Below are 50,869 nucleotides of genomic sequence, written 5' to 3'. Positions count from 1 at the left end.
GATTAAAGGTATACATGTGTCTGGATCCATTCATACATGGTGACTTGGTTTACCTGAGGCCATGCGTATCATCAACACGCCTCTGGAAGTCTATAGGACTATTCAGAGAATGATATTGTGTATATGTTTAATTATACATGTACTTGGGGTAATTACAACCCATTGATTTGGGTGCCTAATGAATAGTCACAAAGGTATTATTGTTGATTTCACAATGGTATTGAAAATATTTTACAAAAGAGTCAACGTCATTCACCGACTGTGTATTTCCCCCACTTTTCAAAGAATTGGTAAATTTTAGAGCATATTGAAGATAAAATTAGAAGATTGGAGATATACTCATTAGATGTTATCTGATGGCTCAGATATTTTGAATCAAAAGTGATAATCATATTTTTAAAATACATGTATTTGGAACATCAAACGGGTATTTAAAACCCAAGTTTTCAATATAATAATATTTTATTCAAAGACTTCCACTAAAAGAACGTAACTCTAATATAATTACAAAACACGTACCAACTAGCATAGGCCCTAAGTCGGGGTGTGGCACATAACTTCAATATTTTTTCCAAGATCTTTTTGTTGGTTAGCTGCTGCTCCGCCATTTATTTCTGGACTTGAGTGAACAAAGAAAGAATATCATTGTTCGAAATAGCAATAGGGTCATTAACTTGAGTAAAAGGAGAGTAAGGCAAACCAGTAGATGTATTTTTTATGGAGTTATCAATTCTTCTTGGGGTTGTGGCATTGATGTAAGGGAATTGCTCAACCCCAAACTCGAAGATGGAGTAGATGGGCGAGTTTATTTATTTTAAGGTTATGATGGATTTGATTGAGATACCATTGGTGATAATTGGTGAATAGTGATGTATCACGGAAACAAATAATTGGATGTGTAAAGCACCATTTTCCCCACGGTGGGCGCCAAACTGTTTTTGGTCAAAAATTAACAAAGGATAATCAAGTAACCAAACTTTGTTTGTGAGGTAGGATCTTGCTTTAAAAAGCATGCATAAGGCGATGTGAGCGAGAAGCGACTCAAGGAGAGAACCTCGACGTTTTTGCCTACCCGAGGCGAAGCCAATTCAAAAAGCGAATGTGTTTTGCGCTTTTCTGTGAAGCGAAAAAGGGCGAGGTTTCGAAGGGTTTATGTATAAAAGGTAATATTATTTTCAACACATGGAACTAGATTATTTTCAACACATGAAATATGGAACTAGATTAGACTCTCGCCAAGGCAACATAATAATATAACTTTTCAAAAAAAACAAGAATGATAAGACATAAGAGCCACCTAAAGTTATGTCAATGTCATAAATATGGACTACACTCTCGTCAAGGCTAACTAATCTCGTAATTATTTGGAGAGATAATACAACATGCACATACTAACAACCTTGAATTGCATAAAGTAAACAATAAACGTGAAATTTCTTCAACTTATGAACATCATATCACGACTAAGTAAACTACATTTTTATGTTAATAAACCCTATATTCACATAAACAGTGACACGATAGATTCATAACTAAGACAACGGTTTTCTCAAACATATGTATAAGGATGAACGCATGTCCAACTTTCCTAAGCATTCAATCCTCATTTACCATTTATACAACATATATAAATCTATGAATAAATATTCTAACAATATACATTTTCAACATAAAATAGTGAAGATACCCACATGTTTCAATATGTCATCAACTTAAACAAGCATACACAATCATTAAATAACTTTCATGGCCTTGCTATAAACACCAACAACAAAAGTTGAACATAAATTGTCAAAACTCAATTAAGCTTCATCTAGTCCAAGTTATATGGATGTTGTGCCCATAAGATTTACAAAAACAGCACTAAAGCTTGAACAAACAAGAATAAACATGGTAAAGCAAGTGTTTTCAAACCAAACCAACCTAGAATGGCTATGGATCTTCAACTTAAGTTCAAATGCTTCAAGTTAATCTTGGGAGAAATTAGACTGGAAGTATTTTGTTCCAGTACTTCCACACTACAAATGAGCAGAAAATGAACTACAAATATATTTTGTAGGATATGCACGCTTGCCATTTTTAAGCATACCATGCATCACTTAGCACGGCAATACCACTTTAACACATGATCATGCATTGCCTTGCATGATCATGCTACTTTAGCACATGTGCGGGCCACTTTAGGCATAGTGTGTCACTTTAGCATACGATCACGCTTTGCTTCCTGAAAATTAAGCTTTTTAAGATCTTGTTTGGAAAAATCAGGCAAACCATGTCATATTGATATGGCATGACCATGCATAGCCCAAATCCTCTAGACTTCAATAATTTCTTTGTTTTTTTTCTTTTTTTAATCGTAGTGTGGTCACCCAAACCTATATATTCAAATAAAAACCAAACAATTGTCAGTTTAAACGAATTTGTCAAAAAAATATGCGTAAAATGAGGGATAATATATATTGTTAACTAATGTAACATAAAGTGTACATATTTTAGCATCGAATTATATTTATTTAAAGACAAAATAGTAAAAGACGTCCTTTATGTTTAATCGTTTTTTCAATAGTCGTCCTTTAGCGAAAGAAATAGTAGAAAACATACTTCATGTTTCGAATCCCTTTCACATTACGTCCTTTAGCACTAACTCCGTTAGTTTTTCTCGTTAAATATGGTCATGTGCAATGCACATGAGGGTAGTTTTGTAATTTTACATACTTATTTAGTAATATTAAAACTAAAATAATAATATTAAAACCAAACAACCACAATCACCACCTGCCCTCACCACCACCACCCGCCCTTGCCACCACCACACGCCTTCAATACTGCTTAACACAAACACCACATGCCGAGTTCCACCACCACCAATGGTCACCAGTAACAAACCCTAATTTCTTCCGACCCCATTAATAACAGACCCACTGGTGGTGACATGACGGAAAAGGGGAAGAACAATAACAGACATATGTCCATCATCTCTGATTTAAAATCGGTGGATTAAATCAATGATTTGTGATCCTCAGATCTGCCCCTTTTTGAACGGATTATTTCATCCAAACACCATCATCCCTACTATCACCAACCAAACAACCATCACCACTCACCACCTGCCGTTGCTTCTACTTGCCGCCGCCTCCACCTGCCGCCGCTATTACCACTCACCACCTATCGCTTCCATCTGTAACTCCAACAAATTAAAAACCCTAAATCCACAATAGTCATCATAATTACAAAATCAACACCGAATTTAGCCCAAATTCATCTACACCCATCGCCGGTAAACATTACCACCGTCGCCGGTGACCACCACCAACCCTTTCTTATCTCTTTGTCTACCCAAACCGACACCGTTGATTGGAATTTTAGGTTTCCGCTGGAGGTTAGGGGTGGAAATACGAGAATGGTGGTGATGTCGGAGAATATAAGAATGGTTTCTTATCTCTTTGTCTACTCAAACCGACATCGTTGATTGGAATTTTAGGTTTCTTCTGGAGGTTAGGGGTGGAAATACGGGAACGGTGGTGATGTCGGAGAATATAAGAATGGTGGCGGCGGTGGTACAGTTCAGATGGAGGTGTAGGCGGTGGCTTTGGTAATGAGGATTCAGAGAGGGAGAAGATGGAGAGATAAAGAGAATGGGGTCGAGGTAGGAGTGGGGGTGGGGCAGTGGGGAGGCATTTATTTTTAAATATATTAATGTTTTTATTAAATAAATTGTAAATTTACAATAATACCCTCATGTGCATTGCACATGTCCAGATTTAACGAGAAAAATTAACTGGATTAGTGTCAAATAACGTAATATGAAAGGAATTCAAAACATGAAGTATGTTTTCTGCCATTTCTTTCTCTAAAGGACGACCATTGAAAAAACGATTAAACATAAAGGACGTCTTTTAATGTTTTGTCTTATTTAAAACTCCATGCAAATTCGTTATATTTGCTACTATTTGAGTTGTTTGCGAATTTGCAGGTATGGGCGTCCGTCCGAAAAAGAAATGAAGAAAAGATGGCATTCCAGGACAAATATTTGATTCTGCCCAGATATGCACGACCGTACCAGGGAAAGGCACGAGTATTCTGAGCCAAGAGCCAATACACGAGCCTTGCACGAGCTAATGCCGAGCCAAGTGACTGAGCACGATCATGCCACATGCGGGCACGATCGTGTGTTGCCGGGCAAGAGAGCCAGTGCATGCAGATGCACTAGATTGTGCTGATCAAGACACGGGCATGATAGTACCATTTGCAGACACGACCGTGCCAAGCCCGAGCCAACCAGACCGTGCACGAGGTAGTGCAGCAGCTGTCAAGAGTTTCTAGAGACGCACGATCATGCCATGGGCGTGCACGGTCGTGCCAGAGCTCGCAGAAACTTTATTCCATGAGTGAAACTACAAATCTGGTCGGCCAAAAGAAAAACATTTACTTACTAAATCAATGCACGACAGTGCACTTTTAGTGCATGGTCATGCACTTTTCCAGACAGCTTTATAAACACTTAATTTCCTTCATTTTTTGTGTGGAGTCTTGGGTATTTCACTCTCAACTAGTGCAGAAAATTGAAGGTGTTTCCAGGAGAGTTTGAAGGCTTTCATCAACTACAAGATCTTCCATTCCATTTTTCAATCTTTACTTGATATTGGTTTGTATTTACTTGTTCAAGAACATGTTTTGTAAGCTATATTTGAGTTTTATTTTAGTTGTATCAAGCCTTATGGGCTAAATACTTTTACTATCTAGACAATGTTAAAGCTTTTACTAATGTGATACTTTATCTATGCATGATATTGGTAAATTGGTGTTCTTTCAAGATTATGTTGAACTTATGAGTTAATATTGATGGTTCTCATGCTTGTTGGAGTTGAATAGATTTGTTAGTTTTACAAATGCTTGAATATTCATGTTAAAAAACTATGTTTTAGGTGTTTGTTTGTATACTTTGAATGTTTATGCTTGATTTGTTTATATCTCTATGTTAGGAATAACTAGTGAAAACTAACTTGATTGTAAAATTATTGATAAGTAAACCTAGCACTTGATGTCGGAAAATTGATGAGTATTGTTATGATTCTTGACTCGGTGATGACTTGCTGGTTAAAGATTCATAAGTTGATGTTGATATCATAAGTTTGGCTGGATTAATATAATTTTAGGTGGCTAGAATGTTTGTTCATGCTAGCTTTCCTTCGATTATAAGACTTTGTTGTTTTAACAAACAACTTAGTCGATGTTTATCTCTTGATTGAAAACCCATCATTTTACTTATCTGTTAGTATTAGGTTGTTTGATTATAATCTAGTATTTATTTTTAGATTAATTATGTTTTGCCATGTCATTGTTACTTTATAATCTAGGTAGTCTTTTGGATTAATCGTTCTTATGTTACTTGATTTGTGTTATTTGTATACTAGTCTAGTTGGTTAAAATTTCGAATCAAGATTGGTTGTTCGGTTAGTCATTTTCAAAGGTTTAGTACTAGAAAATTACCATATCCATGGATTGGCACTCGGTTCTTGCCGACATTTATTACAAACGATAGGTACACTTGTCTTTCGTGTATGGTTTAGTTTTAGGTGAAAACCTATTTTAAAACCCGATTTATGTGAAACTTTTACTTAAATTTTTATATGCATATTCACATACATACTAGCATGTATATTTGTTCACATATCAAAATTATTTTGTGATTGGCTTTTTAAGAATTATTTTTCATATCATACATCGATAGGTTTAAATGTGTTTTAAGTAACTACAAATCAGTTAAGAAGAAGACCGGATTAAAAGAGAAAAGAAGAAAATGAAGACTTTGTGTATTTTAGTAATGTCGTTATTACTGTCGCTATTTATAATAAAGGCACTAGGTAGTGTTTCATATTGTTAATAATTTGTTTGTAATATGCGATACTAGGTAGCGTCGCTACAAACTACCTAGTATCGCTACTTAGGAAATGGCATTTTTCAACAAGTATAAATAGGCATATATTCTTGTTTCGGTTAGACGTTTGGTTAGACTTTTGGAGTAAACTCTCTTGCTTTGGTGAACTTGTAGCCGGTTTGTGATAAATTAGCAAGAATTTCGTTGTAATCATTTTTGTGTTAGTTCATTTGGTGTCCATACTTGGTCAAATAGACTATGGTTAGTCGAGGGCTGAAATATATTGTTTGTATTGCCCATAAGCATGAGTGTGTATGCATGGTGTTTCATACGTCTAGTTTACTTCACATAAGCATGAGAATGTCCATACGTATGGTGGCCAATGAGTAGGCTTACTCATGCGTATGAGTGTACAATTCTGGCCATTTTTGACACTGATTAACGTTTTGTTTGTAGCGTTACTCTGCCGGATTTTTCTCTAGATGATAACCACCACGAGGTGCAAATCATGGTGGATCAGCCAAACCGAGTTTGTATGTATGTACATACGTAGGCACGTATGTATGAACTATAAATCATTCGGTTATATTCTACAAGTAATCATTTGACTCGATTTTCATCTCATACTTCACAATCTGAATCATGTTAGCGACTTGTTCATGGCCTTATTAGTGTTTAATTTTAAGCTTTGTCTTATTAATATGAAGTATGGTTGATTAGTTGTTCGGTTTTGACTCGTCTTCATCTTTTTCTCTACTTTTAGATCTAGAATACCTAATAAATTGGCATTTCTAGGATCTGAGTTTGTTTGAATCAAGTTTGCACTTGATCTAGGAGATAAACGAACTTATAATTATATTCACTTGCATACATCTCACTTTTACAAAAGCTATATTTGCCACCTTACTAAAGTTTTAGTAGTGATATGTTTAACAATTTTTTAAATATAATAACATAAATATCTTAACCTTGAATAAAAATAATATATTGATAAGTTTAATATTTTAAGTTAACCTTTTTGACAAGTTGGCATGCACAAGAGACCTAGGTATCTTTTTAGTTTTTAAAACTTTGATTTAACAATATAGTTGGAAAGCAAGAGTGGGCATACGTCTAAAAAGGAATTCCATTCAAATATCTTCCTTATCTTCAATCAACCTGGGCTGGGGTATGTTGTAGGGCAAATCAAACAATATTATCAAGTGTAATGATACAGCCACCATTACAAAATTATTTATTTTTTAGAACCTGAACGTTGAAAGAGACAAAACAAGCTTCCTAATTTGTGTGTTTTATCTGGTTGAAATTGATTTAACTTAAATAACTTATATTATTATTTTATAAATATATTATAATATTATATACATTAACCCTAATCCAGACATGTTCTAAACTCGACATGTTCTAAACTATGTAATCAATACGAGACTCGTGCAACCTGTTTATCTATATAGACTAAAACAATTGGTGGGTAATAAAAGAGTTTCTCGGTTGTAATAAGTTATATATGATTTAGTTACAAATTTGTAAACAGGTTAAAAGATTAAACTTATAAATTATTATTACCATATATAATTAGAAAGTTTGGTGCCGCAAGTGCCATGGCTACTTGACGGCACCGTATTAGTCGGTGATTATTTTTTAGTTTAGTTACCATAATAAACGTAAAGGAAATCGGCCAAACGTCAATTTTTATTTTGTTTTAGTTCCGGGACCATAACAAATCTAAAAGGAACCGACTGAGTTTGCGCAGACTTGCGGCCTTATTTAAATCTCATGACCGACAACGCTACCGACCAACCCCCCCCCCCTCCCTCTTGGTGGTTTATGTTTTATATTTTTTTCATTTTTTTAGTTCCGGTACCGTAAGATACGTAATCAAAATCGACCGAATTCGTTTCAAGTTACCGCCTCAATGCCTGTGACTGACAACGCGTGGGTTTTACCACCGCTAGGGTTTGCCACCAAATAAATATTGTCTTAAATATTTTTTCTTATATGTTAATGTTTTTATATGTTAACTTGACGAATTAATTTTTTGGGTTTAAACCCTCAAATTTTACCAGTGGTGTCCATATCGTAACGAACGCAATCGGTACTGACTGAATTCATGTCAACTTATTGTCGTAACGCTCGGGTTTTACCAACGCCCGAGTTTCAACGCTGGGGTTTTGCCGGCTGTCCCGACGCAACACACCGGGTAGAAAAACTAGTTATATATTATTTATTATATCACGAGTTGGCCATGCTATTTACAGAACAACTCGAACACAACCAAGTTGTTAAATGGGTTAGTCGGCTCAACTCTACAACTCAGACCAGTTTAACCCAAACTAATATCTAATTATTTTTTGTGTGTATTTTGTGTCATAAAAGAATATTTTATAGAATGAATTTAGTATATCATAAAACGAAATTTTGGACCGATCCTAAACAATCATAACCAATGGTTGAGTCATCAAAAATTACAAATGGAAGACGTAATGCACTAAATTAGGTAACGAAAATCTTTATTTGTTTAGTTTATTCATTGTTTGCTGAAATTAAAAATCATTAATAGAAGATAATAAAGTTGATTAAAGCATCCTCCCACTTTTTTATGTTTATGTATTTTTAATAAAAATGACACTTATACGTTATGTTAATACTCTTGTACCTTCACTTTATGTATGTACTCTTTCTTGTACCATTTTCCAATTAATGCTTTCTTTCCAACTATTTGTGTGTGTCCCAACACATGGCACCACTTAACTACAATAATTTCAATCATTACCAAAGTTTCATAGCCAAACAAGTCATCAATAAAAACAAATTTAAATAAATGATTGCTGAGATATTAATCATTCATAAAATGAAAAATAGGTTTTTACACGGAAAATTATTATACATAAGAGCATGTACAACGTGTAGTACGTGTACCAGATCTCGAGGTCCGAAAGGAAATTATGCACGCGACATGGGAGGCGGACGACAGCGTTGACTGTGGGCAGTGACGGAGCCACATCCAAGATATCGGTTTCATCTTAACCCAATCTTTTTTCGGTTTATATATAGCCTATATTACCATGTTATCAAGCAAACCTTTTTTTTTTACGAACGAACCTATTATCATTTTAAAAAACTATTCGAACACATTGGTTATAAAAATTTTAATTAAAAAAAATTAGTAGTTAAGTTTATTTAATAAAAGATAAAATGCTTTATAAAACCTATAAAATTACTAGATAAAATTAAAAATTGGCCAATAAGGCACTAACCTATATATAGATTAAAACAAAAGCCCAAAATATTTAGTAGAATGGCCAATAAGGCTAACTTAATTAACACTTAACAAAAAATAGCTGAAAAAGAAAATATCAATCATAGCAGCGATCATCAAACTTCGAGTTTTTCAACTCTGGTTTCGATTATTCGCTAATCGCTGCAACTTTACATGCGTCTACTTATGATTTTACTTGTCAATAGTTCCCACTCGAGTCATCCATCTATTTTTCTTTGACTTTCATTTTCAAATAATAAAATCCTATGAGTAATAAAAACAAGGTTATTTTTTGTTTAAATTTATTATAGAATTATATTTATGTTAATCATTTATAATTATTATGTACTATTAGAATTATGTGCAATATGTTTACGTAAATGTGTTTACAATTATCAATGATTTTGTATTTTATTGAATGTTAATGATATACTTTGGTTATGATTGTGATATTATATTTTATTTATCATACTCGACCCGACTCGAAAACTTTGACGCCGTAAAAGATTCGAGTACCGAAAAATCTAGAACCCACAGAAAACAGTTCATGTCTCTGGCACTGGCTATATATGGGAGGGGTTCTGGTTGGTCGGTTCTTTCATTGAAGACTGTGGAGCGTATAATGAGGGAGCGGTTGGCTCTCTCACATTATATATATATATATATATATATATATATAATGAAAACTCACTTGAGTTGTGAAACCCGTGAAAACCTTATGTAACATTGTTTTTTTTTTACACACGTAATATATGTTGTAACATTTAATACAAAACATCGAAAACTAAAAAAAATTGTTTTGCTATTTTTTAACATTGTTTTACTAATTTTTATATATGTTTTCAGGAAAGAGAAAAGGTTATATTTATATTTACATTCTTTATTCACTTTAATTGTAGATCACAAGATTCAAACTTTAATTAAAAACATGTGGTTGAGAATAGGTTTTTAGAATTTTCACAACTCAAGTAGGTTTTCATTCTAGCCCTTCCCTATATATATATATATATATATATATATATATATATATATATATGGGAGAGGATCAATAGAAAACTCATCTTTAAAGAGAAAATTTAAAAACTCCTAAAGAATTATTTTTAATTAAAAATAAAAAAATAATTTCAAATTTATGTTTTTGCTATTATTCTTATATTTTCTTACCCTTTACTCAAAAAAATAAAAAAAAGTAGAAAAATAAAAAAACCCGCTGTAATGCACATACATATTACTATGCGATACCGTTGTATTACACATGTGTATTACTATGTATTTTTGAGTTTAATTGTATATATATATTCAGTATTTTGAGTTTAATAGGTTACCGACAAGGTTTTTTTTTGAACCAATAACAACATATAAGAATAATGGGAAAAAAAGAAACTTCAAAAAAAAAAATTAAGTTAAAAATAGTTTTTAGGAGTTTTTAAGTTTTCTCTTTAAGAAAAGTTTTCATTAGATCCCACCCCTATATGTGTGTGTGTGTGTGTGTGTGTGTGGTAAGAATCCTAAGAGAACCCTTGGCAAATTGAGAACTTTGAGAACCATTTTGGACCACTAAAAAAATCTCTATAAAAATATTTAAAAAATTATAAAACAGAAAAAACGTAAATTTTTAAAAACTAAAAAAATTAAAATTCTTATATTTCATGCCGGTTTCATTAAAAAAATAATAATAAATAAAAATGAAAAAACCAAAAAAAAAGTTTTTTTTAATTCGTGTTATACCTATACACATATGTATACTTTCATTTAATCTCTAGTTTACGTAATGTACACATATTTACATTAGGATTTACCTTAAATTATACATATGTGTATAAAAAAATATGTGTGCATATATATACATATTATACATATATGTACTAAAAAAATAAACCGAAAAAAAAGTTTTTTTTAATTCGTGTTATACATGTACACATATGTATACTTTCATTTAATCTCTAGTTTACGTAATGTACGCATATGTACATTATCATTTACTTTAAATTATACATATGTATATAAAAAAACATACGTGTACATATATGTATGTACATATTATACATATATGTATAATTTAGCTAAACCAAGAATTTTTATTTTTTCATTTTTTTAGAAACCGGGATGATAAATAAGAGTTTTGGTTTTTTTACTTTTTTTATTTTTTATTTTTTTTTTTGCTTTATGATTTTTTTTTATTTTTGGGTTTTTTGTGGTCCAAAATGGTTCTTATAGTTCTCAATTCCTAAAAAGTTCTCACATGATCCTGATCCTAAATATATATGATAAGTATATAATGAAAGCTCATTTGAGTTGTGAAAACCATATGTAACATCGTTTTTTTACACATGTAATATATGTTGTTACATTTAATACAAAATATCAAAAAATAAAAAAGAATGTTTTGATATTTTTTAACATTTTTTACAAACTTTTATATATGTTTTCAGGAGAGAAAAAAATTATATTTATATTTACATTTTTTATTTACTTTAATTGTGAACCACATGTTTTAAATTTTAATTAAAAACATGTGATTGAGAATGAGTTTCTAAAATTTTCACAACTCAAATAGATTTTTATTATAACTAAACCATATATATATATATATATATATATAACGTTTTAGTAATTTTTGTAGTATGTTTATAGAGGTTCGGTGTTATAAAAAAATTAGAGGTTTTTAGAAAAATTTAAAATCTGGTATGATATTTTGTGTAAGTCTAAGTTATGGGTGCTCTATGTGGTGACGTAGAGTGTTTTGTTAGTTTTGTTAATCTTACTAATTTTGCCCAAACATTATTAATTTATGTTTTAGAAAGGCAATAGTCAAAAATAGATAAACGTGTATCCTAACAACATTTGTGAATAGTTCACGATCCTAAGTGCCATGAATACAGCCATGCATGTATAAACAAATTGTTGGGCTAGTATGATTTATGGTGACTACTTTAATTTTATTTCAATTATAATAAACAAGTTTTAGTTAACATTTGGAAATGAATACGTGTTTTGCAAGTAAAAGAAGGTACAAGAGAATTAAGAGATCACACAAGACATGTACAATAGGTCAGGTTACGTACACTTAAGGCTTTACACCAAATGTTAGTGGATGTGGTCATATGGTGCAAAAGTTTATATAAAATATAGAGTGATGTTTGCCGCGTCAATTTTAAATTTATAAAAATGATTTTAAAAATTCAATTACTTTAAGAAACAGGATCAAATACATTTTATTCTTAACATGATAACAGTGAGAACCAATTTGCTGTTATTATTATGTTTATTTTTATAAGTGTTTTCTGTTATTTTTTGTTCATATTTGCTAATTTTCGATTATGAGACGTTATAAATATTTGCTTATTTATATTTTGTTGTTATTATTATAATTTTTCTTTTGCTGATATAAATATATGTTGGTATTTGCTGTTATTATTTTGTTATTGATTTTGATTCTTTTGTTGTAATTTTTAGGTTTTTTCTTTGTTATTACAAATAATTGTTTATGTAGATTGGTATTGTAGTTGATATTGTGTATTACGTTTTACTTTTTTTATAAATTGGTATTATTTTCTACGTTCTCATGTTAAGACTAAAATGCATATGAATCTTTTCCATTACTTTTATACCTAGGGTAAGAACAAGATACTGATTTATGGACACGATGTCTATCTTATGAGCCTAAGCGTTTATTAATATTTAAATTAATAATTGATTTGATTTTTTAGAGGCAGGGCCACCTTAAGAGGATCGGGTTCAAGCGAACCCATACTTTTTTTGGTTTATGTGATACGTTATACTACTGAAATTCTATTGATTTTTCAAATCCTCTATAAATAATAAATGGAGAGTAAAGAACAAGGTGCCTGGATGTGAGTTCGAAACTCTGGCTAGTCCGTTTTTATTTGGTTTTCGGTCAATTCTAACTCCCATTTTGTAACTTAAAAAAAAAACTTACAACTCCTGAATTTTTTTATACAAATTATATTTGTTTATGTCGATCTAGAATATTCTTCCATGCTTAAGTTCTGAAAGGTCGATCAAATATATTCTCCAATCGAAATGTTATGTTTTGTTCCTGATATGTTTTATTTATTTGAAACTTTATGTTATATATCTTTTTTATGTCTTCAACATCAAAAATATTTTTACTCAATTATGGAAGTGACAGTTTGTAAAAAAAAAGAGAATATTGGCCTCATATGATCCTAACTATTGTTCATTGGCAAATATAAGGACCAACTATTGAAATGACAAAATATAATCCCAACTACGCTTGTGGGTGGAAAATTAACGGGAAGTTAACCTTCCGTTAGTTTTTGTGACGTGGCTGCTGAGTTGCCACGTAATTGGCTGACGGGGCTGCTGACGGGGATGCTGACTGGTATATTAATTAAAAAAACATACATATAAAATCAAAACCACCTGGGATCGTTATCCTCATTGTATCCTCATCGGAAACCCTGCAACACCTCCGACCACCGTCGGCCGGCCGTCTGCACCAACACCGGCCGCTCACCTGCAACAAGACCACGACTACTAGACGTTGGGAGGAAAGAACGGTGAGGTCATAGATGCGTTCGTCGGGAGAAGATTATAGACGACGACGGGAATCGCTGAGAGATAAGAAAAAATACGTTTTCAACTTCAATTCCAATTTTCATTTCAAATTCATACATTTTTTAATCGAAATCAGCAAAAAAACTACTAAATTTATTTTCGATTTGTTAATTTAATAAACGAATCGAGAGAACGGATTATGTTGAAATTCTTTCATGGTGTGGTGGTATTGTTGATGAAGAAGCAATACACTGGGGTTGTACAGTAGTGTTATTGCAGGTTTCAGGTGGCGGTGGCCGGTTTTGGTATAGATGAACGGCTGACGGTTTAGTCTAGTCATCCTCATTAATTTTATCTATATGTTTTTTTAATTAATATACCAGTCAGCATCCCCGTCAGCAGCCCGGTCAACCAATTACGTGACAACTCAGCAGCCACGTCACAAAATCTAACGAAAGGTTAACTTCCCGTTAATTTTCCACCCACATGCGTAGTTGGGATTATATTTTGCCATTTTGATAGTTGGTCCTTATATTTGCCAATGAGCCATAGTTGGGATTATATGAGGCCAATATTCCAAAAAAAAAAAACAAAGAATTCGGATTTAGCAAAAACCTGAATTGCAGGACTCTAATTTTTTTAGGTATAATTAATCATGGGTATGCTTAGAAAATTAAATTTAAGTTTCAAAATTAAATAATCACATTAATAAAAATGGATGAAAGTATAACTCATGGGTCAAACAATTTTCACCCATGTATAGCATGGATTAAGGAGAAGAGAGATTAGAAGTTTAGAAAAAAAATTTAATTTAGAATTGAATGTGGTTAGGACACCTAAGCATCATTATTTTTGTTTATTAAAAGAGTAAGATAAGATTAGCATTACAACTCTACTTCATACTTAAATATTTCAGAATTGCAAGTTGCACGTTGTAACTCTCCGGGTATCTTTTTCTTGCTAAAATCTATAGATTTGCTTACTATTAATGAGGTGATATGATCCGGCCCGACCCGACCCGGTAAAAAAGTTTACAGCGTAGACTGAAAATTACGAATTCAGTAAAAAAATTTTCTGTCTTCGTCACTGTGAATTTTAATAACTATATTTATGATGTCTACTGTTACAGTTACAAATAACAAATAGTTTTTATTAATTTATATAAATATAAACGAACCATGCTTAGTTATGATAGTCAGTATGGGGAGATTAGGATTTCGAGTTCTAAAGGGGGAATGTTGTGACCCCACAGGATTAGGAATGTCGTTTGTTAAATAAAAATGTTATGATAATCAGCTATATGGCTATATTTATCAAATCTCATTAGAAATTACAATGGTTTATTTAAGAGAAATTACAAACTTTGTCCTTTTAAATTATTCAATTATGAAATGGTACATTTTTTAAAATGACTTTCACTCTTTATCTTTAATAAGGATTTTCATCTATGTTTTAGACTTTACGTTAACGAATGTTAAGTTTTTCAGTTAATTCACCCCATATGCATTGCATGTGAGAGCATTTTAGTCTTTCTACCCATTAAAGGGGTTTTAAGAAAACAGTAACAAAGTAAAATGGTATAAATAAATATATTTAATCAGGTTTACATAAATAGCCATTTACTTGGTAGAAGGACTTAATGCCCTCATTTGCAATGCATATAGAGTAACTTAACTGAAAAATTTAACATCGGTCAGTGTAAAGGACTAAAACCAAGACAATAATACATATTAAGAGTGACAGTTATTTTCAAAAAGGACAAATTTCATAATTTGACTAATTCAAAAGAACAAATTTATAATTTTCTCGTTATTTAACTAACAATAGTTAAAAAAAATTCTAAAATTGTCTATAAAAAATAATAGACATATAATAAATCATTTAAACAAATCATAGATGGCCCTATCTTCAGTGGAATGAAGACTACTGTCGAAGTTTGATAAAAACAAAATTTTTTTGACGATGAAAGTAATAAATGACATCAAGGTAATGTCATTTCTTTGGCCGTGTAATCGAAAGAAGAACATCGGCATAAAAAGAGAAATTGTGTTATTTTAGCTTTGTGAATTTTTCATTGTAGCTTATTTGAATGTTTAGGTTGTTTGGGTTTTGAAGTTTGTTTTCTTTTATCTTAGGTCCCTTGCGTCTTGTAAATGTTTATTTTGCTTCTTTTATAAAGTTTGGCCTTATTATTAAAAAAGCGTGCTAAATTTATTATCTTTTGTAAAAATCAAATTAACCGAACCATTTATAACAATCTTTAGGTTTTGTTCCGGGCTCATAAACTAATCGAACCAATCTATGCGCCCCTATAACTTTAGATTGGCACGTGTTTCTTTTTTGTTTGGTTATCAACATATATATAAGTAGATTTTATTCCCCGTATTACGGGGGTTGTTTTACATTATTCGTTTTTAATATTTATATATGTATATTTGGATTTTAATTTTATTTATTGTAAAAAAGTTAATAATTAATATACTTGAGGTTTGATGATAAAATGGTTTCACAAATAAATGATATGTTATAATCTGGTTTAAAAGCTATCTGGGTTTGGTGATGCTCATTAACCGCTTATTTTCTTTATTATAAAATTGTTTCTTAATTATAAATAATATCTTTTTTTAAATAAAGGATATTAATTTTTAGTATATCCCTATTTTATAGGATTTTCATATCAAATATTTGATGAGATTAATTTTTAATATAATGAGATGTTATAACCCGTTTAAGAGCTATCTGAGTTTGATGAGACTTTTACCCGTGAATTCGGATCAAATGTGTGAGAAACCTTCATTTACAAATAAAGTAATCTGATAGCTTAAGAGAATGGTTGTTTTATATTTTATGTTTTTTAATGTTTATTTTTTGGATTTTAATTTTTTTTATTGTAAGAAAGTTAATAATTTTAGTATACTCCTATTTTGTAGGATTTTCATATCAAATAATTGGTAAGATTAATTTTTAATTTAATGAGATATTATAATCCGTTTAAGAGCTATCTGGTTTTGGTAAGACCCATACCCATGAATTTGGTTAAATTAGTGAGAGACATCCATTTAAAAATCAAAAAATCTGGTGGCTTTTATAAAAGAGGGGAGCGACCACATCGCAATACATAGGAGTTTTGGGTTTTTGTTTATATATATTATAGATAGATAGATTGTTGGCAAGATATAGTTTTGCCTAATTCACTTCCTAAGGTTTGGATATTATTTTGGTCACGTTATTTTCAGACTTTCCTATTTTCTTTTCATACGTTTCTATCTAAAACTAGATACAATATTTATCAAGTCAAGTTTCACTCCATTAATAGTAACCAAAGTCCGTTTATACCAATGGAACCAAACGAGTGACGGCTCAATGATTTTTAAGTCCTAAAGCGAAGAAAATATATTGAAGCCCTTTTTGTTAACAAGGCAAATTAGAAATAAATAATTCTAACTTTTGTGTATTGGCTGATAATAATGCCAACTTTAAAAATCACTATCAGCGGTCCCGACTTTCAACTATTTTTGTCTCGATGGACCTCTGTTAAAGAACATTTAATGTCGTTATGTTTTTCTCCGAGTTTCAAACCGATGTTTTAGGGCTTTTGATCGAATGAATGATACGAGTCGACTGATGTAAACTTATCTTGAAACGGTGATTCAAGCGACGAAACAATGTTTCATTTCGGGTGTTTGAATTTCCAAATAACTAAAATCAAGTAATTTGAATCACCGTTTCGAGATAAGTTTTACATCTATCGAATGGTATCGTTCTTCTAATCAAAAGCCCTAAAAAATCGGTTTGAAACTCGGAAAAAACTTAACGGCGTAAAGTGTTTTTAACCAGGGTCCATTGATACAAAAATAGTTTAAAGTTGGGACCGCTGGCAGTGATTTTTAAAGTTGGGATTATTATCGGCCAATACACAAAAATTAGGATTATTTATTTCCAATTTTCCTTTTAACAAAAATGCTATGAAGCCTAATCCTTTGCCTAGGTGTAACACCCGTTAACTCTGGTTTGAAGAACTAAAGCTTGTAGAGTATGTATAACTCTCGGGACTTAACCGACGTTTCTCGGAAGCCTTCACGTCATCCCGGTACGTTAAAGAACCTAACCATTCCTTCCATTTTGCCTTACACTTGAATCTAGAAGGACTAGAGTGTAATATCTTAAGTTATAACATAAAAAAAAAATAAAACCCTAGCCCCCCTATAGCTGTGCGATCGGTAGAAGCAACCAAGGAGGAGACCACCGATTTTCTTTTTTTCAGTCAACTTTAAGCCTTAAAACTTCAATTCAAGGTATGTACTAATATTCCCCAAGTTTTTTTCACGTTAATTGACCCTCATATTGCGCGTATTGATCGAAAAAACGTCATGTTGTAGGCTAACCGGGTGGCTGCCCAATTGAGCGTTTCCGGGGCTGTTTCGAGTGAGGCTTTCGCATCAAAATCCCACTAGGTATGACATGTACATCATATTAAAATTTCGTGGTCATTGGAGGTGTTTAGGTCGGTCAATCTATTTTAGATCGAAAACTAGGGTTTATCGGGTGTAGAATTGCAAATTGTTGAGTTTGATGCGTTAGTTGATCGGGTGACCGACCGATTCAGTTTGTGCAGCTCTAGGGAGGTTTAAGGGCTGTGGAAAAATTATTTTTTTGGTGCTCGGGGCTGTCGTGGTTAGTGCTTCGTCAATCGAGTCGGCGGTGCGTGAATTTCCGTTTAAATGTTAAAGTAAGTGTTGTAAAAAGGAACCGTCAACCCTATCAACTCGGGTGACATAATTATGATGAATGAAAAGAGGTAAGACGGTATTTGGTCCATTCGGGGCTGATTCGGTTAACAAATGGTTTTAAGGATTATTTCACGCGCATTCGACCCGATTTGACTATCTTTGGGCCTTGGGCCAAGTTGTTGGGCCTTGGGCCAAAGTGTTGGGCTTGTACGACCATTAGGCTAGAGTGTTCCTACAGTCTAGTTTAGTAACGCGTTATGTATAATTTATAGGCCCTTGCTTGTGATTTTGCCCTTAGGAACTTCCTAGCTCGTTGCAAGTATTCGATCGATCTCAGGTGAGTTCATGATGCTCCTTTTACTCATTTTACTTTTGGGCTAGCATGCGCACCTAAATGTTTTCTTACTTGATGAAATGTTTTTAAAATGATTTTATACAGGCTTGCTAGTATATGGTAAGCCTTGGGATGTTAAATATATATATATATGTATATACATTATTTCTTGGCCTCTATTTGGCGATGTTGTAGTCGTTTCGACTACTGATGTTGTGTATGCCTACTTCGTGTTTGCATGCACTGATGTTACGTGTTTGGGTTGTACGTTTGCTCAACCCTGATGTTATACGTGGATGTTATATATATATATACTGTTATGTATATAGGGATGTTATTGAATGGATGTTTACATATACATTTGTATACGTATGTATGAGGATGTTCAAGTTCGATAATGATGACTAGATGGATATACCCTTTTACTTTTAGAAAACCTTTGGTATGGCTATCACGATTTTATTACTGATATCTTTTACTTAAAACTTGAACTCACTCAGCTCAAGCTGACTTTGTGTGCATGTTAGTGTAAGTTTCAGGATTTGGAAGAGGATGCCTTATCGCTTGGACGTGCACGAAGCTACTTGGATGGTGAAGGGCATACTGGAAGGAAGAATTGTTTATGAATATTTTATTTCAAGGAAACTTATAAAAGTTATATTATTTTGGTTCTTGGGCAAAATTCCTGAGTTTTGGGAACTTATTTCATTTTTCATGTTTTCTGAAAAATTTATACTCTGATACGTTTGTTTTAATGGAAGAAACGGTTCTTAAGTTTATTAAATTTTACGAGTGTTTGAATGATTACCAACTGTGGGGTTCCCGGGGTTCGGGGCCTTACAAGTTGGTATCAGAGCCTTGGTTCGAGGGATCCGAGCATCCCCGAATGCTTGGACTCGAACTGTAAGAAAAGAGACCAGTATGCCCGCCGCAAGTAGCTGCACGCCAAGAGGTAATTTTAAATTATTTAGTCATTCCTTTACATTTAAGATTTCCCTTATGTGATTAACTGTTAAGTGTTAGATAGAGTGCTAATATGGTTATGGGCCGGGGGTGATTATGACGGGCGGGTAAAGTAAACGACTAATCACACTTGATCAACGTCATTAGCAGTTTACCCTTACCTTACATGTTCTAAATGCCACTTGTACTTAATCATATTAAAACTCTGTCTTTTAGGGATAAGTCATGGTTAATACTCGAACAACCAGGAGAGGTGGTTCTAGCGGTCGTGGTGGTGGTCGTAGGCCACATGCCGAAGCCGAGAATGAGATTCCTACTCCCCAGCAGGAAACTCCGATTCATGAGGAGGGGGGTAACCCCGCCTTAGATCCTACTTTACGCGCGGCTATCAGGGATGAGGTTTACCAGGTGCTCCATAGCGCCATTCCAGAGATCGTTGCTGAGTCCGTCAGGGTCATGGAAGAATCACTAGCTGGTAAGGGTTCGGATAGGGGAAGGAAGAGTAAGGAGGTACAGGTCGAAGAGGAAGAGGAAGTGTAGGTGCCGAGTGGGGATGAAGATGAGGTGCGGACCGTTAGTGTATCGACCCGGGGTTGCTCGTATGGTGACTTTAAGAAGTGCGACCCCCTTCTTTCGATGGCACTAAAGATGCATTGGCAACACATCAGTGGGTGAGGGAGATGGAGTCTGTTCTAAGGGTTAGTAAATGCAAGGGGGATGACATGGTGACTTATTCTACTGCCTCGTTCCGTTCCGAGGCACTATGTTGGTGGGATAACTTGGCGCAAGCTATGGGTGATCGTGAGATTAGGAGGATGACGTGGGATGTGTTGAAGAAATTGGTTCTTGATCAGTTTTGTCCTCCGCATGAATTAGATAAAATAGAACAGGAATTCTTGACCTTGGAGGCTGGTTCTATGTCGCATCGGGAGTATACCACCAAGTTTAACAAGATGGCTCGCTTATGTCCCGACTTGGTTACTCCCGAAGCCAAGAGGATTAAGAAGTACGTGAAGGGACTTCCGGTGGATATTTGTAGGGGCGTGTTGACTACCGACATGAACTCTTTTCACTCGGTGGTCACTCTAGCAGGTACGCTTTATGATCAGAGGGAGAAATTACCGCCTACCGAGAATAAGAGGGCATGAAACTCAAATTCGTACAGTAAGCGGCCAGAGGGGAACAATTTTAACTCGTTCGGGAAAAGGGTAAAGACTGAGACTTCTGAGTTTAAAAGGGATGCAGCGTCTGGTAATTGCAAGAAGTGCGGGTAGCCGCATAAGGGGGAGTGTAGGATGGGGTCTGGCACTTGTTTTCGTTGTGATAAGGTGGGACACCCCCATTTCGAGTGCCCGACATTGACCTGTTTCCGCTGTAAGGGTTCGGGTTACTTGGCATCAAACTGTCCTTCCATTAAGGCGGGGGGGTCCGGGCAGGGGACTTCCTCGAGGGGGAAAATAGATGAGAAGCCGAAGGCCAGGGCGAGGGCCTTCATCATCTCCAAGAAGGAAGCGAAAGAGGAGGCGGATGTCGTTTCAGGTATTTTTTTTTCCTTACTTAGCTTTCTTTCCTCCGTTATAATTTCTTATTCCTTTGGAATCGTTTGTGTTGATCGTGTAGCTAAGCAGTAGTATAATATTGTCCTAGGTACCTTTCTTCTTGATGAATTACAGGCGTCAGTTTTATTTGATTCGGGCGCCAGTAGGAGTTTTGTGGCTACCACTTTCTGTTCTTTATTGAATAAATCACCCGAGCGCGTAGTCGATGGGTTTGAGGTTGAGGTTGCCGTAGGAAAATCCGTGTCCGTGTCTAGGGCTATTCAGGGTTGTTCCATTGAGTTGTCTGGTTATAGATTTCCGGTGCGACTGTACTAGATGCCGCTTGGTTGTTTCGATGTGGTGCTCGGGATAGATTGGCTCACGAATGTTGATGCTCAGATCATTTGTGGTCAGAAACTCGTTCGTCTAAGGGCCCCGGATGGGACTCGGATTACGGTCTTCGGTGATCGGAATGTTTTGACGCCACATATTATATCCATGATTAAGGCAGGGAAGTTGATGCAGCGGGGGTGCGGGGCGTATCTGGCGTATGCTATGAATGTGAATACCTAGGTGGCTACCGTCGGTGATGTTCCTATTGTTCGGGATTTCCCGGATGTATTTCCAGATGATTTGTCAGATGTGCCGCCGGATCGCGAGGTCGAGTTCCAGATAGACCTTGTATCGGGCGCCAAACCCGTTGCCCGAGGCTCCCTACCGCCTAGCGCCGAATGAAATGAAGGAACTTATGGCTTAGTTGGAAGACTTGCTCGATAAGGGCTTTATTCGACCGAGCATCTCGCCTTGGGGTGCCCTGGTCTTGTTCGTTAAGAAGAAAGACGGTAGCATGCAAATGTGCATTGACTACCGTGAGTTGAATAAGCTCACTATTAAAAATCGGTACCCGCTCCCGAGGATCGACGACTTATTCGATCAAATCCAAGGGGCTAATTGGTTCTCGAAGATCGACCTTAGGTCCGGGTATCATCAGCTAAAGATTTGGGAAGAAGATATTCCTAAGACTGCCTTCCACACTTGTTATGGACATTACGAATTTCTGGTGATGTCTTTCGGTTTGACCAACGCACCGGCTGCATTCATGGATCTTATGAACCAGGTGTGTAGACCGATGCTGGATCGTTCGGTTATTGTGTTCATCGATGACATTCTTGTGTACTCAAAAAGTGAATCCAATCACGCCGGTCATCTCAAGGAAGTGTTGGAGGCCTTGCGGAAGAACAAACTGTATGCGAAATTTTCTCAGTGTTCCTTCTGGTTGCGTGAGGTTCAATTCATGGGTCATGTTATTAACCCGAGTGGTATTCTGGTTGACCCTGCAAAGGTGGAAGCCGTGAATGATTGGGAGTCTCCTAAGTCTCTAACCGAAATCCGTAGTTTTCTGGGTTTGGCGGGGTATTACCGCCGCTTTATTCCCGATTTTTCGAAAATTGCTTTTTCACTAACCAAGCTGACTAAGAATAGTGTTAAGTTCATTTGGGGTACGGAACAAGAGGAGGTTTTTCTCGAATTGAAGAACAGATTGACGCATGCCCCAATCTTAGCTTTACCTGATGGCACCGACGATTTGGTGGTGTATTCTGATGCCTCTTATCTGGGGCTTGGGTGTGTTTTGATGCAGCGAGGTCGGGTCATCGCTTATGCCTCACGACAGTTGAAGCCTCACGAGGCGAATTATCCTACCCACGATTTAGAACTGGCAGCGGTTGTGTTTGCGCTTAATTTGTGGAGGCACTATTTGTACGGTGTTCCTTGCGTTATTTATACAGATCATAAGAGCTTAAAGTATTTCTTCGAGCAAAAGGAACTGAATATGCGGCAGCATCGATGGTTGGAGTTGATTAAGGACTACGACCTGGAGATCATGTACCATCCGGGTAAGGCTAATGTGGTGGCCGACGCGTTAAGCCTGAAGGAGAGACCAAAACCTATTCATGTGAAATCCTACCAGCTTATTCTCAAACCCGACATTTTGAAACAAATAGCCAACGCACCGAATGAAGCGTTGCATGTGGAATGGATTATGTCAGAGCGTATTTGGGATCAGGAAAAGTTGTTGGAAGACGTAGGTGATGGGGTGAAATATAAGGATGGTCGTTTATGGGTACCGAGGTATAGAGGATTCAGAGATAAAATTTTGGATGAGGCACATAAGTCGCGCTATTCTATTCACCCGGGCGCGACCAAGATGTACCAAGACTTGAAGAAAAATTATTGGTGGCCTGCAATGAAATTTGAGGTGGCTCAGTACGTGAGTAAGTGTTTGACGTGTCTACAGGTTAAGGCCGAGCATCAGAAGCCATTTGGGAAACTTTAGCCGTTGGAAATACCTGAGTGGAAATGGGAACATCTTACCATGGATTTCGTGACTAAACTGCCTCGTACTCATAGGGGAAATTATGACACCATTTGAGTAATCGTGGATAGACTGACCAAGAGCGTTCATTTCTTGCCGATTCGAGAGACTTTTAACTCTAAGCAGCTGGCCGATGTGTTTATTCGTGAGATTGTCTCTAGGCACGGGGTGCCGGTGTCTATTGTTTCAGATAGGGATACACGTTTCACCTCCAGGTTTTGGAAAAGGTTTCACGAGGAGATGGGCACCAAACTCCTCATCAGTACTGCCTATCACCCGCAGACGGATGGTCAGTCCGAGAGAACCATTCAGACTCTCGAGGATATGTTGCGGGCTTGTGTTATCGACTTTGGTGGTAGTTGGGACCGTCACTTACTGTTGGTGGAGTTTTCGTATAATAACAGTTATCACGCCACGATTGAGATGCCACCGTTTGAGATGTTGTATGGTAGGAGGTGTAGAACTCCTGTCTGTTGGGGTTCCATTGGTTAAAAGCAGTTAGGTAGTTTAGAGGTGGTCGAGGCTACGACTGAGAAACTCGACAAGATTAAAACATTTATGAAGGCCGCGCAGGATCGTCAGAAATCTTATGCGATAAAAGGCGAAGGCCTATCGTGTTTGAGGTTGGGGATCGGGTTATGTTAAAAGTTTCTCCCTGGAAGGGCATTATTCGTTTTCGTAAGAGGGGGAAGCTCAGTCCGAGGTTTATTGGCCCATTCCGTATTTTGGCCCGAGTTGGCGAAGTAGCTTATAGACTGGATTTACCCGAGGAGGTCGCGGGAATTCATCCTACTTTTCACGTGTCTCATCTGAGGAAATGCTTAGCGGATGAGGAGGCCCATGTGCCTCTTGACGATATTGAGCTCGATGGTAAGCTGAATTACGTTGAGCAACCGATTGCTATCCTTGACCGTCAGGAGAGGCGCTTGAGAAATAAGGTGGTTAGGCAGGTGAAGGTGCAGTGGAAGCACCGTAGGGGTTCCGAGGCCACTTGGGAGTCCGAAGACGAAATGATGAGGCATTATCCGCAGTTGTTCCTATCGCATCGGGATTCGAGGACGAATCCCATTGTAAGGGGGTGGACTTGTAACACCCGTTAACTTCGGTTTGAAGAACTAACGCTTGTAGAGTATGTATAACTCTCGGGACTTAACCGACGTTTCTCGGAAGCCTTCATGTCATCCCGGTACATTAAAGAACCTAACCATTCCTTCCATTTTGCCTTACACTTGAATCTAGAAGGACTAGAGTGTAATATCTTAAGTTATAACATAAAAAAAATAAAACCCTAGCCCCCCTATAGCTGTGCGATCGGCAGAAGCAACCAAGGAGGAGACCACCGATTTTCTTTTTTTCAACCAACTTTAAGCCTTAGAACTTCAATTCAAGGTATGTACTACGATTCCCCAAGTCTTTTTCACGTTAATTGACCCTCATATTGCGCGTATTGATCGAAAAAACGTCTTGTTGTAGGCTAACAGGGTGGCTGCCCAATTGAGCGTTTCTGGGGCTGTTTCGAGTGAGGCTTTCACATCAAAATCCCACTAGGTATGACATGTACATCATATTAAAATTTCGTGGTCATTGGAGGTGTTTAGGTCGGTCAATCGATTTTAGTTCGAAAACTAGGGTTTATCGGGTGTAAAATTGCAAATTGTTGAGTTTGATGCGTTAGTTGATCGGGTGACCGACCGATTCAGTTTGTGCAGCTCTAGGGAGGTTTAAGGTCTGTGGAAAAATTATTTTTTGGTGCTCGGGGCTGTCGTGGTTAGTGCTTCGTCAATCAAGTCGGCGGTGCGTGAATTTTCGTTTAAATGTTAAAGTAAGTGTTGTAAAAAGGAACCGTCAACCCTATCAACTCGGGTGACATAATTATGATGAATGAAAAGAGTTAAGACGGAATTTGGTCCATTCGGGGCTGATTCGGTTAACAAATGGTTTTAAGGATTATTTCACGCGCATTCGACCCGATTTGACTATCTTTGGGCCTTGGGCCAAGTATTGGGCCTTGGGCCAAGTTGTTGGGCCTTGGGCCAAAGTGTTGGGCTTGTACGGCCATTAGGCTAGAGTGTTCCTACAGTCTAGTTTAGTAACGCGTTATGTATAATTTACAGGCCCTTGCTTGTGATTTTGCCCTTAGGAACTTCCTAGCTCGTTGCAAGTATTCGATCGATCTCAGGTGAGTTCATGATGCCCCTTTTACTCATTTTACTTTTGGGCTAGCATGCGCACCTAAATGTTTTCTTACTTGATGAAATGTTTTTAAAATGATTTTATATAGGCTTGCTAGTATATGGTAAGCCTTGGGATGTTAAATATATATATATGTATATACATTATTTCTTGGCCTCTATTTGGCGATGTTGTAGTCGTTTCGACTACTGATGTTGTGTATGCCTACTTCGTGTTTGCATGCACTGATGTTACGTGTTTGGGTTGTACGTTTGCTCAACCCTGATGTTATACGTGGATGTTATATATATATACTGTTATGTATATAGGGATGTTATTGAATGGATGTTTACATATACATTTGTATACGTATGTATGAGGATGTTCAAGTTCGATAATGATGACTAGATGGATATACCCTTTTACTTTTAGAAAACCTTTGGTATGGCTATCACGATTTTACTACTGATATCTTTTACTTAAAACTTGAACTCACTCAGCTCAAGCTGACTTTGTGTGCATGTTAGTGTAAGTTTCAGGATTTGGAAGATGATGTCTTATCGCTTGGACGTGCACAGAGCTACTTGGATGGTGAAGGGCATACTGGAAGGAAGAATTGTTTATGACTATTTTATTTCAAGGAAACTTATAAAAGTTATACTTATTTTGGTTCTTGGGCCAAATTCCCGGGTTTCGGAAACTTATTTCATTTTTCATGTTTTCCGCAAAATTTATACTCTGATACGTTTGTTTTAATGGAAGAAACGGTTCTTAAGTTTATTAAATTTTACGAGTGTTTGAATGATTACCAACTGTGGGGTTCCCGGGGTTCGGGCCTTACACTAGGCTTGGGATAAAAAATAATAAACTTTAACGTGTTGCGGTCTACTTGACCCGTAAAACAAAATGTTCAACACTTAACAACGAAACAGCATCCAGTAGACGATAGACAGTAATTCAGAAATCAGCATGTCACATGTTGTCCACTGTACGTACTTGAACATAAGTGCCAAGAATTAAGAAATTAACTACATGAAATTAACATACTAACAAACCATATAAATTTGTAATTAACAACCGCAACAAATTAAGAAATTAATAAACTAACAAAACAATAAAAATCTGTAATTAAACAACTGTAACAAATTAAAATGATGACTATTTAGGGTTTAACTTAATAACTCAAAGAAGTCCACCCACTGAGCCGGAGGTGAGAACGCTAGAAGTCGACTAACCGACCAAAGACGAGAACGGATGAGAACTTGGTGTAACTACAACTTAGTGTTGGTGGATTAACAGAACTTCATAGGTTACCGAACTGATATTTTTATTTTAACAAAAAATAACAAGATTACCAATATGATAAATTTTAAAATCAAAATCCTCCTATCCCCCCCCCCCCCCCCCCCCCCCTTTCAAAAACAACTAACCAATTTTCATTTTAACAAAAATAGCAAGATTACCAATATTATCTATATTCCCCCAAAGACAGATTTCAGCACATGGCAAATGGGGGCCTTATTTATCTCAAGCCCAAGCTTCACCTCATAACTAATGGGCCGGCCCTAACTTAGCAATGCTCTACTACCAAGTACCAAATGACAATGACTTTTCTAGTCTGAGTTTGCCGGTTCAAGTCTCGTTCGTGACAGATGTCATCCATGAGCTAGAGTTTTATCAAAGTAGGCCTTCTAGCAATGGATTTCACTGAAATTGGTGGCAGGTTTGTGCTATCTGGGATTGTGGGCACCGGCCATTAGCCAAGAGGTGTACCACGTAGCCGGATTATATTGCCATATAAGTCATAAAAAAAGTGATTCTATATTTAACTCAAAGAAACAGTCATGAATGATACAACAATTCATCAATATCCTTTACCCAAAACTACATAAATAAGACAGATAGATATTTATTTTTTAATAACTAAACCTAAATCATAATGATAAGAAAAATAATTTATTGTTATGCAAATTTATTTATATTAAATGCCTCTGAAATAAATAATAATTAAAACAAAACAAAAAACACAAACATGATAGGTTCAATACATATGACAATTGTATATATTTTCAAGCAACTGATTGCCTTGTCATACTAGAACTTATTGTTTCTCATGAATCAACTCATCAACCAGAAAAGTATTCCTACAAGGGATTTATGATTTTTTTTTTCCATTTTGACTTTCTGTGAAGTCAACATCTCTCTGGTCAAATAGTCAAAATACCAATACTTCATACCGATTATACATTTACATGGACGCGATACAATACAACTACCGCATGTGTTCAAATATACGACTCACAAACATTTGGAAGCTGAAAAGTCACTCGTGGTTGCCTACAGGTCCTGCAAAACAAACAAGATGAGCATATGTTTATACAGTTGATCATTGCTCGTAAAATAAAATTTTTATTTTAATGATAATTTTTATGATATGATCATATTGATATACATGCAAAACATATTTATATACTATAAGTAATATACTATAAGTAATATACACTTTTAACCCATTTAATTTTTCAATAATTATATTTTTTTATAATAGTGTGCTATGGTTAACTTTCCAGAAAGGAAAATTAAATACCTGGTTTTGATAAATTTTTTTCTCATTCCGATATAATTTTATTAAAAACAGAGTTGTATTAGAAATAGCTTTTTTAGTATCATAAACTAAACAAACATCAGTATAGTAAACATTATTTTTATGTTTTACGCATGTAACGAATTTCCCGCACAGCAAATTCCTACCACAATGTGCGCGGGAATCCCACTAGTTCAATATATTTTGCATTCATGAAATAAACTTTTCATTTTACCAGGATTTGGTAAGAGGAATATTTTATAAAATTTTACGAACCAAGCCCGGAGTAATTGCATTCACGAGTAGACTAAATTCATCTTGATGACACAACCCTGTAATTGAGAACAAGGTCCTCGGGTTTCTTCCAAATATAAGTTCGGACCGTTGCTAAGCTCATATCGGATGTTAAGACCTGTATAACATGACACGAGTTAAATAAAAATATTAAAATAAAGTGGTTGATCAAATTTCCTATGATAAACTCACGGGACACGTTATCTAACCAACAAGATCAGGTAAAACACAACTTGTGTTGTGTTAATTGGGTCATGCTTCGCCCAAAGTGTATTTTTAGTAAAATAATACCTCTGACATCATTTTATCTATAAATTTACATCATCATCATCATAGTAACAATATAATTACACTAAATATCTGTAAACAATTTAAATTTTTGGACAAACAGTTTTTGGTAAACCTGAGTCATGCCAAAAAAAAATTATATCATTTGATTTGTTACTGACCCACCCAAACCGTTCATTTTGAAACCTCTACTCGCTAGAAATGTTCATGGTTGTCAAGAGTTGGAAAAAAAATTTATAATTGAAAATCGTTAGTTCGCAAAAAAGTTATAACTTATAAAAATGATAATATCATGCATATTCCAAAGATAAAAAGGAAAATTAAATAATAAAGATAGACGACCAGTTTGGCTTGCACATGTTCCAAACCTTGAACCAAACCATTGGATGGTTTGTTCACCCTAATAATACTCAAAGCTAAATCTATCCCTGCAAACGAACCGAACGTTAGGTGAACTATTCATGAACAGTTTCACAAGAAGTTCGGTACTTAGTAAATCAACAAAGAACAACAGTTTTGTTCATGTAGTTAAACTAACGAGTATGTACACATGTCTTGTTCGTTCTTTAAATTTGTTTATGTTTGTTCGTGTAACCGTTAACGAATGAACATAAACAAACACAAACACAAACACAAACACATGCATTTTCTTAACAAACACGAACAGAAAAAAAACCTTGTTCGTTTAAGTGTTCGGATTCGATTGTTTGTCCAGTTAAAAGTTAAACGAACGAACATGAAGTCATGAACATATCATGTTAGTGTTTGTTCGGTTCGTTTACAAGCCTAGCTAATCCAATCTTGGATTTCCGATGTTCTATTTTTCTACAATATCAGATTCCAAGATGATGGACTTTTAAGTGAAACATTAACCGTAAAAAGGAACATGAATGTAAATAAAGTCAAAAAATTGCCTGATTATTGCACAAGATCTCTATGTTAGGCTTAAGCTTCCAAGGCTTAAATCCGGATCTAAAAGTTCCATCAACGGTCCCGGGACCAAAAGTTGCATCACCACTCAAGCTATCTAATGGCTTGTCTAGAACCATCTTCTCCACTACATAGTTAACAACCTGTACATAAGATTAGTAAAACTTAGGTAAATATTCCTTAAAATAAACATGTTTAGTTGGTTTAAGGGGCGTTACAGTAAGTATACAAGAATGTAACGACGCAAACTGATGTCATTCGTATAATACAGTAGTACCTTGTGTATTCTTAAAATCCGAGGTGCACTCAGCTTCCCTTGTGTCAAGATCTGGGCGGCTGACCCTTCACATGGATGTAAATAGAAGCTGCACCTGAAATATAATTACAGTTTTATTATCAAGAAAAGTAAAATTTACTTTTAGTGCACATAAAATAATCGTCGGGTTTCTGAATGTTGAGAATTTTTATAGCTGAAAATTTTTAATTGATGTATTTTAAAGCTAGTACTTTTTTCTGGATAGAAGATTGTTACCTAAAAATCGAAAATAGAAATTGGACCAAAGCTGGTTATTTATTTATGCAATCAGCCCTTAAGATAATAATCAAACTTTTTAAAAATAAATGATTTAAGAGGTATTAAGCATTTGAATGAACTTTAAAGAACTTTTGATCCATTTGACCTCCTTTCCTGATAACTACACTTTCACTATCACGTATTGTGCATAGGCCTGTAAATGGACCGAACGTTCAGTGAACTGTTCGACAGGATGCTAGATTATGAATATTTATTTAATAAACGAACAAACATGAACAAAATTTTTTTTTTCATTTAATTAAATGAACGAACGTCAACACATGTCGCATTCATTCATTTATGTTCGCTTACGTTCATTCATTTAAATTTGTTATGTTCATTCCTTTAAATTTGTTTATGTTCATTCCTTTACGTTCATTTATGTTCGTTAGTTACATATTTATAAGTTCAATCGTTAATATATTCATGTAAATTGGTCTCGTTTTTATAAATTTTTAAGTTAGAACACATTGTTGTTCAAATTAACTTTTAATTGGTTTTAGCTCAGTTATGTTCGTTCATTAACGTTCGTTAACCATTAGTTTATATGTTAACTAACGAACACAGACACGTTCAATTTATTAACAAATGAACGTGAACAAGAAAATCACGTTCATTTAACTGTTTCTGTCCGATCGTTTGTTCGGTTAAAGTGAACCGAACTAACATGAACATGCTATGTGCGTGAGCCGTTCGCTTATAGTGTTGACAAGCAAACACAAACAAGAAAACCTCGTTCGTTTAACCGTTTGTGTTCGATCGTTTTTTCGGTAAAATTAAACAAACAAACAAACATGAGCATGCTCCATTTGTAAACATTTGTGAACCCGTTAGTTTAGACCGTTAACAAACAAGCACAAACACATTCATTTTCTCAACAAACGAACACAAACAAGAAAAGTCGGTTAAAGTTAAACGAACGAACATGAACATGCTCCGTTTGTGAACCGTCTGTTTATACTTTTAAGAAACAAACATGAACATGAATCTGTTAATTTTTTTAATGAACAAGAAAATCCTGTTCATTTAAATGTTTCTATTCAGCCATTTCTTCGGTTAAAGTTAAGCAACCAAACACGAGCACGCTTCATTCGTGTCAGTTCGCTTCATTTACCGGCCTAAATTTAACCCCAACTGACCCGTTACCAATAACATACAATCTAAATTAACCCATTAACAAATAAGCAGTTATAAGAATAAAAAACTTACTTGGTATGCTCCCTCGGGGGCAACCGATTATGCAAAACACAATCCAAAACCCACCACGGGAACTCTTTCTCATCCTCGGTTCCATCAAGGTCAGTAATTTTCTTCCTCCACGGCCCACTTTGTGGTCCCTCAGTAATAATTGAAGGGGGCGAAACAGTTGAGAATGTAAATGGTGGATACACCACAGTATCATTTTCACTGTTACTGTCTACCTCAGCTTTTGAAACAGTATTGCTCCTGCCAGATGGCGCTTCCCCATTGACTGAAGGTTGAGACCCAGGTTTGTGTTTCTTCTTGGACAACCAATGAATCAATAGTCCTTTTAGGGTTTCTCGAGCCAGATTGATCTGCAAAGAAGAAAGAAATTGTTTGGTTTTTAAACAGGGGTGTGCATGAATTCAAAATTACCTAAGTGCTGAATCGTAACTGGAGTAACTGAAGTAACCAAACTGAAATAACCAAATCCAATCAAAATTCAAAGGTTTGGATTTATGGTTATTGAATTAAACAATTTTTCAGTTCGTTTTCGGTTTTGCTGTCAACCAAAAAAAATGCACAAACCGTAACTGGAATAACTTACGTAACCAAACTGAAATAACCGAACCAAAATAATTGAACCTATAAACTATCAACAGTTTGGTTTTATTCAACTTAAAAATCCGATTTTTTGAATCGGTTTCGGTTTTGCTATTAACCAAAAATCAAACCGAAAAAACAGAATATAGTAATTTATAAGAAATTAATAAATAGTGTAGCCCAAAAATACTGGATCCAAATGTGTAATAATCAAGTAACCTTAACAAATAAATTTAGGCTCAAATTTATTATTTCGGGCTATTTTTTTCCGCCATAATTTCAAGCCCAGAAGATAAAACTGAAGAAATAACATCAAACCCTTTGTGAAAACCGAAACCGAACGGTTTTAAATTGTCAATTTTTTGTTCGAATTTGGTTTTCATATTTACCAAAATACAAATCGAATCCATTGGAACTGTGTATCCCAAAAATATTAGATCTAAATGTGTAATAATCAACTAATTTTAATTAACAAATTTAATTAGGCTCAAATTCAATATTTTGGGCTTCTATTTTCAGCTTAAAATTTTCAAGCCCAAATGGTAAAACCAAAAGGCCAAAACCGAAATCATTGTGGAAACCACAACCGAACGGTTTTCAAAATCTCAAATATCAAATTTTCGGTTTGAGCCCAAAACCAACCTAAACTGACCATGCACACCCTTACAGTATTAAGTTAATTACACTTAAATTTAGTTTCATAGTATTATTAAAGTATATGCACCTTGTCATCTTCAGCTTTCTCGATTATGTGGAGGTCAGCAGAATACATTTCTGCAGAAAAGCATTGAGGGGTATCTAAATGAATAGACAAACTCCCGAGCCTCGTATCAGCAGTGAACCATGTAGGAATGCTGACCTGGCAAACAAAGATATGGTTAGAAGATATTATTCAAATATATTTGTATACATTATTCCCATAATGATATATTGATAGATATTAGTTACCATTTCAAACAGTTCTTCTTTCTTCTTTTCAAATGAAATCTGCAACATAGAAATTCAAAACATGAGCATCACAGTTAAATGAACTGAAAGAACATGAACAAGGCATGTTCATGTTCATTCGTTTAACTTTAACAGAACAAACGATCAAACATAAACAGCGGGTTTTTTTTTTTGTTCGTGTTCGTTCGTTAAGAAAATTACGTGTTCGTGTTTATTTATATCCGTTCGCCAACGATATAAACAAACATAACTGAATATACATGAACAAAAAGAAACAAACATAAGTAAACATGAGCATCAATCTATCGCCCCTAAAAATTTAAATGAATATAAGAACAAATGAACAAACGTAAACAAACGAGCATAAACAACGCAATTAAATGAATGTAAGCGAACGTCCCCGAACGTAAATGAATGAACGAGACATTTGTTCATGAATGTCCGTTTTAACTAAATGAACAACAAATGTTGTTCGTGTTCGTTTGTTTTTTAAATAAACAAAGATGCACCGACTTCCAATCGAACGTTTCACTAAACCTCACATTTGAGCCAACATTTGACCCGTTACTGGTCAAATATACCCAAATCAACCCATTATGGGTAAAAAGGTCAAAATTGCTACATCAGCTACCTATTAATCTAGATGGCAATATAAAGTTAATCCAAAATAGCAAGTGCGTTTTTACAGTACAAATAGAAAAGGGGCCAAAATGTAGTGTAATAATGTAGGGGTCAAAATGTGATAGTGTAATAATATGACCTGTCCATAATCCTCAATCACAACACCTCTAGTGATCTCCCAAAGCTTCACAGAACCAGCATTATCCTATTAAACAAACAACCATATTCTTAAAAACAAAACAAGAAACAAAATACGCTTTTAAAATGGTTAGAAAATATCAAAAACTGAAAAAAGTAAAAGCCAAAAATAATATTACCTTGGTCAGGACATGCCTTTTATTGTTTAATATTTCATGTTGCACTATCCCTGGAATCCCATCAATACTAAAGGTGGCTTTTTGATACACAGGAACCTATAAATCAATTTCATCATTATTTTTGTAACATTCTTTTACAAATGATAAGTTTTTAACCATAAAAGAGACTAGAATAGTATATAGGGGTGTGCATAAAATAAATTAGCCGACTCATAACTGAACCTAACCAACCGATTGGCCAATTCTGGTTATTTATATTTTCATAACCGACCAAACCGAATGGACACATGATGTAGTGAAAACACGGTTAACCAACCCGACCCACGGCTATGTAGTATTGTCGTATGGTACAAAGGTCTAAAATTAAAGCCCAATTAATAAATTATTCAAGCCCGAATGTCTAATAACAATTTATCAAGTGACTAAAAAATTTCAAGCCAAAACTTTTTAGACCAAATTACATTGTTTTGGGCTCTTTTTGTTAGGCCCAAACATTTCATGACCAATTCTAGTTCACGGTTAACCAACTCAAACCGAACCGGATCAGAATCTAAAACCGATTTAACCATAACCGACTTAACCATGACCAATCAGGTATGGTTCTCTGGTTAACCAAAAGTTAAGTTATAGTTATGATCTTGGGCCAAAGCCGACCATGCACACCCCTAAATCATAGAGAAACCTAACTTGGGCCTACAGGCCATAAACTAACAAAGCCTAACAATAATAAGTATAATCATAATTAAATTAATGATAGAAAAGATGACTCACAGGGGTAGATCCTTCTAAAGAAGCCCTAGCCCTTGAAAAAGACAAATTTCCAGCAAGAAACGAACCGCCTCGTTGAAACACTTTCTCAGGAGTTAAACCTTCAGAATGCCACCTGTGCACAGAAGAATCTGTTGTTGCAACCCATATACCATCATCATGTAATGCTAACTGCTGAATAGGATGTTCCTCATTGCAAAGCAACACACTCTCTCTTGTTGAAAGATCTGTCAAGTATAACTACAAGTAGGAACAGATATATGATCATAATCAGTTGCTAAATGTGCATCCAAACGCCCCCTTATCTAGAGATATAGATGTGAACTCACGGAAAGATCTCGTCCACCACTATACACATGAGTAAATGTTGGAGTGCTTGCGAGTGCCCACACAGAATCAGTATGAACAGCATAAGAGTGTATGCACCGCTGCTGCCCTAGATCCCACAATCTATCACAAATATATATTATATGAAATCATCATATCCGTTTTAAAAAGAAAAAGAAAAAAAAAGCATGAAACAACTTTTCTTGTCTTGTTGAATTAGTCTTCTGTTTAGCATGAAACATTTATTTTGATTATATGCTGCCACAATCATAACTGCAACACATTACCGGTAGAGCTGTGTATGAAGTATGAACCAAGACAGGGGAGCCAGCTTGTACATCGTCGAACCAACTCGTTTATTTAAAAGTAAATATAATTTTAGATTTCTACACATATTGATATATATATATATATATATATATATATAGGGTTGGGTTAAAGTAAAAATATTTAGTTTTCTAGGAAGAGTAAGAATAGATCTAGGCGCTTGGATATAGGATCTAGTGGTTGAGATTAGTAATTTTCAAAATACTAAATAGTTTTCTAGGATAGATAGGCTCACATAGTTTCCTAACTTCAAATTTTATGTCCTTCCAACTCTTCCAAGAAAACTATGTACTTTTATTTTAACCATTTTCTGTATGTATGTGTATATGTATATATATATATAGGGGAGGGTTATCCTAAAAACAAGTAGTTTCCTAGGAAGGCTAGGAACAAATCATAGTCATTGGATCATGTTAATCAATGGTTGAGATTTAAAATTACCAAAAACCGGCATAGTTTCCTAGAATTACTCTTTCACCATTATAACCGTCATAGCTTCCTAGAATTGTTCTTTCACCATAATTTGTAATGTCACATGTCAAAAATCTATTGGTTCTTGCCATTCCTAGGAAACCTCTTATTTTTATTTGAACCCTTTTCTCTATATATATATAAGAAAAAAATCATCTTAACATACACATAATTCATAGCCAATATACTACAAAACTTATAGTTCATATATATTATAATTTGGGTTATACTTTTTGGTTATAGCTTATATATTAAAACTTAGCCAAGGAGAAGGCTAACAAGCCAGCTAAACGAGCCTAACGAGGGAGCCAACAAGGCACGCTTACCTTGGCTTGGGCTCAACCAAGCCGGCTCAGTAGCCATAATTAGCAGTAAAGATACCTACCTGATCATAGAATCGGAGGATCCTGAGAGGCAGAACCTGAAATGATGATAATGTGGCCTCATTAACCAAATAGCTTAATAATCCAAAAATAAATAAATAAATAAAGCTTGTCTGCGTAATGTTTGAATAAAAACAACGAAAAAACATAATGCAAACTAAGGTCTGGGGCACGAAAGCGCTTTAACCAGATTAGATACTCAATGGTGTTGCATTTAAAACCTAGATGCTATGCATTGACTATCTAGTCAAAATACGAAGACAACATTACAATTTGAGTTAAAACCCAATAATTAGAGCATATATATATATTCATTTCAGGTTTCCAATGTAAACAAATAATATAAACAAGAAAACAAACCTCCTGGTAGAGTCGAGAAGCAGAGCCCTAATATTATCCGTATGCCCTCGAAGCTTCATTATCTTTGAACCAGTTCTTGAGTCCCAGACACGTACAGCCTGCAAGAAAAAAAATCCACATACATGCATGTAACAATTGATATGTGAAGTTACATGGCAGAAAATGTGTGAAAACCAAAAAAAATAAAAAATAAAAAATAGAAAAATAATAAGTAAACGAGCCAAGCCACTCATGAGCTACTTGAGGTCAGCTCACTAAAAGCTCGAATTGAGCCAAACTTAAATGAACTTGATCCCGAGCTAGAGCCTAAATATAACTATAAGCTTGTTTATTAATGTACTCGAGCTCGAGCCTAAATATAAGCTTGCTTAATAAACGAGCCAAGCTTGAACCTAAATATATGCTTGTTAAGTAAGGAGCCCAAGCTTGAACCTAAATATAAGCTTGTTTGATATACGAGCCCAAGTTTGACTTATCAAGCTTGAGCCTTGAGCTGGATCAAGCGCCAAAACAAGGCTGTTATATTATAATTTTTATTTCATCTATATTGTAAAAAACTATTATTATATAAATAATTATGATAAGAATAATTATAAAATATATATAATGCTACATACAAATATTAGAATAAAAAGTACATACAAAACTAATAAATAATAAACAAGCCAATCCCAAGCCGAGCTCAAGCCCAAATATAAGCTTGTTCAATAAACGAGCATGAGCTCGAGCCCAAATATAAGCTTGTTTAATAAACGAGCCCGAGCTTAAGTTATCAAGCTCAAGCTGGCCCACAAGCCTAACGAGCCTATTAACTTATAACGTTTATTTAATATGTTAAGCATATACTTTCATAAAAACTATTATTATACAAATTATTATGATACATTTAACTAAATAATATATATATTATGTTATATGCAAAAATTATAATTGAAAATAACAATAAATGTGCATAAATTAATTAATAATAAACGAGCCGGGCTTGAGCTTGAAAAACTCGGAGTGTTCACCGGTTTGGATATCAGTTTATTCGGTTTTGAATTCTTTTTGGTCCTAACTGAAAACCAAATCAATCTGAATTAGAAATGCGTCAACTGAATCCAATTTAACCCATTAAACCGATTAAGCAAGATTTATTCGCGTTCAACCAATTAAACCAAATAAGCAAGATTTATACAATTTAAAGTATTCAACTGGTTATTATTCGGTTTATTCAATTGAATTTGGTTCAGTTATCCAAATGAGCAAGATTTGTGGAACCGAAAAAACAAATTCACAATTCAGAAACGGTTAAGAACCACACCGAAAACCGAACAATTCAGTTCGGTTTTTTCCGGTTACAAATATCGTTTGTTTTTCGGGTTTTTTTGGTGTTTGGTTTTTTGCACACCCTATAAAAAACTACTCACGAACAGAGCTCAGCTGCTCAAGCTTTAGAAACAGAGCTCGAAACAAGCCGAGCTGAAGCTCGAGCTCTCGTAAGTTAAACAAGCCGAGATTAAACCTACACTCTCAGGATTGGTTCGTTTACACCCTTAAAATCAATCCCTACAAAGTTTACAAAATATACCTTCTCGGTTCCACCAGACACCAAAAGGGTCCCACTGTCGTTCATTGCTAATGCATAAACGGACTCTTTGTGTCCTTTAGCAGAAATTGGAACATATCCTTGAGGTTGATTTGTCTGTGATGTTGTAATGCTGTTACTTGAGCTAATTGCACGTAAACTTGTAGTGGGTCCTGTGCCATTAATTCCATTTGACGAATCAGCAACTGCCACCTCACTAGTCTTTGTGAATTGAGCAACCGCTGCTTCAAGATCCCATATGAATACTTCACCACCAAGTCCACCCGAAGCTACAATATTGCTCTAAAAGATTAAAATGCCAAAAGAATTTATTATCAGAATAGTCGATTAAATCGAAATAGTAGGGTAAAAGTGGAACAGGTTAAAGTGCAAGAAAACATGGGTTGTGTTTAAACAAGTTTGGGTCGGACTCTTGGTTTTAGATAGTGCAAGACGTTTAGGTCCCGAAAGTCGAGGTGAGAGCTTTATGTACGCAAGGGCTTATGTACAACCATATAAGCTTGATGTATATCCAAAAGCTGCACTTCTCTTTCCCGAAAGTCGAGGTGAGAGCTTTACATACACAAGGCCTTATGTACAACCATATAAGCTTTATGTATATATAAAAGTTGCACTTCTCTCCAACTCTTTTACATATCAACCATCTTTATGAAGTAAACCATTCATAATATCTTTATTCTGTTGATTGTTTTTACATATCATCCTCCTCAATACACTAATCTGACTAATGTTGACCCCCATGTGAAAGTAGCACCGTCTCTGTTTTAATTATCTTTTTTTTGAATCTCGTCGCGCACTTTATAAAACCAAGTCATATGTAGGCTGACCATATAACATGTTTGGAAACAGAAAGGGGAGTGCGCGGGTTGGAATTCAGGTAAAAAACAAGTCAAGCCGCCAACCAATTTGAAGTGTTCAGATAAACAGGTTAATGGGTCGTGTCCGAGTTACATGGTTAAGCATGTCCCTGTTAGGGTTGAGTTGTTTTGACACGATTATTAAACCGGTAGCGTTCAGGCAACACGGATTGCACCACTAAATTTAAACCTTCAAACTCGCTTTTTTAATGATTGATCATATATTGTAACAATTTTGGATTCAAAGTTAACACACACTCTATTTTAAAGTAATAGAAATGGATAAAGTGTCTTCGTGTCAACTCAACCCAACCCGTTCCCTATATTCAGTACCCATTTTAACCCATTATTCAAACTCAAGTCACACCCAACTTACCACCTCTACTGGAAACGGTGTTCATAATTTCAAATTTTCAGCTGAATATGGTGTCTTTTAATTAGAATAAAGCAGAAAAGCATATTTTCAAAGCAGAGGTTACATTATTTTCTGCAGCAGCAAGACAAGTAACATAATCTGTGTGCTGGCGAAAAGTCCTTGTGCAAGTTCCTTCTGAAAAACAATCCCAAGTCTGGTGCAATCCATAATAATATTAGTGAAAGTTATGTGAACATTAATGATAATTTTGTAAATATATTAAACCTTGACAGTTGTATCTGAGGAGCAGGATACAAGGGTATTCCCTCCAACAATGACTGCATCATTGACCTGTACAACCCAATTTGTTCTTTAGTGAAGTAGTATTAATTGAGCATAAGTGATGTTTAGAAATATACCCAGTCAACATGAGACTCGAAAGTAGTTGAACAGGTGGCACCCTCTTCACCTAATGCCCATCTTTTTAGCGTGCCATCACGGCTCCCGGTGAAGAGGTAACTACAATTATCTGGCTCTGATGGCTTTAAGACAGATAAACAGTTGACACCTGCACGATGCTGCAAAGTGCAAACCAAGGGGCTCAATATAGAATTTGAGTAAATTTGTTTTAAATATGGTTATAGTAAGCAACTGAGGATAGGAATATATTCTAATGATTTATTCATTGAAAGTTAGACTCCATTGATGAATAGTAAAGATATAAAACAATTCAGCCACCACTGACCGTGTAACACGGGTCGTATTGTAATGCAAAAAGTGGTCAAGCGGGCCCTTTTAATAGTCATCCGGATCGTATGACAGGTGGATCGTATGACAGGTGAAAAAGTCATATGGATCGTATGAGAGCTAAATCATACGGCCGGTATGATGTCTATGGTGACAAAGAAATGACTTATGTAACCACTGACAAAGCCATACGGATTGTATGACCTTTTTCTCCCTATCATACGGCCTATATGATGTTTTCAACTGATGAAGAAATGGCTTGTGTGACCATTGACAAAACCATACGTGTTATATGAACTTTTTCGCCCTATCACATGACCGATATGACATCATACGACTCGTATGACGTTTTTAACTAACAAAGAAATAACTTTCGTGACCACTTACAAAGCCATACAGGTCTTATGACCTTTTTTGCCCTATAATACCCCCATATGACATCATACAGCCTGTAAGATAGGGCAAAAAAGGCCATTCAAACCATATGACAACACGGGAAAAAAAAGGTTATACCGAGCGCATGATATAACAGGCAAGCTGGTGTATACTTTTGGGGTGGTGTGCCGATAGTAGGACCCATTTACCTTTATTTGTATAGAAAAAATTGATAACCGAGCTTCTAATCACAGTTTATTGTTTTGGTTTGAATTAATCTTAATTATATTATCATATTTGAACAATTCAACTAAATGCATAAATTATATTATTATATTTGAATCATCACAATAAATGCATCTACATGTTCTCTAGTAAGTAGTAGGAAACATATCTAGCGTCACAATACTCACTAGAACAATCAAACAAATAAAATACTAGATAAGGAGACGATCACTATATAGTCGAGAAACATTCCCTCTTGGTCTTATATGTATTTTAACTTCATACCTTGTAAATTATATGGAAATCTTTTGTGAAGTTTAAGCATGGTGGGGCAAGGATATGCAAACATATTATGGGAGTGTAACAATTTTATGTCCAAATAAAGAGGAAAACTGTACAAACAAAATAAACTCTAACCTTTGTGTCATCGGCATCATTTAAAACATATGTCAGTCTTTTCTCCCTACGAGGGCGAACTGAATTTGAGGTATTGCCTGCACTACCCACACGGTGCATTGCGGAGTTCCCTACACCAAATTTAATAAACTTAAGGCACACAACAAACTATACTTTCATGTAGGGCTGTAAACGAACCGAACATTCGGGCAACTATTCGCGAACTGTTTGGCAGGAAGTTCATTTACGTTCGTTTCGTTCATTTAATAAATGAATGAACAAGGAATTTCATTCAATTAATTAAATGAAAGGAACACAAACGGAGTCCATGTTCGTGAACATTCGAAAAGGGTTTGTTAATGTTTGGTCCTTTATGTTTGTTCATTAAAGATTTTTTGTACTTTTTAATGATTTTACTAATTTAATGATATAAAATTAAGAAAAGTTATTAACTATAAACAAATATATACATACATATATATATAAATGAGTATTATTTGATTAATTTATATGCAAATTAACATATGAACGCTAAAAAAACACCAACAAAAACTTGGTAGCCGGATTGAGTCATTGACACTGGTCACTCTTGGCCAGCCAAATCAAATAAAACATTGTTTGTGTTCATTTGTGTCCGTCCGTTTGTATTCATGAACAAGTTCATTTCCTTGATGAACGAACACGAACACGAACAAAAAATTTCATTCAGCTAGGTGTTTGTGAACGGTTCGCTTGTCAGACAAAAGCTTAACAGACGAACATGAACAAGGCCTTTTCAATTCGGTTCATTTATAGCCCTACTTTCATGACAAGTTATAATAGCTCTCTATTACAAATGGTATTACTGCATAAACAACATTAATGCTAAGAATGATACCAATTCTTGCTATTTCACATGAATGAACCAAACACCAACAAGATTGCAAGAAGTTTTCCATAATAAGCACCAAATCTTAATTCTTAAATCATCTCAAAATACAATCTATTCGTTTATCTTTAAGATTACTATCTTGGTGTTCTGTTTGATTGTTTGGGACATAACTTAATTACGTAGAAACGGTGATAAACCACTTTAAAGGAGAAAGAAAAGAAAAGAAAAGAAAATATATACAGTTCTTTATTCCTGATATTAGTTGACTTAAAGCAAAATTCATTAAATTCAAACACTTGAAGACGCTTACTCAGGATATCAAATTAAGAAGCAAATGCGAGACCATTAAAGTCAAAAGAAAGGGAGGGGCATTAAGCTATAAACTTTCTTGATTATATTAACTTTTTAAATGGCTAACAAGTATAACTTCTTTAACGCTATCTACCATGTCCATAAATTCAAGAAACTGTCTACCAACTTGGTAATAAGTTATTAACAAGTACCACTATATGCCTCTTCTGTGTTCATTTACAATGAGAATATGTCTTAAAACAATTTGGTATTAAGTTTAAAGTACCACACATAAAGTATATGAATATTGTGTCATGTACTCAAGTGTGTAAATTATTGATTTGAAATAATGCGCTACCAAGTAAGATCATACTAAAACGAACATACACCGCCTTCACATTTGTCAATAACTTAGCTAACAAAAATCAAAGCAATATTATCTTAATTTTCTATTAGCTTATTGAAACTTACGGTTGAATTTAATCAACTAAAACTAAAATGATAGCACATATAGACTTCCCGTGTCTAGATGTTTAAAGTCATATACTGGGGATAGTTTCTTTCTCAATTTCATTAAAAAGTAGTGTTTACATTGCTATAGAAGGCAACCGGGCAACAAACTGCACTGCTAGCCCTTTTTAAATAGCAAAACTAAGTCGTTTAAATAACATTCATTGACCGTCGGGTCATAACATTACTATTCATTACCCGTTGGATACAACTAGTAGCTCTGCAGCCTCATGCGCTAAAAAATAATTATAATCATCGATACCACTTAAAATCATCCTAAACATAAAGATATATTCCATCATCATAACCTAATTACTTTCAAAATTTTCATAAACAGAGAAGCAATCAAAAAAATCAAGTAATCGTTAATCAACACAGTAAACAAGACTACTAAAATTCAACCAGTCATGAATGAACAAAATTAACGTAATATCATTTCCTTAATGAATGAACACGAAATTCCGTTCGGCTAGGTGTTCGTGAACCATTCGCTTGTTTGATAAAAGCTTAACGATCGAACATGAACAAGACCTTGTTCGGTTCGTTTACAGCCCTATCAATTCCAAATAGAATCATCCAAAACATATATAAATATGCCATTGTCAAGAAGCTGATCACTTTCAAAATTACATTAAAAAAAAAGAACAAAATCAACTACTAAATTCTACAAGTCATGAATGAAGTAACGAAATTAACACAATATCATTTTAACCTCATATCATCTGATTGTACATATTATTACACATAAAAAAAACCCTAAGCAACAAAACCCTAAGCAACACTTGTACTCAAATTCCTAAAACTCACATCAAATTCCAATGATTCAATAATAACAACACAGAGACCGAACGAATCTTACCACAAGATGAACCGATACGAATCCTATTAAACGAAACAGGTGTCTAATTCTTCAACAACTTTATGCTTCAATTTCTCCGAGTAATGTCGCCAATTAGCAAAAGATTAATCTGTAACTCACCGAAACCGACTAGACTTCCTAAACAGATGTGTATATATATATTTCATCATCAGAACCTACATACTTTGAATTTTTCACAAACAGTAAGCAATCAAGTTATGAATACTAGCAAATTCAACAAGCCTTAATAATGAAGTAACACGATTATCATCTAACTCTACTTATAGAAACCCTAAGCAGAAACAAAGTCTAAGTCAAATATCCGATTATTCATTCAATAATAACAACAACAACACGAAAACTGAACGAACGAACGAAGGAATCTTACCGAATAACCGAAAACACGCGTGTCAGATTAAAATTGAAGTGAAGCTGATCAAATTGAATTAGAAAGAGAATTGAATTGAATTGAATTGAATTGAATTGAATTGATTGATGAGAATTGTGAATGGAGTTGGAAGAGATGAATACTATGTCTTTCACATAAATTATTATTATTATTATTATTACGGTAAAATTCCTAAAATGTCTCCGTTTTAAAGATAGATTCTAAATATGTCCCCGTAAAATTCAAATTTCATCTTTGTCCCTTTACTAACACGTCATGTCCTCTATGTTAGGAGTTCGAGACTACATTTTTCTTAACTCGTCGCCTCCCTGTTATGTTAGCTCAAAACCTGTCGTCTCACCATCATGTGAGCTCAAAAAAGTCTTCTCCCCGTCATGTTAGCTAACTGTCTACCCGCCATATTAACTTAAACATTAAATTTAATAACTTTTGTTATTTAAATAATTATATCTAAACAAGATACACATAAAATGCTTTTGATGGTATACACTAGTTTTCTTAATCGTGTAATTAGTATCCAAAATACAGCATACAAGAATTTAAAAACCAATAAAATTAAAAATATTTAAATGTTTTTAAATAAGTTTAGGATTCATGTTTTTAGTAAATATAAGGTAGAATTTTTTTTTGCTAACATGGTGGAGGAGGGGGGCAACGAGTTTTGAGCTAATATGACGGGAAGGAAACGAGTTTTGATCTACCATTACAATGAGACGACGGTTTTGAGCTAATATGACAGGAAAAGGCAAGTTAATAAACATATTGTCTCAAACTTCTAACGTAGAGATGACAATGAGTTAGCAAGGGAACAAAAAGAAAATTTGAATATTAGAAGAACATATTTGGAATCTCTCGCTTAAAATAGGAAATTTTGAGAATTTTCCCTATTATTATTATTATTTTGTATAATATAATATATTATTTTTATTCTAGATGTATACTCATGATTAATTGGCAAACTGCATCCTGTCTACATTATATGAATGATATAGATATTTTTAAATAGGTTATTCTTTATAATATTAGATAATGTAAAATGATAACTTTATTAGTGTTGTTTTCTAAGATTTGTGTTTTCACTAAAAATATAAAGAATAGAAACATAAGAAAGATAAATGCTTGAAATTCTGACGGGTATTTATTAAACAACTTAACATGTATACATGATATATATGGGTATGCATGACATGCAGTATGTAATGAGCCCAACATAGGACACGGTTTTATAATCGGGTATGAAATTTTATTATTATTATTATTATTATTATTATTATTATTTTGTATAATATAATATTATTATTTTATTCTAGACGTATATTCATGATTAATTAAAAAACTGTATCCTGTTTATATGATACAAATGATATAAATATTTTTAAATAGGTTATTTCTTTATAATATTGGATAATGTAAAATGATAAGTTTATTATTAATGCTTTTTAAGACTTGTGTTTTCACTAAAAATATTTTTTAAAGAATAGAAATGTAAGAAAGATAAATGTTTGAAAATTCTAACGGTTATTTATTAAACAAACAAATAGGTATACGTGATATTCGTGGGTATGCACGATATGCAGCATGTATTGAGCCCAACATAGGACACGATTTCTCAATCGGGTATGAGATTTATATTTGCAACTATACTTTCCCTTGTGGTTTCAATAAAGTAGTAAAGAACAACTAAATTACTAAATGAACGGAGTCATATGTATACCTTGTAACGATGATGACTACCCGGTTGGTGAGAAGTGTAAAGGTAGCCACTATGTTTGTCAGTGAGACATTGAAGACGCAATCACTACCCGATTACAAAATCGTTAAAGGGTGACCACTATCTGATTAGCGAGATACTACCTTTTTAGTGAGATTTTGCACTGATCCCTTTCAAGTTTAACACACGGGAGGCGTGAAAGTTATCTCTATTATGATAGAGAGACAAGAAAGGTAATCAGTACCTGACTTAGTGAGACGTTGAAACGATGATCTCTAATCGATCAAAGAGAAAGTTTTAGTGAAAGCACACTCTCAATTAAAGATCGATAATTGAGCATACAGTAAATTTGTTAACATTCACCAGAACCACTATGCATCAGGCGTCATCGCTCATCACCTTTATGCATGTAAATAATTTTCGAAAAATAAATATGAAAATAATCCATACACCCTTTAGGTTCTTCAATTGGCGTCATTGTAAGTTACTCTAACTTTTGCCAAACTCATGTTACAAAATTACAACTTTCTATATTTATTAACTACAACTTTCTATCTTGAAAGTGTTATCTCAATATCATCCTAAATCACTAAGTTATGACATGATATATTGTTGGAGATGGTGATTTATTTATGAAAAAATTTTGTTAAAGGGTATGTATATTAAAAGGCCTTCACTTTATGCTTTTACAATAAAGTTTGTTTGATAATATAGATACTTTTAAAGAAAATGAGGAGATCTTTTAAAGAACAATTTTTAAATGTACAAGTGAAAAGAGTAGAGATCTAAAAGAAATATATGTGGAAATGTGCTTCAAGACAATAAAAGAAAATGAGATTTTCTTTAAACTTTTCCAATCCCATATTCTCAAAAAGTGTGATGAAGATAAAAGTTGATTATGATAGGGGAAAAGAAATATTTACCATAGTTTCAAAATATTAAAAGAATTTTTTTAAAATATAAATCTCATTTTTTTAACTGGCAGCGAATCTTTCAAATGGGATACTGGCTAAATTCACCATATCGAGATACACTCGTCTTTCGATCTGTGGAAAACTCTTACCTAAAGCCAACGCCTGTGAATACTCTCCCGAAGACATAAAAGTGCGGTGAGGTAAAACTCATTCACCTAGTGTCGCTGAAACTAAATGATGAGGGCAAGAATATAAAACACCAAATCTCTTCCTTACCACTACACCACAAGCTCATTGACAAATATAAATCTCATTTAATAAGACTTTGTAAACTAAAAAAACATCATGTGTGTAAAAGCAAGACACAATAATCCAAAACAACATCATCACTATTTGAAATCTAATGTTAAAATGGTAAGAAAAATAAAGACAAAATTACAAATTTTGTCATTTAAACATATGCGATTTATGGATCAGGTCCTTTAAAATGTTTTTTTGCAGGCGGTGTCCTTTACGTGGGATGTTTGTTTGATTTTTGTCCTTTTGGCTAACACCCATCCATTTTCGTCGTTAAGTGGTTGCACGTGAGAAACATGTGAGGGGTTCTTTTGTCTTTTCACCCATCCCTGCAACATGTCTTTAACACCCTCACTTCTGATTTTAAAACCCCTAAATAATCCCTTACAAAGCCCTAACACTCTTTCACCTTCCGATCCTCGATCAAACCAAGCAAGCACCCTCAGATGATATAATGGAGCCGCAATTCTACATTGGTGAAGCACACGATCAAGAAGATTATGCAAATTTCTACGGTAATTTCAACTTTCTAGGGCTTACTATAGTAATTTGTACTCGTTTTTAGTTTAATTTTGGTACTTACACAGTGATTACTGTTATTTTGTAGTTGGATTACCTCATATGTTTTCCATAATGTTGCACAATGGTGGTAAATTTACCAAATTCCTTGGAAGAGTTTATAATAGAGGTGTGGTGCATCATATTCATGAACTCGATATTGACATGTTTTCTGTTCATGAGGTTGATCGAATCTTGGAGCAAATAGGTTACTCTAAAGAAGAAACTAGATACTACCATTATCTAGTTCCAAATGAAGATTTGGATTTTGGGCTTAGAGCTTTGGGAAGTGATGACGATATTAGGGGATTTGCTCAGTATGTTGGAGAGCATAAAGTAATGAGTGTGTATGTTGAGCATGAAATAACCACTCTCCACACATATTTTTGCTCACCATCAAAGGTTGCAATTAAAGAAATCACTGATAAAGAGCATATGGCAATGGAGATAGCAACTGATATGTCTAATTCAGCCAAGAGAAAAAGATTTTTGTTGGGTTGGCATGCTAGTACAAATGAAGTTGGCCAAAGCAGTGGACAACAAGAGCAAATTGATCTTGTATTAGACGACCCTGAATTCGACCCTTCATTTGGAGACAATACCTTTGGTGATCATGAAGAAGGTGATAATCACCAACCTACAAATGAAGGTGAGACTCACCAAACTACAAATGAAGGTAATGTCATGGGAGTTGAAGGTAATGTCATGGGAAATGAAGGTAATTTCATGTGAGATGAAGGTAATGTCATGGGAGGTGAAGGTAATTTCATGGGAGATGGTGGCAGTGGAGATGATGGCAGTGGAGATGATAGCAGTGGAGATGATGATAGTAGAGATGATAGTAGTGGAGATGATGACAGTAGAGATGAAAACTATGATGGGAGAGATGAGACAGGGGATGGTATTGACGAGGAAGATAGTGATTACATGTTAGAAGATGGTGACACAACAAATGATGTCGATGTAGATATGAGGGATTTTAGATTGCATACTGATATTGATGTTGATCTCCAGGCTGCCATTGATAGTTTAGATGGTTTAGAAATGGAAATGGAAGATGTAATGTTGGATAATGATAAAATTTGTAAAGAAGAAATGGATGACAAAGACATAGATTCCCTTTTTTATAAGGGTCAAGTGTTTGGTACAAAGGAAGAGGTGAAGAAATTGATTAGATCACATGCTGTTGAAACAAGAAGACAAATTAGGATTCGAAAAGATAATCGTATAAGGGTAAGGGCAGTGTGTGAAGGTGAATTGGAAGATGGGTCCCATAGGGAAAAAAGTTTGGGGGTTGGATCTAGCAGTTGTGGTAAAGACAAAGGGTCAAAAGATAAACATGTTGGGGGTAGAGGAAAAAGGAAAGACCCACATATCAATAAATGCCCTTGGGTTCTGTTGCTTTCTTACCAGAAATAAACAAGATTTTGGATAATAACCAAGTTGGTGACTAACCATAAATGCCTTCAAACAAGGAAAATTTATGCCTGCACAGCAACCTTCCTATCTCATCACTTAATTGAGGAACTCCAAGATAACCCCAAGATTTCAAATAAAGGCATCAAAGATAAGTTCTGGAGGAAGTTTGAGGTTGGTGTTTATGACATGAAAGCATATAGGGCAAAGAATTTGGCCAAGGAACAAATTAATGGAAATTTCATATCTCAATATGGGCTGCTGAGGGATTACATTGAAGAGTTGAAAAATGCTAATCCAGGTACAACTGTTCACCTTGAAGTAGAAAATTTCACTGACCCCACATCTGAGACAAGAACTTTTAAGAGAATCTATGTATGCTTGGGGCCTTTGAAACAAGGTTTCAAAGCTATTGGGAGAGATCTTTTGGGACTGGATGGGGCTTTCCTCAAAAGTGCTTGGCCTGGTCAATTGCTCACATCAGTTGGTCTAGATCCAAACAATGGATATTACCCTTTAGCATATGCAATTGTAGAAGTTGAAACAATGCTCTCTTGGCAATGGTTTTTGCAATGCCTTGGTGATGATTTGGGCCTGGATAGTAGATCTAAGTTTACCTTCATGAGTGACAGACAAAAGTTTATATACACTCCTTTTCATTCCATAATTTTTTATTTCTATCTAAGATCATGTCACTAACAGATCTTCCTTATATGTACAGGGCCTTATCCAAGCAGCGGAAAGGGTGTTTCCTAGTGCCGAGCATAGATTTTGTGTTAGACACATTACTGAAAATATTAAGCACATATTTAAAGGCAAGATTTACACATATGCTATCTGGAAACTGGCCGCGTGTACAACAAATGCTCATTATGAGAGGGAAATGGATAATTTAAAAAGGTTGAACAAAAAGGCACATCTTTGGGTGTCTAAAATCTCACCAGAGCATTGGTCAAGATCACACTTTACTAGTAACAATTTCTTTTGCCTTTCTGAATTGTTAGCTTAAGTGTTGATATGTTTATGAAAGGAAGATGTCTTGATCATAATATAGATTATTTTGTTACAATAGGAAGAGCACTATCAGATGTGTTCACCAATAACATGTGTGAAGTCTTCAATTCTAAGTTGGTAGATGGACGGGACAAACCAATAATCACATTATTGGAATACATAAGGGAGTACCTTATGAGGAAGATTGTGAATGTTCTAAAAGTAAGTGATAAGTCATCAGGCTTGCTAACACCATATGCTACTAAGGTTATGGACTCAATGATAAAGGAAGCTAACAGGTCAGTTCTAATCATTTCATGTGTCTTTGAACATAAATTGAATATGCATAATTCATATACATTCAAATAATAGGTACAATGTGCAATGGAATGGTGAGGAACATTATCAAGTCACTAGACCAAATGGTGATCAGTGTGTGGTGAACTTGAGAACAAACACTTGTGCGTGTAGGAGGTGGGAAGTCACTGGGATACCATGCAGACATGTTGTGGCAAGTGTTTGGATGAAGGCTACTCATGACTCAAATGTTGGTAAACCAGAAACATATGTCAATCCAGTATACAAAATGGAGAGGTGGAAGGCTGTATACAATTACAAAGTCTACCCTATTAATGATATGACTATGTGGCCCAAGTCAAAGGTGCCAACACAAATCACAGCACCTAAGTATCATAAGCCTATTGGAAGGCCAAAGAAATCCAGGAAAAAG

The 50,869-nt window shown here is 34.7% G+C and overlaps 2 protein-coding genes across 2 annotated transcripts; one reads left to right on the top strand and one right to left on the bottom strand.

The window, feature by feature from the left end:
* Positions 1-28,635: 28,635 nt before the first annotated feature.
* LOC143598088 (uncharacterized) lies at positions 28,636-41,443 on the bottom strand. The gene is made up of 17 exons (XM_077076400.1): positions 41,332-41,443; positions 39,987-40,145; positions 39,853-39,918; positions 39,692-39,781; positions 38,338-38,637; positions 36,768-36,865; positions 36,410-36,445; positions 35,229-35,349; positions 34,903-35,139; positions 34,132-34,227; positions 33,954-34,019; positions 33,194-33,232; positions 32,970-33,104; positions 31,670-32,016; positions 30,164-30,257; positions 29,871-30,029; positions 28,636-28,786 (listed from the first exon to the last, which is right to left on the bottom strand). The coding sequence occupies exons 1-17, from the start codon at positions 41,428-41,430 to the stop codon at positions 28,688-28,690; spliced, it is 2,241 nt and encodes a 746-aa protein (XP_076932515.1). The 5' UTR covers positions 41,431-41,443; the 3' UTR covers positions 28,636-28,687.
* A 7,034-nt stretch (positions 41,444-48,477) lies between these two features.
* On the top strand, positions 48,478-50,800 carry LOC143598086 (uncharacterized; the record flags this gene model as incomplete). The annotated part of the gene is made up of 5 exons (XM_077076399.1): positions 48,478-49,078; positions 49,226-49,784; positions 49,849-50,046; positions 50,151-50,438; positions 50,512-50,800. Coding segments are annotated over exons 1-5 (1,935 nt in total), but the record flags the coding sequence as incomplete, so codon positions are not given.
* Between the last annotated feature and the right edge of the window lie 69 nt (positions 50,801-50,869).

The sequence above is a fragment of the Bidens hawaiensis genome, unplaced genomic scaffold, assembly GCF_021521415.1.
Source record: "Bidens hawaiensis isolate Kalapana, Puna unplaced genomic scaffold, B.hawaiensis_p1.1 tig00049628_1, whole genome shotgun sequence".
In the NCBI taxonomy this organism is placed as follows: Eukaryota; Viridiplantae; Streptophyta; class Magnoliopsida; order Asterales; family Asteraceae; genus Bidens; species Bidens hawaiensis.
This window is presented reverse-complemented; position numbering and strand designations above follow the sequence as displayed.

Coding starts and splice junctions, on each gene's coding strand:
- LOC143598088 (XM_077076400.1), bottom strand. CDS start 41,430: ATGCACCGTGTGGGTAGTGCAGGCAATACCTCAAATTCAGTTCGCCCT. Junction 39,782..39,852: donor CCTCAGATACAACTGTCAAG/GTTTAATATATT, acceptor GGATTGCACCAG/ACTTGGGATTGTTTTTCAGA. Junction 35,350..36,409: donor TCCTCCGATTCTATGATCAG/GTAGGTATCTTT, acceptor TATTTGTGATAG/ATTGTGGGATCTAGGGCAGC.